The sequence below is a fragment of the Rattus norvegicus genome, chromosome 5, assembly GCF_021556685.1.
Source record: "Rattus norvegicus strain SHRSP/BbbUtx chromosome 5, alternate assembly SHRSP_T2T, whole genome shotgun sequence".
NCBI classification, from domain to species: Eukaryota; Metazoa; Chordata; class Mammalia; order Rodentia; family Muridae; genus Rattus; species Rattus norvegicus.
The window spans coordinates 74,373,237-74,435,000 of NC_141538.1; the positions used below are offsets into that span (position 1 = coordinate 74,373,237).

Below are 61,764 nucleotides of genomic sequence, written 5' to 3' on the forward strand. Positions count from 1 at the left end.
TCAGCTATTTGCTGGAATATTAGAGAGTTCATTTAAAAGCAATTTATGGCATTCGGAGTAAATTCATTGAGGTCAGTTGTGTTGTTCTCTTTTGTCAATTTTGAGAAGACATATTTGAAGTCACCACAGTTCCCAATTAAAACATGGTAATAGTAATTCCACTCTGATGCTTGTTTCCTTGAATCTTATTTCTTTTCTTTGTCTCTAGTGCTGTTGTCTTCATTTTGACCATTTTATTTCTTATTTATTTTGGTTCATTTTGCCCCTTTTAACTATAGCTGGATTAATTGAAAACCTCTTGTTGCTCTCTGGAAAGCTATACCAAAATAGCAGTGAGGTATAAAACACAAAGTTTATAGATATGTGCATTCCTCTACGTTTTATATTTGCAAAATGCTGGTTGAACCCTGTATGCTGGCCATCCAAACATGTACCTAATTTGAATACTGAGAAACCTGCCATCTTTGAGGGTTGGCTCTCTTCCAGGCATCTTCTTATGGAATGGTCTTAGATGGCAGACAGCATTTCACATGAAATCTTTTATTGATCCTCATGTCCTAAAGGACAGAGTTCATTCTTCTTGCCTGGATTTCAAGATGTTCAGTTATTGAGTCCCTCCAAACTTCTATGTGATAATTGACAGGTGTCAAGGGTTCTGCCTACTTTATGGTTCTATAAACGTCTAACAGACTTCTGTGGGGACACATTTTGCATGGCCATATGTCTCTGCTTCACTGTCCCTCTTAGAATTCCTCACCCACCAAATTCCTCCACTTCTCCAGATTCAGTTGAAAGCCACAGGCTGCCTCAGGCCGAAAGCAGGTGTTTGTCCACTGACTCCTCTAAGCTTCTGTGACATAGTGAGACTGTCTACTCAGCCTATAGTTTAAAATCAATCTCTCTTTCTCATAGACCTCCACCAACTTGTCCTTCAAGAAACTCTTTCAGGATTATCCTTTTTAATCCTCAGTACTCCATGCCACGTTACCATTCTCATTTAAAAATGATAAATACAGGACCCTGTGATTGTTTGAAGACTTTGCAGATATCAAATAATACAGCAAGAATTAAAACTAAGCCTTCTGACCTTGGGAGCCTTATTCCTAACTACAACTCTAGACTGAACTTCTTAAGAGCAAAGAATGAGTCTCATTCACTTTTATTCCAAGACATTTGCAGGAGGTTTGGAATAATGACAACCATATTAAATCATAATTTTCTGAATTTATCTTGCTAAGATATATTTCTGCCATTTCCTGACTATGTGGGGGAAATATGATTGTATACATTTTGACTTTTGACTTGTTCTAATCATGTTCTTATATGATGAGTCAAATCAGAAGGAAGCCTAGCACAAATCAGAAGCATGGAAGGGTTTTAATGCCAATAAATAGTTAAATTATATGGCATTGTGTTGAGAGCTTGAGTTAGGGCCGAGGAAAAACTGGTTTTCTGTCTTAACAAAAACTACTGCTTACCGACTCAAACTGGGGTTACTTAGGAATGAAGAACTTAGATTAAGCTATCACATTGACTGTGGGCAAATCTTTGGGGCATTTTGTTAATGAAGAAGCCTAGCCCACTGTGGCTGGTGCCTCAGCGAGCAGGTAGGATTGAGTTGTATAAGAAGGTTACATATAATCTTCCTACCAATGTAACAAAAACCCATGTTTCCTGAGAGGATGAGTTTCTGATGACTATCTGTTAAATCAAAATGAATAGGTAGAGAACGGCAAGACAGTTTTTAAAAATTTACAAAGTAGACATGTTTTCCCAAGAGATCGTCCCTGCCACCTTCCTCCTCTCTTAAGCCCCCTCAGTTCCTTCATTTATCTTGGAGGTCATCCTCAGATGACGAATGACCTTCCTTGAAATGTGACCACACATGTTAGAAAGAGGCATCCCCTTAGGCATGTCTCTTTTGAAGGAAGAACCAAACAAGAAAATTGCTTCAATAAAGAAGAGGTGAAAGATGTAGCAGGTAGTTCTGACTCATTGATGATGCAGAACAACATGGTGAATAAATTCTTCACCTAGAGATGACAGTGCCAACCTGTCAACTGGGGACAAGGTGAGAAACTCTCTCTGCTGATATGGTTCAAGGTTTCCTGGGATTCTGAGAGAAAAGAACTAGGAGAGACACAAGAATAATGAAATGATGTCATTGAATCTACCGTAGTTTTGGATTGTTGGGGAGGATGACAATGGAAGTGCAAACCTGAGCTGTGGCCTTGGATAGAGAGGGCAGTGTCATGGGTTGCTGAAGTGGCCATGCCCCAGCAGTGAGAATGAAGCGCTTGAACAGAATGATCAAGGAGCATTTAAGAGACATTAATATCAAACCGTAAGGGTTGTAAATTGGTGTTCTAACAGTGGAACTCTTACAATACACATAATTTTTCTTCCTGGAACTTATTAGCAGTCCTTTAAAATTTTTCTGGAGATTCTTGAGAAGAAAATCTTACTTTGTATATACTTGTTTCTCTAGTTGATATTGCCTGGGGAACTGTCTACTAAATAAGAAGCTTATGAGGGATCTGGTGACTAAATAAATGAATGAAAGTAAGAAGTAATTTTTATATGAGAGATGACAATAAATGCTTGTAAACTTGGAGCTAGACCTACAAATGAGAAAGACAATATTTATATACCTAAAGAGACTTTAGTCAAGAGAAATGCTTAGAGATGCTTAAAGCTAATATAGTGGAATAAGGGTTGATACAAGGGGGAGAATTGAGGCTTCAGGGTGACTCTAAGGGAATTTATTTAAAATTCCATGTGAGCACTTTGGTATTTGGATAGCAGAGAATCTTTTCTTGGCTGTTTTTTCCCCTTACTTTACTATTGCTGCTATAATAGATTGGCATTTTGAATAGTTTAGAAAATGTTAAAAGACGGGAAAAATATAAACCACAATCTCATTATACACTGGTGACTTATTACTATTCTAACATACTGCTTCTTAGACATTCTCTTTGAAATTTTTCTTCATAATTGAGATTATATTGTGCCTAAAAATTATATTATTCTTATTTTGCAGTTTACTGTGATCTTAAAATATTATAACTGTGATGAAAAACTTTCTCATAGTCTATAGTATGTATGTACTGTAAGTCATTCCCTAACTCACTTTCTGTTGGACATTAGAATTCATCACTTTTAAACATTATTAATTGTATGTTTCAGACTGCCTTGATTCATTAAAAAATAATTTTCAAAAAGCAGAGGTGTTCTCATTTTTGCAGAGATAGCTATGGTCATGCATCTTTGTGGTCTGTATGCAAAAGTCATAAAATGAAGACAATCCAAATGTCCACTAGCCAATAAATGAGTAAAGAAATGTGGTACATCTAGCAGAATACTGTTCACTCACAACAGTGAGAGCCTGTCATTTGTGAGAATATGAACAGACCTAGAAGACATCATGTCAAGCAAAATAGACCAGGCACAGGAAGACAAGAATGTTGAGGTTTCCCTCATATGTGGCACACAGAAACACTGAGAAGAGAAGAGTCAAATGATTATTTCCGAGGCTGGGGGATAAGGAAATACAGGGAAAGGTATATAAGTATAAGGTATATAAGTTCTAGTTAGCTGATTGTGTCTGCTATTGAACAGTAGAGGTCGATGATAAATACAGTATATCTGAGATAAACTGGAAGGAGGATTTTTGAATGTTTTGTTATGAAGAAGTATTTAGTTAGACAGGCATATATATCCCTAACATTATATAAGGCATAAGTGTACCGAAACACCATATGGTATCGCACAAATAAGTAAAATTTTACTTTCTATGTATTAGTTTAATTTCTTCAATTTCTAAAAAGACCGTTTTAAAAAAATTTAGAAATCTGTTTTATGTGAATGAGTGTTAGGCCTGGTCATCTGTAATAACACCGTGTTTGTGAGGGTGCTCATGGAGACCAAAAGGCAGCATAGATACCCTGGGATTGACATTGTACATGGTTGTGAAGTACCATGTGGGTGCGGGGACTGAATCTGGGTCTCCTGCAATATAATAACTGCTCTTAATCCTCGAGCTAGCTCCCATCTCCTAATCTCTTCATCTTAAAATCAATTGTTCTGTACAGTATTAAATAATGAGAGAAGTGACATCATCTTTACGTCACTGACTATTGTGAAGATTAGGACATGGAAGGAACCCTGAGTGACCATGTTTAAAATTCTGCCTGCCCCAATATATTATAGCCCCAAATAAGGTTGTCAGTCTCTTTCTTAAATACTTTTCTTTTAAAATATTTAAGTATTTTTCAAAACTATGAACAAGGAAACCAAGCAGGTAATGGTCTCGAAAGCTTATTTGTGGGGACATGTTTTGTATGGTTACTGCATCAGTATCCACTTCCATGAAGGTATCCACTGACGTACAGTGGTATTTAAAAGACGTTGTCCTGGCACAGGCTTATCAGAGATTCCTTCCCATCTCTCAGTGGTTCTCTATCCTTTGGATATGATCCCATTGAGGCTTCATATCCAGATATGCTGTATATCAGACACTTACATTGTGATTCATAAAAGTAGCAAAATTACAGTAGGATGAAGTAATTTGTGGTTGGGGTCACCACAACCTGAGAAACTGTATTAAAGGGTTATAGCATCAGGAAGGTTGAGAAACGCTACTGTAGGCAGAAGAGAAATACAGCTAAACAGTCAGGTTAAATTCATACCACACCACTGTCTCATATTAAGCTAACAACGGGGTTCCTGGCCCTAGACAGTCCTGACATGGTGACTGCTAGCATTGTGGGTAATGGGATAAAATTATTCAATGGCATCAGAAAAGTAAATTGGGAATACTTTTAAGAAACACTATTTATTGTTCATGTAATTTAATTGTCTGAAAAAGCTTCTCAGGAAACAAGCACCAAGGAGAGATAACTGCTTTCAACAAGAGAATGAAATGCAGAGAAGTTAAATCTGTGGTAAATGTGCAAGATAGAGACAGATGTTTAATGCACATCTATTTATTGAACTTGAGCTATACTTCTTACAAAATGTCATTAAAAGTCTTTGTGGAAATATGAAAAAAACAATTAGAAATATCTAAATGTATCTGAAATTATATAGTAATGATGTCATTAATTATGTGACAGAGAGGATGAAAGGCTGGAACAGTTGGCTTTGTTGAGGCATCCAGGGTTACAGATGACAAGAGAGTTCATGTCTCCTTGTCTGTGGAGCCTGGCTTTCTCACTCTGCTTTTAGTGCTTCAAGGCAGCTGCTTCTGTCTTCATTCCAAAGCAAAGAAACATAGTAGACAGAGGGCCCCTTGACTTAGAGACTGTGGCAAGTGTTTTCGGGTTAGATCAAGGTCATGAGTAACAGGAGAGCCTTGCCTATGATCTCACCTAGGGAGCACCAAGGAGCTTATCCTCTCCAGCAATTTGTTTTCCAAGTTTCAAAGGAGTGGGTTGCAGAAAGATTCCTATGGACCTGGTCCTGGAATTTCACAAAGACTGGAAAGAATGTGGTTGGCAAGAGCATTGCTGGTCGGATCCAGTGATTTTTAGGGAGAGGGAGGGAAACCTCAGATAAAACTGAAAATACAGACGGCCTCTGGGTTCCCGTGGGGGAGGGCCCAGGAGCAGCAGGACCCCTGCGCCTGAGACACCACCAGAACCTGAAGGGACAGACCGGATAAACAGTTCTCTGCACCCAAATCCCGTGGGAGGGAGAGCTAAACCTACAGAGAGGCAGACACGCCTGGGAAACCAGAAGAGACTGCACACTGCACACATCTCTGAGGCCAGAGGAAAACACCAAACGCCATCTGGAACCCTGGTGCACAGAGGCTCCCGGAAAGGGCAGCGCAGATCTTCATGGTTGCTGCCACTGTGGAGAGCTTGTAGGCAGCACCCCACGAGCAACTTGAGCCTTGGGACCATAGGTAAAACCAACTTTTATGCTGCAAGTGACCTGCCTGGTGAACACCAGACACAGGACGACAGGAACACCTGAAGACCTGTAGATAGGAAAAACTACACTCCCAAAAGCAGAACACTGTGTCCCCATAACTGGCTGAAAGAAAACAGGAAAACAGGTCTACAGCACTCCTGACACACAGGCTTATAGGACAGTCTAGCCACTGTCAGAAATAGCAGAACAAAGTAACACTAGAGATAATCTGATGGCGAGAGGCAAGCGCAGGAACCCAAGCAACAGAAACCAAGACTACATGCCATCATCGGAGCCCAATTCTCCCACCAAAGCAAGCACGGAATATCCAAACACACCAGAAAAGCAAGAACTAGTTTCAAAATCATATTTGATCATAATGCTGGAGGACTTCAAGAAAGACGTGGAGAACTCCCTTAGAGAACAAGTAGAAGTCTACAGAGAGGAATCGCAAAAATCCCTGAAAGAATTCCAGGAAATCATAAATAAACAAGTAGAAGCCCATAGAGAGGAGACACAAACATCCCTGAAAGAATTCCAGGAAAGCATACATAAACAAGTAGAAGCCCATATAGAGGAGTCACAAAAATCCCTGAAAGAATTCCAGGAAAACACAATCAAACAGTTGAAGGAATTAAAAATGGAAATAGAAGCAATCAAGAAAGAACACATGGAAACAACCCTGGATATAGAAAACCAAAAGAAGAGACAAGGAGCTGTAGATACGAGCTTCACCAACAGAATACAAGAGATGGAAGAGAGAATCTCAGGAGCAGAAGATTCCATAGAAATCATTGACTCAACTGTCAAAGATAATGTAAAGCAGAAAAAGCTACTGGTCCAAAACATACAGGAAATCCAGGACTCAATGAGAAGATCAAACCTAAGGATAATAGGTATAGAAGAGAGTGAAGACTCCCAGCTCAAAGGACCAGTAAATATCTTCAACAAAATCACAGAAGAAAACATCCCTAACCTAAAAAAAGAGATACCCATAGGCATACAAGAAGCCTACAGAACTCCAAATAGATTGGACCAGAAAAGAAACACCTCCCGTCACATAATTGTCAAAACACCAAATGCACAAAATAAAGAAAGAATATTAAAAGCAGTAAGGGAAAAAGGTCAAGTAACATATAAAGGCAGAGCTATCAGAATTACAACAGACTTTTTGCCAGAAACTATGAAAGCCAGAAGATCCTGGACAGATGTCATACAGAACCTAAGAGAACACAAATGCCAGCCCAGGTTACTGTATCCTGCAAAACTCTAAATTAACGTAGATGGAGAAACCAAGATATTCCATGACAAAACCAAATTTACACAATATCTTTCTACAAAATCAGCACTACAAAGGATAATAAATGGTAAAGCCCAACATAAGGAGGCAAGGTATACCCTAGAAGAAGCAAGAAACTAATCGTCTTGGCAACAAAACAAAGAGAAGAAAAGCACACAAACATAACCTCACATCTAAATATGAATATAACAGGAAGCAATAATCACTATTCCTTAATATCTCTCAATATCAATGGCCTCAACTCCCCAATAAAAAGACATAGATTAACAAACTTGATACGCAACGAGGACCCTGCATTCTGCTGCCTACAGGAAACACACCTCAGAGACAGACAGACACTACCTCAGAGTGAAAGGCTGGAAAACAACTTTCCAAGAAAAATGGTCAGAAGAAGCAAGCTGGAGTAGCCATTCTAATATCAAATAAAATCAATTTTCAACTAAAAGTCATCAAAAAAGATAAGGAAGGACACTTCATATTCATCAAAGGAAAAATCCACCAAGATGAACTCTCAATCCAAAATATCTATGCCCCAAATACAAGGGCACCTACATACGTAAAAGAAACCTTACTAAAGCTCAAAACACACATTGCACCTCACACAATAATAGTAGGAGACTTCAACATCCCACTCTCATCAATGGACAGATCATGGAAACAGAAATTAAACATAGAAGTAGGCAGACTAAGAGAAGTCATGAGCCAAATGGACTTAACAGATATTTATAGAACATTCTATCCTAAAGCAAAAGGATATACCTTCTACTCAGCTCCTCATGGTACTTTCTCCAAAATTGACCATATAATTGGTCAAAAAACAGGCCTCAACAGGTACAGAAAGATAGAAATAATCCCATGCGTGCTATCATACCACCACGGCCTAAAACTGGTCTTCAATAACAATAAGGGAAGAATGCCCACATATACGTGGAAATTGAACAATGCTCTACTCAATGATAACCTGGTCAAGGAAGAAATAAAGAAAGAAATTAAAGACTTTTTAGAATTTAATGAAAATGAAGGTACAACATACCCAAACTTATGGGACACAATGAAAGCTGTGCTAAGAGGAAAACTCATAGCGCTGAGTGCCTGCAGAAAGAAACAGGAAAGAGCATATGTCAGCAGCTTGACAGCACACCTAAAAGCTCTAGAACAAAAAGAAGCAAATACACCCAGGAGGAGTAGAAGGCAGGAAATAATCAAACTCAGAGCTGAAATCAACCAAGTAGAAACAAAAAGGACCATAGAAAGAATCAACAGAACCAAAAGTTGGTTCTTTGAGAAAATCAACAAGATAGATAAACCCTTAGCCAGACTAACGAGAGGACACAGAGAGTGCGTCCAAATTAACAAAATCAGAAATGAAAAGGGAGACATAACTACAGATTCAGAGGAAATTAAAAAATCATCAGATCTTACTATAAAAGCCTATATTCAACAAAACTTGGAAATCTGCAGGAAATGGACAATTTCCTAGACAGATACCAGGTACGGAAGTTAAATCAGGAACAGATAAACCAGTTAAACAACCCCATAACTCCTAAGGAAATAGAAGCAGTCATTAAAGGTCTCCCAACCAAAAAGAGCCCAGGTCCAGACGGGTTTAGTGCAGAATTCTATCAGACCTTCATAGAAGACCTCATACCAATATTATCCAAACTATTCCACAAAATTGAAACAGATGGAGCACTACCGAATTCCTTCTATGAAGCCACAATTACACTTATACCTAAACCACACAAAGACACAACAAAGAAAGAGAACTTCAGACCAATTTCCGTCATGAATATCGACGCCAAAATTCTCAATAAAATTCTTGCAAACCGAATCCAAGAGCACATCAAAACAATCATCTACCATGATCAAGTAGGCTTCATCCCAGGCATGCAGGGATGGTTTAATATACGGAAAACCATCAACGTGATCCATTATATAAACAAATTAAAAGAACAAAACAACATGATCATTTCATTAGATGCTGAGAAAGCATTTGACAAATTTCAACACCCCTTCATGATAAAAGTCCTGGAAAGAATAGGAATTCAAGGCCCATACCTAAACATAGTAAAAGCCATATACAGCAAACCAGTTGCTAACATTAAACTAAATGGAGAGAAACTTGAAGCAATCCCACTAAAATCAGGGACTAGACAAGACTGCCCACTCTCTCCCTACTTATTCAATATAGTTCTTGAAGTTCTAGCCAGAGCAATCAGACAACAAAAGGAGGTCAAGGGGATACAGATCGCAAAAGAAGAAGTCAAAATATCACTATTTGCAGATGATATGATAGTATATTTAAGTGATCCCAAAAGTTCCACCAGATAACTACTAAAGCTGATAAACAACTTCAGCAAAGTGGCTGGGTATAAAATTAACTCAAATAAATCAGTAGCCTTCCTCTACACAAAAGAGAAACAAGCCGAGAAAGAAATTGGGGAAACAACACCCTTCATAATAGACCCAAATAATATAAAGTACCTCGGTGTGACTTTAACCAAGCAAGTAAAAGATTTGTACAATAAGAACTTCAAGACTCTGAAGAAAGAAATTGAAGAAATCCTCAGAAGATGGAAAGATCTCCCATGCACATGGATTGGCAGGATTAATATAGTAAAAATGGCCATTTTACCAAAAGCAATCTACAGATTCAATGCAATTCCCATCAAAATACCAATCCAATTCTTCAAAGAGTTAGACAGAACAATTTGCAAATTTATCTGGAAAAACAAAAAACCCAGGATAGCTAAAACTATCCTCAACAATAAAAGGACTTCAGGGGGAATCACTATCCCTGAACTCAAGCAGTATAACAGAGCAATAGTGATAAAAACTGCATGGTATTGGTACAGAGACTGACAGATAGACCAATGGAAAGAATTGAAGACCCAGAAATGAACCCACACACCTATGGGCACTTGATTTTTGACAAAGGAGCTAAAACCATCAAATGGAAAAAAGATACCATTTTTAGCAAATGGTGCTGTTTCAACTGGAGGTCAACATGTAAAAGAATGCAGATCAATCCATGCTTATCACCCTGTACAAATTAAGTCCAAGTGGATCAAGGACCTCCACATCAAACCAGACACACTCAAACTAATAGAAGAAAAACTAGGGAAGCATCTGGAACACATGGGCACTGGAAAAAATTTCCTGAACAAAACACCAATGGCTTATGCTCTAAGATCAAGAATCGACAAATGGGATCTCATAAAACTGCAAAGCTTCTGTAAGGCAAAGGACACTGTGGTTAGGACAAAACGGCAACCAACAGATTGGGAAAAGATCTTTACCAATCCTACAACAGATAGAGGCCTTATATCCAAAATATACAAAGAACTCAAGAAGTTAGACCGCAGGGAGACAAATAACCCTATTAAAAAATGGGGTTCAGAGCTAAACAAAGAATTCACAGCTGAGGAATGCCGAATGGCTGAGAAACACCTAAAGAAATGTTCAACATCTTTAGTCATAAGGGAAATGCAAATCAAAACAACCCTGAGATTTCACCTCACACCAATGAGAATGGCTAAGATCAAAAACTCAGGTGACAGCAATGCTGGCAAGGATGCGGAGAAAGAGGAACACTCCTTCATTGTTGGTGGGATTGCAAACTGGTACAACCATTCTGGAAATCAGTCTGGAGGTTCCTCAGAAAATTGGACATTGAACTGCCTGAGGATCCAGCTATACCTCTCTTGGGCATATACCCAAAAGATGCCCCAACATATAAAAAAGACAAGTGCTCCACTATGTTCATCGCAGCCTTATTTATAATAGCCAGAAGCTGGAAAGAACCCAGATGCCCTTCAACAGAGGAATGGATACAGAAAATGTGGTACATCTACACAATGGAATATTACTGAGCTATCAAAAACAACGGCTTTATGAAATTCGTAGGCAAATGGTTGGAACTGGAAAATATCATCCTGAGTGAGCTAACCCAATCACAGAAAGACATACATGGTATGCACTCATTGATAAGTGGCTATTAGCCCAAATGCTTGAATTACCCTAGATGCCTAGAACAAATGAAATTCAAGATGGATGATCAAAATGTGAATGCTTCACTCCTTCTTTAAAAGGGGAACAAGAATACCCTTGGCAGGGAATAGAGAGGCAAAGATTAAAACAGACACAGAAGGAACACCCATTCAGAGCCTGCCCCACATGTGGCCCATACATATACAGCCATCCAATTAGACAAGATGGATGAAGCAAAGAAGTGCAGGCCGACAGGAGCCAGATGTAGATCGCTCCTGAGAGACACAGCCAGAATACAGCAAATACAGAGGCGAATGCCAGCAGCAAACCACTGAACTGAGAATAGGACCCCCATTGAAGGAATCAGAGAAAGAACTGGAAGAGCTTGAAGGGGCTCGAGACCCCATATGTACAACAATGCCAAGCAACCAGAGCTTCCAGGGACTAAGCCACTACCTAAAGACTATACATGGACTGACCCTGGACTCTGACCTCATAGGTAGCAATGAATATCCTAGTAAGAGCACCAGTGGAAGGGGAAGCCCTGGGTCCTGCTAAGACTGAACCCCCAGTGAACTAGACTGTTGGGGGGAGGGCGGCAATGGGGGGAGGATGGGGAGGGGAACACCCATAAAGAAGGGGAGGGGGAGGGGTTAGGGGGATGTTTGCCGGGAAACCGGGAAAGGGAATAACACTCGAAATGTATATAAGAAATACTCAAGTTAATAAAAACAAACAAACAAACAAACAAAAAACAAAAAACCTGTAAATACAGACGACATGAAGAATGAAGTAACCTGGGGAAGGTACCGCTGGGACTCGAAGGTGACAGCACATCTGCACCCCTGCCGGCCATGTGTATAAGTCCGTGGGTTCAGGACAGGCTCAGTAAGAAAAAAGGAAAGCACAAAATTGTCAAGTGGGTTGTTTTTGTCAGAGTGACTTGGAGGATTGGGGCTCAGGCTGAAAAATGGTAATTGCTAGTCATCTACATTTATTAAAAAGATCTTTTAAAACATTAGATAGTAGAGTACATCTAAATGGTATTAGGTTAAAATGTAATTTAGAAAAACGTAATTTAGAGTCTAAAACATGCAGCAATGAGACAACCAATGATGCTAAGGGGATATTGTCATAGAATCTGGGAACCAGTCACCTAGACAGACGGTGGAAGCTGGGAGTGTTTCTTACAAAACATGCAAGCTGGCCAAGGATTATAAGTGTCAGAATGTTCCTTGTGTCTTTTCAAAGGTCTCCAGCATAAAGCATCCAGGGTGCTGCAGTTATGTGTACATTTCTTTGGAAACATCATCTCAAAAGTGACGGGAATCAACAGACTCACCTCAGCCTTAACTGGGCGAGGAAGAACAGCCTAGGAACTGGGGCAGCTCTTAGCACCAAGGCTTCACTGAGGCTTTGAGGGAACGCTTCAAAAGGACAACTTGTCATCTAAAATCCAGGAGGGTCAAAAAAATAAGTAGAGGCCTCTGAAAAAAAAAAAAAGTGGAAAGCAACTACCAGTCCTGCCCCAGTCAGTCCCAAATTTCAACTAAAAAACACTCAAATATAGATTCTATAAAGACGGTCTTATATATCACCACAAAGTTAATTAATTAACTATGATAGAAATTAAACTGAGAATTTATTTCTAGAATCTGGTAGAGCTTTTAGATCTGGATTAAGTAAAGGGATTGGCCGTGGATGACATGGGAGAAGGTATGCAGACACATTTTGTCTGTTGCAGACAATACTTCTTATCTTAGGGATAGAAAGGTGAGGTCACGTAGTGGTTAAGCTCCTGTGACCAGCAAAGGGAACCCCATTTTAGCATCCTGTGATATGATCAACTTTTCTAAACCTTGTTTGTGCTATTGGCAAAATAAGATATTTCTGGTCTCTTCAGAGAGTAGCCAAGAATATGAAATTAGCTGTGATAATTCATACACAGCACTATGCTTGGTGTCTGAAACACAGCAAACAAGACACATGTATATTATTTTGTACTCTAAACTTTTGGAAGTTTGATCTCTTAGGGAATAGGGAAGTCTCTTGTGGGGTGGAGAGGAATTAGGAAGAGGCAAGGCAATGATACTCAGCAGGTTGTCTCTGAAGCATATTTAGTTCAAAGTCCTGGTCAGACATTCACATCATGACAGTGAGAACAGCAGGACTTCAGAAGTCAGTTCCAAAGGCAGAGAAGATAGGTGTTGGCATGAAGGAAGTCAGGGTCTAGGTGAGGCTAGAGAAGAGATTCTGTCCTCCAAGGAAAGGAAACGAGTTGAGGTCATGAAGAGAAGTGTGCAAATAGGAGATGTGAAGAACAGAAGTCGAATCTCAATCCAGTCAGAAAAATGACAACATATGCAAAAACATGTAATCCAAAAGCTTTAGGGAAGAAAAAAATAAATAAAACCTAACAATGAAAGCAAAAGAAAAATCACAGCAAAAAAAATGGAGAGAAAGTGTCATAAGAAGGGCCTCAAGATCAGCTAAGGTTCATAACAACATTGCAGCTGTGACTGGGCAATTCCTCATAATGCTTCCCATGAAGGAGACACTGGATTAGCTCCATTGTACAGGAAAAGAAACTGAGGCATGGTGTATTTACTTTATTTCCTAATTGTACTTTCTTTAAAACAAAACAAAACAAAACAAAATCGTTATCCTCACAGAGGTGGTAAAGAACAATGCTAGGCTTAAATGTAAATGTTCTAGCTCCATATTGAATGCTCTTAATTTCAAAGTTGTGTGATAGGCAGAGAGCAGATCAAGACTAACACATGCAAACTCTCTGGCCTTGTTTTATCACCTCAAGACAGCATCTATTTAAAAACAAAACAAAACAAACAAAAACAATAAAAAACAACTATGTCTCAAGCACTTCCCTGGAATAGTTAAACATTTGAGTAGACTAAGAATACTTTTATGAACATTAAAACTACACACACACACATACACACACACACAGAGAGAACAAATGATATCAAAGACTAATACTGTGCAGTGCTAGAGACTTCTGTGTAATTCTCAACGTCAAAGATAAATAAACAAGTTTAGAGAGGGTGTAGAAAAAGCCACTGTGGGCCAACCTGTGTAACCAAACACGCCAAGGCTTAGCTGAAGCCAGCAGCACTCAGAGAAACAATTCCAGGTTCTCATGGACACTTCCCAGAGTTGACTGGACATGTGCATGTGGTTGAAAATGTGTGACAAAGGGCAGTTAGGTGAGAGCAGAAAAGCAGGTAGACACGAAAGGAGAAGTCAGAGTCTCATCTAAGCTGGTTGTTGAAATCATTGTTTCAAGTCTGAATGCAAATGCCAATTAAAATTCTTGACATGGGAGATACATGGTACACAAATGAATAATAAACACAATCTGCTGTGCCAAAGCCCAAATTGTATTTTAAGACCGAGAAGTGGGAAGTGGGAAGGAAGCTCAGACTTGATTCTTCCTCTCAATTGCTTTGCTGTGGAGGACTCAGAATCTCTAGTTTCATTTCTAACTTTAAGTTTTTTGAGAGTGTGGAGTTGACTTGTGTTGATTTCATCCTTGTAAACCTCATTTCACACTAGAGTCTTCTTGATCTCTTGATTACTACTATGGTATCTTTTGTTCTTTCTCTTTTCCTTTTTAATGTCAATGTTTAAGATTCCCAAAAGTCTTTTGTGATGGTTGAATGCTTGGCCATAGAAAGTGGCACTATTAGGAGGTATGACCTTATTGGAGGAAGTGGGTCACTGAGTAGGTGGGCTTTGAGGCTTCCTATGCTCAGGCTGCACCCAGTGCAGAAGAGACCCTCCTCCTGGCTTCCTGCAGAAGACAGTCTCCTATTCCTGCCTTTGTATCAATGTAGAAATCTCTGCTCTTCCAGCACCATATCTGCCTGTACATTGCCATGCTTCCCATCATGATGATAATGGACTGAACCTCTGAAACCAGAAGCCTGCCTCAAGAGTTATCTTGGTCATAATGTCTCTTCACAGCAACAAAACCCTAACAAAGACAGAAGTTAGTTCCAGGGACTAGGGTATTGCTGTGATAGACCTGACCATGCTTTTCTTTGAAAGAAAGTAGATTTGGTAACTTTATATTTGGAAAGCAATGGAATACTTTAATGAGGCTTAATGGCTTATCCTAGTAGACTATGGAAGACATTGGTGTTGAGGGTGAATTGAACTGAGGGGCCCTGGGTCAGGAGGTTTCAGAGGAGATGAATTTTAGTACACTGCCTGCAGGTCATTCTATCAATGTTTTGATAAAGAACATGTCTGCTTTTTGCTCTTTTCTGGGGAGTCTGCCAGAGGCTAAGCTGAATAGATTCAGATTGGTTGCATTGAGGAAGGAAGTGTTAAAAAAGCCCAGAATAGACTTTGTCCTCTGGTTTACTTTTATGAAGAGTGTTTGGATCAAGGATAGCAAGCTTAGAAAGGAACAACACAAAATGTATGGTTCAAAGAGTAAAAGGGCACCAGGAAGTAAAATGAAGCTAAATTCTGTATTCAAGGATATTAAATGGATTATAGGGAGTGGTGACCACAGAGAAATATCCCACTCAGGTAAGCTAATTGTTTATGCATCTGTAGTTGAACAAGGGACAGTTATATTATGTTAGGCATTATTATCACCTGGTTATTGTTTTCATTTGGATTTATAATCTGGAATAAACTACAATCTCTAAATGGAGGTCATATCTGTCATCTAGGTCTTGAGGTTGGAAGGCACAGGTTTTTGATCCAGATCTTGATGCACAGTGGCTATGAAAAATTTAGGGCCAAGAATGGTGTTACACACCCTTAATCCCAGCACACAGAAAACAGAGGCATGAAGATCACTGAGTTTAAGGTCAATCTACATAACAAGTTTTGGGACAGCCAAGCTTAAGCAGTGAAGGAGTTGGAAAACAGAAAGCCGGTGACAATGTAATAGAACAAATAGGGCCATGTTCTAGCCCCAGTAAGCAGCAAAACTTGGCAGCTTCAGTCATGTAACTCTAGGTTTAGAGTCAAGAATAGAAGGGATTACTGAAACAATTGGTGCTGGTCAGCTGGAGGTAAGAAATTAGCAGTGATTAAGAAGAGACAAGAGAGTTCACTGAGGTGAAATTTGGGAAGGATTTTCTGAGAACACAAGGAAGATGTATTCTAAAGACAGACAGGGTTGTATCCCATGCTATAGCTGGACTTGGTAATGCATAATAATCACCGAGGTAGTATGAAAGCACAAAGGGATAATGGAGAGAAGCTGAGGCTTGGCACCATAAATAGAGCCTATGAGAGGCGACTGGTGAAGCCTACTTGTAGCAGAAGACGTCAGCATACTGGAGATGCCAATACCATACAATGACCACCAAGAACAACAGCAGTAGTGGAGTGGAGCTAACCAGAGTCTAGAATGCTACAGAAGGCAGAGCCAGAGAAGGGACATAAAAGCCCTTGGGAGGAGCCCAGAAGATCATTTGTGACTCCCAGACATTAGACCAAGAAGCTGCGAAGTTGAAGTTGCCTTGGAGACTCCAAGATGTTAGAGATGCCAGAGCTGTGAGATGTCCACTGAGGAAAGCTGAGAACAGGAAGTAGAACCAGCCAAAGAGAAAGAATTGTGTTGTAGTCAACAAAGCTGAAAGGATTTGGACATCAGACATAGAGATGCAGAGTTTTGAGTTTCCCGGGATGGTTTTCTGATTTTGCTTTGGTGGAGAATTCCCTCACCAGGAAACTTTGGAATGGCATTGTGTATCATGTATCATCACATGTGGAAAATGTGTGATCTACTTTTTTATTTTGATTTTATAGGGGATTACAGTTAAGAGATTGCACTAATCTCAGAAGCAATTTTGAATTTTGGACTATAACATTGTTGAGATTGTTTATGGAGACTTTTGAAGTTGGACTAAATGTATTTTTGCATTATCCTATGGCTAGGTATGGGTCCAATAGACTCATGTGTTTGAATAAACCTTTGGAGGACAGGAAGTAGAATGTGTGTGGGGGGGGGGTTAAATGGTTGGCCACAGGGAGTGGCATTATTAGCAGGTGTGGCCTTGTTGGTGAAAATGTGTTATTGAGTAGGTGGGCTTTGAGGCCTCCTATGCTCAAGTTCCAACCAGTCCAGAAGAGACCATCTTCCTAGCTGTCTGCAGAAGACAGTCTTCTGCTGCTGCCTTTGGATCAAGATGTAGAACTCTTGGCTCTTCCAGCACCATGTCTACCTGGATGCTGCTATGTTTCTTGCCATGATGATAATGGAGTGAAACTGTAAGCCAGCCCCAATCAAATTTTGGTCCTTATGAGAGTTCCCTTCCTCATGGTATCTCTTCACCCTAATACAGGTTCGTTCTAGCACTGATCATTTTACTACTGGTCCCTCTGGAAGAGATGTTCCACCCCAGTGGTCCAGCTGGATCAATGTATTCATCATATTTCACATTCTATTTAATTTCTTGAGGGAATTTTTCAGGACATTCATGGGTTTTTGTCATAGGCTTTCATGGGACAGCATTCTTTTAGACATTTATCAATGTACAATTGAGATTTAATTGATACAATACTTGATTAATCTTTCCCTGTTTATCTGTTGCTCTGCCCCAGCAGAAGCTGAAGTTGCTTTTCTTCTTCTTTGTATGCCTGAAGCCTCATATAGTTTCTACCACACAGGAAGCGATGCAATTTGTGTTTGTAATAATGCAACATCTAAATTTAGGAGATAGAAAATAAATCTTAAGGATTCATAAAGATCAGTATGGACAAATTCCAACAGCAAAGGAAAAAGAAACATTTAAACAGTTCATAACTTGGGTAGGCTGCCTCAGAATACAGAAGAAAATATAACTATTCCTTTACCCAACATGCTGACCATACAGGAGGCAATTAGAAATGGATTTCATGCTCTGGGAAATGGCCACATTTCATTCTCATGGGTGACTGGACTTAGTTGGGTACCAAAAAGAGAAAAAAATTGATGAAGTTTGAAGGGGATGGATTAGGGTAGACATACAGGGAGTTAGATTAGGAAAATGGAGGGTAGGTATGGACACGCTTCATTGTATTCATGCCTGATTTTTTATAAAAATGTATCAAAAGAAGATGAAACAAATGGTATCACGAAGATAACTGAGGAAAAGCAAGAAAAAAAGAGACAGAAATAAAAGTGAAACTATTGTTGCCTTGTTCTATGCTTTCCCTCTTCAAAATACTGTGTAAAGAGAAGATGGATGATGAGGTCTCTCTTCTTTTTACAATTATCTATTTATGCATTTATCTATTGGGGGTGGAAGCCAGGGAACAACTTGGGGAAATCATCCTCTCCTTCCACCATGTAAGACCTAGGAATCAAGATCAGGTCATCGAGTGTAGCAGCAAGCACCATTGTCCACTGAGTCATGTCACAGACCCATATTAAGATACTTTTAACTGTTCCTTTTCAAATAAAAAAATCTGTAATTGCAAACAAGAGTTACTAATGAATTAAATAGTATAATACTAAAGATGATATATATGTACTTAGGGATTAGTTATACACTTGCAAAGCACTTTTTCGTTTTGCATACCAAAGGACAATACAGTGCTTTTGGATGGCTAATGGAACCAGAAAATATGATCACTAGATACATGGCTGTAAAGATTGTAGTCTACAATGCCATCCATTACACCAGCAGCAATTTTTGTCCACTGTGCCAAACAACTAGAAATATTTATTCAAATGTAAGTTTTAAAAAGTCCCTAAGACTGAAATTTAAGTATCATTGCTCTAAGTTATTATCAAAACAAAGATACATCTGACAATGTGGGAGCCATTTTTACAGTGTTTATAAATGAGACCATCCAAACAATAACTTGAGATGGGCAACCGCAGTCATCCTTGAAAGAAACAGAAAGTGCTAAATGTCTTTATTTCCTTAAAAAAATCAAAGACTCAAAGGTTTCCTTTAATTCAAAGAACTGAAAATGGTCAGAGATAGATAAAGATATTAGAAAGCCCTAACTTTAGAAAATATTTTTAAAGCATTTGAAAACCGAAGTCCTGGTGTTTTAAAAAACAACAACATGGAGACATCTTTGGAGACTCTAACCTGTCAATAAAGAAAAAACTACAAAACCTATCCTGGAAAATTTTTTTAAAAAGGTGTTATAAAAATTCTCATCACAAGACTTGTGGCTTAGCAAAGAAAACACTGCAAATAAATTTTATCTTAATACAATTTGAAAGTATTGGTAAAAGAAAAAACAATGTCTGGGGAAATGCCCACTTGGTTTGAATGGGAAATGGCTGACTTACATGCCTTTACTAGTAGATATTGTACATTTTATGAAATAATAAAACGTTTGTCCTCAGCTAAAAGTTTCCTGATGAACTCTCCAATTTTTCAGAGAATGATCATTTTTACTAGATGTAAAGTTATTTCAAAGTAAACAGGAAATTTGCTATGTGAATAATTTGTTGCGTGTAAGTAGAGCTGGTTTAAAATTTTGAATGTTTATGAACATAACAGCTAGCTCGAATGATGGCTCCTTTATATTAAAAAGTAGCATGAACAATCTGGATGCCTAGTCACCCTTTCCTTAGATGTCCCAAATCTTAAGGAATGGGGTGAGAGGAGAGAGAAGATGCAGAGAGCAAATACTTGGGGACTGGCGTTTATCAATGAAACTCTCTGGGAGCTGGAGACAATGCTTCCCTGTCTTCTCTGACAGAATCCAATCTCCAAGATACTTTGTAGACAGCTTCTCTTGCATTTGCCTGGGTGAGAAATCCTGCCCAGAAACTTAGGTAGCATGCTAAGACTCTCAATGCTTTACAGCAGTTAAGCTTTTCAGGGTGTCACCAGGACATCAAAGTAGAGAAGAAGACAGACGGGGAAGAGAGGGCACTGGAGCAGAAAGAGCACTTTGTAAGTAGAAAGACAGGAGGACATTCCTGGAGAGACATGTTCACAGGCTCATCATTCTTTGCCTCTGAGAACCTTTTGAAGTCTCTTGCTCTCTCCTCCAAGGCTAAGTCGGCTTCCTGTTAAGGCTATCAGGGGGTTTTCTTTAAATAGCCAATGCTTGGTATCCAACTGCCTCCCAATAATTGCCCTAAGACAGTGGAAATAATGGAAAATAAAGGGTCAACATCAAGACAATTCCTACTTTCCCCCAGGTTTCTGTGCCGAGACTCACTCCCCATGGTGCAGTTATTTTCTGAGTCTCATTGATATGACAAAGCTTTGAGACTCAAGCTTGAGAAATCTAGCAGTTCTTTATCCTAAGTTTCCAGCTCCAACCTCTGCAGAAGAGGGGGCTACAAGGACTCCTCTGCCTAGCTAGACAAATCCGAATGGTTATAAAACTGTCAGATCATTTTGTAAATGGCACAATTATAATGTCTGAGCTGTGTTGAATATGTTCTGTCATTTAGGATGGAATTAAACAGTGTGTATTCTTCATGTTACTGAATCCTCCAAAAACAAACTAATCAACCAAACAAACAAATAAACAAACAAGAACAAAAAAGGCAGGTGGTTGACATGTCAGTTACTGGGATTGCTGATAACCAATAGGGTTCTTACCTTCTGGGGACAAGGCTGTTAATCTTTAACTGAAGTCTCAGTCTCGTAACACTTTTACAGTGCAATGTGCTACTTTGGGGTGGAAGCCTTCTCAGATGCATTGCACCCTAATTTCTTGCCTATTGCTTTTAATGATGTTTATTGAAAGGAAGCCTCTATCACACTGGTTCCCCAGATGGCTATGATGACTGTTCAAGTGATGTCTTCAAGTAACTCAATGGTGTAGATAAAAATTAAACCTATATTGATTAAAACCTGTGGAAGATTGATAGTGACAAGACTTACATTGTCTTCCCTGTTCCCTTCCATTGGGAAGTAATGTGTAAGGGGGTGGGGGTGTCTAGGCTTCCTCTTCTTGAACCCAAGACAGTCTGTCAAATTGTGATAGAAATGACTTCTGAATCTAATTCATGAAACCTAATACAGCTTCTGTGTGTCCTTCTTGAAATACTTCCTTATGGTCTCTGAGCTGCTTGTTGAAAGGAAGCCAAGGAGATCCATGGAGAAGCCACTTGGAGCTGTTTTCACTACATTCCCAGTTGAGACCCCAAATGGCAGGAAGTAAAAACCACCAGACACATGCACAATGCAGCTTCCACATGATGCTGTCCTCTGTCATGGAGCTGGCTACGGTGATGCTGACAAAGGGAGAGCAGTTGTCTTTGTCAAATTCTGTCTAAGTAGAGCCAATGCAGGATTTGGGTAGTTTGTTGCAAAACCAACTAAACAAAAATAACTGGGATATTGAGTCCTGCAAAGCTAAGTCCACTCAAGAGTCAGAGTTTTTGCTATTGCAGTATAGTTATGTATCCCTTATAGTTGTAGTCAAAACCTTGCCTCATTTTGCTAATTGGTTTACAGAAATTCAGCAGCTCAAAGCACATTGCCTAGGACAGATCAGCAACAGAGAAAAGATAGGAGTAAGAAGCTTATGGAATATTTGTTCCATCAGTGACTTGTATCCTGTCCTTAAATAGTATGCCATTGATTCTCAAAACACCCACTCAACAATCAGCAATGAAGGAGGGTGTTTGTATATTTGCTGGTTATACACTGGGACTACATTGGAGATATGATAACTCCATAGTTTTCTTTGTATTTATGGTCTGAAGCACAATTCCTAACATGCTAAGGGTCTTCCATTAATGTTTAGGAGATTAAATTAAGTTGAAGTGAATAGCCAACAGGTTTCAAAAGGCTTGTTTTGGGGCAGCACAGCACAGACTGAGTAACTGTTAAATGTAGATGTGGCTTCTCTGAAGCCTGTACCTTTTCTCTGGGCTACCATGTTGATGATGGGACAAGTACCTTCTCCTGTGGCTGCTGCTTAGCTCCTAGCAATGTGTGGTGTCATAGGGTTAGAGTAGCCCTTTGGAAGTCTTTGATCTTAAAGGAGATGGAGAGTGTCCAGATTCACTATCTCTACTGGATTCCATGGGTTTAGGCTGATGACAAAGAGGCCCCAGACAGAATTTAACCTATCACTACAGAATAGTAGACCTTAGTCAATAAAAGCTTCTATCCCTTAAATATCTGTGAGGTGATTGCCAGAATGGCAAAAGTACACACACACACACACACACACACACACACACACACACACACACACACACACACACACACACAGAGAGAGAGAGAGAGAGAGAGAGAGAGAGAGAGAGAGAGAGAGAGTTAGCAACAACAACAAAAGCTGGGCCCCAGTGTTAGTTAGTTAGTTAGTTAGTTAGTTAGTTAGTTAGTTAGTTAGTTAGTTAGGTTGATTGGTTGGTTTCATTTCTCCTCAATGCTTGCTCATTAGTTCCCAGAAGCCGTTGGAAGCATTCCATGAACTCAGCGTTTTTTAAACTCAAGACCTAAGAGTTTACAGCATTGTTACAAGGCATGGAACAGATTCCTGCACTGGATAAAAGCATCTACCCTTTGCTAGTCAACCAGATTGTAGGATGGTCAGTTCAGCACCTGGCTCTAGAATTAATCACTATGGGATCCCTTTCCTTTACCTAAAACTAAAGCCCAATCATTACAGGGAACTAGAAAAGGTCACAATAATGTGGGAGCAAAGGAAAAATCATGCCCATAGTCACAACCCACAGAGGGTCATAGCCTAGCCTTCTTGGTCTGGGTATTCTATGGGTGTGCTTTACATATATGTGGTAAAAACCATTACACACTTTTAAGTTTTGAAGGTTTTAGTCAAGCATAACAAACACCAAAAGTACACAAATATTATGCTCAGTCCTACAATTTTTTTCACCATGTAACTACCTTCCAGATAAATGTAAGGAAAAATTTTGGTGCCCTAAAATCTCTTTGTGCATACCACTGTATTTATGACCACTCCAAGCAATCACTGCTTTCACTTCAATCATCAAGCTTTCCAGCGCTGGAAATTTATATAAATAGAATCTATGCTTACTTTGCTGCCACACTTGTGAGATTCTTCCATCGAGTATTCTACAGAGTCCGCACTGTTCATTCTCAATGCCGTGTGTAAACACACTATAAAATTACTTACCCATGGAATGGCTCATGACATGTGCATGCTTTCCATTTTGGTATTGTTAAGTAGTTTGAACGTCTAGGGAGACGGCTCATCAGGGAAGACAAATGTGAGGACATGAGTTAAAATTTCCAGCAACATGTAAAAAGTGGGATGTGGGTACACTAGTGCATGCACCTGCAGTGGTGTAAGGCGAGGCAGGAGAACCAGCAGGGGCTGCTGAGGCACATGTACCTGCACTGACACACACACACACACACACACACACACACACACACACACACCACACACACCCCACACACCACACATACACACACCACACACACCACACACACACACACACACACACACACACCACACACACACACACCACAGAGAGAGAGAGAGAGAGAGAGAGAGAGAGAGAGAGAGGGAAACAGAGACAGAGAGACAGACAGAGACAGAGAAAGACAGAGCGAGACAGAGACACAGAGAGAGAGACCGAGACAGAGAGACAGAGACAGACAGAGACAGACAGAGACAGAGAGACAGATAGATAGACAGAGAGGTGGGAGGGAAGGAAAGAAAGAAAAATGATAATTATACTTTTTGATGAATATCAAGCAAGTCTGTTGAGAATGAAGTATAATAAAATATGATGATTCATTGTTAGCAGGTAATTGTACAAATAGATTATGGTGATTCTTTTTTAAAAATATGTATTTACTATTTTTATATGTATAAGCATTTTGCCTGCATGCACGTATGTGTATCAAATCTGTGCAGTGTCCTTGGAATCCAGACAAGGTCGCAGGGTTCCCTGGCGCTGCAGTTGCAGTCAGTTGTGAGCCAGCATGTGAGTGATCGGAACAAAACCAGGGTCCTCTGCAAGAGAAGCAAATGCTCTTAACCAGTGAGCCATCTCTCCAGCCCCATTGATTTATTCTTTACTCAACACCACCCCAAACAGGATGAGAAATCTTATTCACTTCTTTGCAGAGACTACTTTGCTCTTTTTTTCAATATTTGTATCTAATTTCAATGGATATTATGGTTCTTCAGCAGGGCTATAATTGTAAAATTCTTATAATTTAACTCCAAGATATTTTCATTAGGTTCACTGAGATTGCCATACCAAATTATGAGAAAGCGGGAGGCTTTGACCAAAGAGATCATCATGTGGCAATCTCCCATGTGTCTCTATGTCAATATTTCATTGGTATTATGAGATATTAGTCTGCAGTTTTATTTTCTTACAATATCTGAATTTTATTTAATGAATAAATACACTGACTTCAGAAAAAAGTTTTTCCTTATAATGCTCCTTGGAATTTCTCTTTGTTATTTTTCTTAATTAATCAGAAGAATTCATGGGTAAATTCCTCTGGGTTTAATTTTTTTCTTTTTGTTTTTATCAGCTAATAATAGATATATGTGAAAATCTTCCCAAAATTGGGGGTCTTTATTTCTTTTTGTTTATTAATTATGCATTTCTTTCTTTTAACCTTATGCTCATAGGTGTACAGACATTTAGGTTCACAGTACTTCTTACTACATTCTGCTAAAACTTAGTGTTTCATATATGTATGTATATATATATACATGTATACATATATATATCACTTATAAACACCATTTAATCTATTTTCTTTTACCTATTTCCTCTGATAAACAAGTTTTTAATTGAAATATTTTCTACATCTCTTTAGAGCAACTACTGATATAACAGGGTTTGGAAATAGTGACTTCTATTATCTTCTAGTTTCTTTTTTATTTTTTATTCTCTTCCTCTTTTGCTTTGTAGTACAATAATCATTGTTAGATTTATTCTCCTTTTTATTCTCTTTGAAAATGCACTTTCACTTATTATTTTTTACCATTCAACTTTCATCATTTCCTCTTATCTCCCTTAACTGAAAAAGGTTCTCTTCACCCTTCCTGAAGTGTCCACATTCATCTAAAACAATTTTTATATTGCTTCAGGAACTCTGTAGCTTATCTTTTAGCATTGTCTGGCTGATGATGAGTTATGCCAAATATATATAAAGTGTCTTTATTTCACCAAAATTTGAGGGATAATTTTAGCATCGTAGCATTCGGGGTTCATAATTATCATTCAGCCCTTGGAATACTTTTGCCCCAATGTCTTCTGGCTTTCATCTTTTGATTCAGGTGTAAGACATGTAGCACCTATGAGAATAATATGACCTCATTGCTTGCTGCTCATTTTGTGTTTGTCTTTAATTTCTAATTATTTTTATAATACTTAAGAATAGTAGTTATATATTATATATAACATATAGTTATATACTATATATATATATATATATATATATATATATATATATATTAGTTCAGGATAATAGACCTCTTTGAATCTTTGAAGCTGTGTCACTGGTTGGATTGGGAAATTTCTCAGCTAACATCTTCAAATGTTGCTTCTCGTTTTCTCTATCTTCTCCTTTTGGGATTTCATTTGTATGTGTATTAATTTTTTTCAACATCTCCCATGTATTTTTTAGGTATCCCCTATGTTTTGTTTAATCTCTCTGTTTACTCACTACTCTACTGCTTTATTAGACATTTTATTAAAATTATCTTATTTTATTTTTTAGTCTTTGAATTTTTATTTAATTCTTCTCATTCGAATCCATTATTTGAACATGGTAATCGTATTAGGTAACTTCTATTGTTGAACTACAGTTGTTTGGCACTGTTTACTGGTACATGTAGTAATTTTAGATTAAATATTAGGTACTTATTTTGAAAGAAAAGGCGAGGCAATTGATGATTTAATTTTTTTCCAGAAATGTCCAACTTTTCTTCTTGCGTGTGGACAGATTATCACAGCCCAGTCAGAAAGTAAGAAAGTTTGGAACTGGAGTTTATCAGGAAGCTATTCTCCTTTGAAATATAATTGTTATTTTATTCATCATATGGCAATCTCTGATTAACTTTCTAGCTCTTCACAAACTATTTTAAACATTTACTTTGGAATTAATAATAACTCTGAAAGAAACTGTGCTCAAATATTGGGTGTATTTTCTGTTTTGTATTTTACTAGACTCTTGGCTCTAACTAGATGCATTGTTAGCCCTGGACTTCAGTTTTGTTCCTTGAGCCCATAGACACTCTCATATTGCAAGTTGGAAAATTCTCCAAAACTGTTGGCATTTTAAAAATCTATTTTCAGGGAGGGAGAGCTAAACCTTCAGAGAGGCAGACAAGCCTGGGAAACCAGAAGAGACTGCTCCCTGCACACACATCTCGGACGCCAGAGGAAAAAGCCAAAGACCATCTGGAACCCTGGTGCACTGAAGCTCCCGGAAGGGGCGGCACATGTCTTCCTGGTTGCTGCCTCTGCAGAGAGCCCCTGGGCAGCACCCCACGAGCGAACCTGAGCCTCGGGACCACAGGTAAGACCAAATTTTCTGCTGCAAGAAAGCTGCCTGGTGAACTCAAGACACAGGCCCACAGGAACAGCTGAAGACCTGTAGAGAGGAAAAACTACACGCCCGAAAGCAGAACACACTGTCCCCATAACTGACTGAAAGAGAGGAAAACAGGTCTACAGCACTCCTGACACACAGGCTTATAGGACAGTCTAGCCACTGTCAGAAATAGCAGAACAAAGTAACACTAGAGATAATCTGATGGCGAGAGGCAAGCGCAGGAACCCAAGCAACAGAAACCAAGACTACATGCCATCATCGGAGCCCAATTCTCCCACCAAAACAAACATGGAATATCCAAACACACCAGAAAAGCAAGATCTAGTTTCAAAATCATATTTGATCATGATGCTGGAGGACTTCAAGAAAGACATGAACACACTTAGGGAAACACAGGAAAACATTAATAAACAAGTAGAAGCCTACAGAGAGGAATCACAAAAATCCCTGAAAGAATTCCAGGAAAACACAATCAAACAGTTGAAGGAATTAAAAATGGAAATAGAAGCAATCAAGAAAGAACACATGGAAACAACCCTGGATATAGAAAACCAAAAGAAGAGACAAGGAACTGTAGATACAAGCTTCACCAATAGAATACAAGAGATGGAAGAGAGAATCTCAGGAGCAGAAGATTCCATAGAAATCATTGACTCAACTGTCAAAGATAATGTAAAGCGGAAAAAGCTACTGGTCCAAAACATACAGGAAATCCAGGACTCAATGAGAAGATCAAACCTAAGGATAATAGGTATAGAAGAGAGTGAAGACTCCCAGCTCAAAGGACCAGTAAATATCTTCAACAAAATCATAGAAGAAAACTTCCCTAACCTAAAAAAAGAGATACCCATAGACATACAAGAAGCCTACAGAACTCCAAATAGATTGGACCAGAAAAGAAACACCTCCCGTCACATAATTGTCAAAACACCAAACGCACAAAATAAAGAAAGAATATTAAAAGCAGTAAGGGAAAAAGGTCAAGTAACATATAAAGGGAGACCTATCAGAATCACACCAGACTTCTCGCCAGAAACTATGAAGGCCAGAAGATCCTGGGCATATGTCATACAGACCCTAAGAGAACACAAATGCCAGCCCAGGTTACTGTATCCAGCAAAACTCTCAATTAACATTGATGGAGAAACCAAGATATTCCATGACAAAACCAAATTTACACAATATCTTTCTACAAATCCAGCACTACAAAGGATAATAAATGGTAAAGCCCAACATAAGGAGGCAAGCTATACCCTAGAAGAAGCAAGAAACTAATCGTCTTGGCAACAAAACAAAGAGAATGAAAGCACACAAACATAACCTCACATCCAAATATGAATATAAAGGGAAACAATAATCACTATTCCTTAATATCTCTCAATATCAATGGCCTCAACTCCCCAATAAAAAGACATAGATTAACAAACTGGATACGCAACGAGGACCCTGCATTCTGCTGCCTACAGGAAACACACCTCAGAGACAAAGACACACACTACCTCAGAGTGAAAGGATGGAAAACAACTTTCCAAGCAAATGGTCAGAAGAAGCAAGCTGGAGTAGCCATTCTAATATCAAATAAAATCAATTTCCAACTAAAAGTCATCAAAAAAGATAAGGAAGGACACTTCATATTCATCAAAGGAAAAATCCACCAAGATGAACTCTCAATCCTAAATATCTATGCCCCAAATACAAGGGCACCTACATACGTAAAAGAAACCTTACTAAAGCTCAAAACACACATTGCACCTCACACAATAATAGTGGGAGATTTCAACACCCCACTCTCATCAATGGACAGATCATGGAAACAGAAATTAAACAGTGATGTCGACAGACTAAGAGAAGTCATGAGCCAAATGGACTTAACGGATATTTATAGAACATTCTATCCTAAAGCAAAAGGATATACCTTCTTCTCAGCTCCTCATGGTACTTTCTCCAAAATTGACCATATAATTGGTCAAAAAACGGGCCTCAACAGGTACAGAAAGATAGAAATAATCCCATGCGTGCTATCGGACCACCACGGCCTAAAACTGGTCTTCTATAACAATAAGGGAAGAATGCCCACATATACGTGGAAATTGAACAATGCTCTACTCAATGATAACCTGGTCAAGGAAGAAATAAAGAAAGAAATTAAAAACTTTTTAGAATTTAATGAAAATGAAGATACAACATACTCAAACTTATGGGACACAATGAAAGCTGTGCTAAGAGGAAAACTCATAGCGCTGAGTGCCTGCAGAAAGAAACAGGAAAGAGCATATGTCAGCAGCTTGACAGCACACCTAAAAGCTCTAGAACAAAAAGAAGCAAATACACCCAGGAGGAGTAGAAGGCAGGAAATAATCAAACTCAGAGCTGAAATCAACCAAGTAGAAACAAAAAGGACCATAGAAAGAATCAACAGAACCAAAAGTTGGTTCTTTGAGAAAATCAACAAGATAGATAAACCCTTAGCCAGACTAACGAGAGGACACAGAGAGTGCGTCCAAATTAACAAAATCAGAAATGAAAAGGGAGACATAACTACAGATTCAGAGGAAATTCAAAAAATCATCAGATCTTACTATAAAAACCTATATTCAACAAAATTTGAAAATCTTCAGGAAATGGACAATTTCCTAGACAGATACCAGGTATCGAAGTTAAATCAGGAACAGATAAACCAGTTAAACAACCCCATAACTCCTAAGGAAATAGAAGCAGTCATTAAAGGTCTCCCAACCAAAAAGAGCCCAGGTCCAGACGGGTTTAGTGCAATTTCTATCAGACCTTCATAGAAGACCTCATACCAATATTATCCAAACTATTCCACAAAATTGAAACAGATGGAGCCCTACCGAATTCCTTCTACGAAGCCACAATTACTCTTATACCTAAACCACACAAAGACACAACAAAGAAAGAGAACTTCAGACCAATTTCCCTTATGAATATCGACGCAAAAATACTCAATAAAATTCTGGCAAACCGAATCCAAGAGCACATCAAAACAATCATCCACCATGATCAAGTAGGCTTCATCCCAGGCATGCAGGGATGGTTTAATATACGGAAAACCATCAACGTGATCCATTATATAAACAAACTGAAAGAACAGAACCACATGATCATTTCATTAGATGCTGAGAAAGCATTTGACAAAATTCAACACCCCTTCATGATAAAAGTCCTGGAAAGAATAGGAATTCAAGGCCCATACCTAAACATAGTAAAAGCCATATACAGCAAACCAGTTGCTAACATTAAACTAAATGGAGAGAAACTTGAAGCAATCCCACTAAAATCAGGGACTAGACAAGGCTGCCCACTCTCTCCCTACTTATTCAATATAGTTCTTGAAGTTCTAGCCAGAGCAATCAGACAACAAAAGGAGATCAAGGGGATACAGATCGGAAAAGAAGAGGTCAAAATATCACTATTTGCAGATGACATGATAGTATATTTAAGTGATCCCAAAAGTTCCACCAGTGAACTACTAAAGCTGATAAACAACTTCAGCAAAGTGGCTGGGTATAAAATAAACTCAAATAAATCAGTTGCCTTCCTCTATACAAAAGAGAAACAAGCCAAGAGAGAAATTAGGGAAACGACACCCTTCATAATAGACCCAAATAATATAAAGTACCTCGGTGTGACTTTAAGCAAGCAAGTAAAAGATCTGTACAATAAGAACTTCAAGACACTGAGGAAAGAAATTGAAGAAGACCTCAGAAGATGGAAAGATCTCCCATGCTCATGGATTGGCAGGATTAATATAGTAAAAATGGCCATTTTACCAAAAGCAATCTACAGATTCAATGCAATCCCCATCAAAATACCAATCCATTTCTTCAAAGAGTTAGACAGAACAATTTGCAAATTCATCTGGAATAACAAAAAATCCAGGATAGCTAAAGCTATCCTCAACAATAAAAGGACTTCAGGGGGAATCACTATCCCTGAACTCAAGCAGTATTACAGAGCAATAGTGATTAAAAACTGCATGGTATTGGTACAGAGACAGACAGATAGACCAATGGAATAGAATTGAAGACCCAGAAATGAACCCACACACCTATGGTCACTTGATTTTTGACAAAGGAGCCAAAACCATCCAATGGAAAAAAGATAGCATTTTCAGCAAATGGTGCTGGTTCAACTGGAGGGCAACATGTAGAAGAATGCAGATCGATCCATCCTTATCACCCTGTACAAAGCTTAAGTCCAAGTGGATCAAGGACCTCCACATCAAACCAGACACACTCAAACTAATAGAAGAAAAACTAGGGAAGCATCTGGAACACATGGGCACTGGAAAAAATTTCCTGAACAAAACACCAATGGCTTATGCTCTAAGATCAAGAATCGACAAATGGGATTTCATAAAACTGCAAAGCTTCTGTAAGGCAAAGGACACTGTGGTTAGGACAAAACGGCAACCAACAGATTGGGAAAAGATCTTTACCAATCCTACAACAGATAGAGGCCTTATATCCAAAATATACAAAGAACTCAAGAAGTTAGACCGCAGGGAGACAAATAACCCTATTAAAAAATGGGGTTCAGAGCTAAACAAAGAATTCACAGCTGAGGAATGCCGAATGGCTGAGAAACACCTAAAGAAATGTTCAACATCTTTAGTCATAAGGGAAATGCAAATCAAAACAACCCTGAGATTTCACCTCACACCAGTGCGATTGGCTAAGATCAAAAACTCAGGTGACAGCAGATGCTGGCGAGGATGTGGAGAAAGAGGAACACGCCTCCATTGTTGGTGGGATTGCAGACTGGTAAAAAAATTCTGGAAATCAGTCTGGAGGTTCCTCAGAAAATTGGACATTGAACTGCCTGAGGATCCAGCTATACCTCTCTTGGGCATATACCCATAAGATGCCTCAACATATAAAAGAGACACGTGCTCCACTATGTTCATCGCAGCCTTATTTATAATAGCCAGAAAATGGAAAGAACCCAGATGCCCTTCAACAGAGGAATGGATACAGAAAATGTGGTACATCTACACAATGGAATATTACTCAGCTATCAAAAACAACGAGTTTATGAAATTCGTAGGCAAATGGTTGGAACTGGAAAATATCATTCTGAGTGAGCTAACCCAATCACAGAAAGACATACATGGTATGCACTCATTGATAAGTGGCTACTAGCCCAAATGCTTGAATTACCCTAGATCCCTAGAACAAACGAAACTCAAGACGGATGATCAAAATGTGAATGCTTCACTCCTTCTTTAAATGAGGAAAAAGAATACCCTTGGCAGGGAAGGGAGAGGCAAAGATTAAAACAGAGACTGAAGGAACACCCATTCAGAGCCTGCCCCACATTTGGCCCATACATATACAGCCACCCTATTAGACAAGATGGATGAAGCAAAGAAGTGCAGACCGACAGGAGCCGGATGTAGATCGCTCCTGAGAGACACAGCCAGAATACAGCAAATACAGAGGCGAATGCCAGCAGCAAACCACTGAACTGAGAATAGGTCCCCTATTGAAGGAATCAGAGAAAGAACTGGAAGAGCTTGAAGGGGCTCGAGACCCCAAAAGTACAACAATGCCAAGCAACCAGAGCTTCCAGGGACTAAGCCACTACCTAAAGACTATGCATGGACTGACCCTGGACTCTGACCCCATAGGTAGCAATGAATATCCTAGTAAGAGCACCAGTGGAAGGGGAAGCCCTGGGTCCTGCTAAGACTGAACCCCCAGTGAACTAGTCTATGGGGGGAGGGCGGCAATGGGGGGAGGGTTGGGAGGGGAACACCCATAAGGAAGGGGAGGGGGGAGGTGGATGTTTGCCCGGAAACCGGGAAAGGGAATAACACTCGAAATGTATATAAGAAATACTCAAGTTAATAAAAAAAAATAAAAAAATAAAAAAATATATAAAAAAAAGAAAAAAAATCTATTTTCACTAAAATTTTATCTCTACCTCCCTTTCAACCTCTATCTCTTCCAACACCCAACACCAGGCAGGAGAAAAAGGTTAGGGAGGAAAGGGGTATAGGGGCATTGAGTTCCTTGGGGCAAGTGCAACCTTAATAGTTAAAATATCTCCAACTTCTTTCTTTCTCTCTTTCTTTCTTTCTTTCTTTCTCTCTTTCTTTCTTTCTTTCTTTCTTTCTTTCTTTCCTTCTTTCTTTCTTTCTTCCTCTCTCTCTCTTTCTTTCCTTCTCCTCTTCCTCCTCCTCCTCCTCCTCTCCTCCTCCTCCTCCTCTCCTCTTCCTCTTCCTCTTCCTCTTCCTCTTCCTCTTCCTCTTCCTCTTCCTCTTCCTCTTCTTCTTCTTCTTCTTCTTCTTCTTCTTCTTCTTCTTCTTCTTCTTCTTCTTCTTCTCCTTCTTCTTCTTCTTCTCCTTCTTCTTCTTCTTCTTTTCCTCCTCCTCCTCCTTCCCCCACTCCTCCTTTTGCAAGAGCAGGAACCAGCAGGAGGAACAGCCACACCCCTGGCTCCTCTCTCATGGCTCTGACATTTATACCTTCACCAGAGTCCTTAGAATTAAACTGGCTGCAGCTGGTAAGATCACACCCCTGCCATAGCACACATGAGGGAAATAGCTGCTCTGGACAAACTGAAGCAGCCCCACATCCCACACCTGGGATTAAGACAAAAATGTATTCACCTAACATAACTGGGTTTATAAAGAAACCAAAACTCTCACTACACAAGATGAACAAGTAGTAACAAGTATATACAGTTTACCTCAGGACCTCCTCTTCTCTCTGAGATCTACGATACCTCAGTTCTTCCTTCAAACAGGCAGGGCTTCTTATACTTTATCTTGCAACTACAAGAAGTTGAGTTCTATGTGAGTGGTATACTTACGCAGCCCAGAAGTATAATTCTTGCATTTAATTTTATACTATGCATATTTTACCAAATTATAAATTGGGAGCTATTGTAATAGCTATTGTCAGTGTTGACCATACTAATGCCTCTTTCTGAGAATCTTCAGAGTACTTCTAAATTTTTACTGTCTCAAGTTATAGACTGACTCTTTATATGTTTCCCTAACACATGATGATTTTTTTAATGTTTTGTGTGTACAAGGTTGCATCTGGTGTATAATATAAAATGTGTATGTATGAGCAACTGCTAAAATTTGGGTGCCAATCAAATAAATGGAAGATTTATATGAGGAAAAGCAAATTTTGTACTATATTATTCGAAAGATTAATCTTTTATTCAGAAGAAATGCCTTTATTTACCACAAGTAGAAAAATTAAGAATTTAAATTGTGGAAAGAATTGTGGGTTCAACTATTTTGTTAGCTAATATACATTGAACCTGTTTCCCAATTTCTTGAGAACAGACAGTGATATCCATTTAACACAGTTGTCATTTTAAATAGGATAATTATCTGTGTATCTTTTCATATTAGAAGATTTCCAGAAACAGGGATCAAAATTCATTTATTCACTTATCCACTAAAATATTTACTAAGGCCCAAACATGTTAAGCACTGAAGATATAACTATGGACAAACAAGTGTACTTATATAAAATTTACATTATAGAGGAGTCAGGAGAGACAATAAACAAATAAATATATAACAATTTTGTCTAACCAATAGCACTGGATAAAATTAAAGAAGAACAAAGGTCAGAAGTTGACTGAGTTGACTGTTGTGATTCTAATTGAAATATTTGTCAGAAAATTCCAAGGAGAAATCTAACATCAAGTAAAAGAAAGCAAGTCCTGTGGGAAAGTTGAGAAGACACACCCAGATAGAGTGTATAGTTATACATACATCTGAAGCAGAAGGCTAGGAGATTACTGTGATGGGATAAGACAGATGAAGAGTGTGTCAGGAGGTAGGGGCATCAAGGCAGACAGTAACCAATTCAAGTAGGGCCGTGTTGGCCACATTGATGGCCACATTGATGAAAAAAAAATTAACAAGGAAGATCTGTGAATCCATGCATTCAGACATCCACCTTAGCTGCTGTCATGAAGACAGTCCACGGTGGAAACAGATATATTGTAGTTTTCTTTAATATTAAATCTCAATACTTGATACCATGTCTGATGCATAAATATGAACAATTAGTTGCACTTGTTATTTTGCTCAAGGAACATTTTTTATTGGAGAATTACAACTCACGGTGTCTGTGAATTACCAGTTTTGCCAGTGAGCAGAGCACAAAGCAAAGACAGCCAGGGTACTTTTTCAGTTAATTGGGGTTCATTCAACAGCATTTTGAGTTTTCAGGTAGACAATGCAGTGCTAAGATTTTAGAATGATTTTGAAAATGAACATCAATCAATAACTATCCATTACGGGCTTAAAATTGACTGCCTTTGACTGAGCCACAATAAATGCCAACAACTTCTCCATCCTTGTATCAAAGTAAAGAACGAAGTTGGTAGGGATATAATCCCAGATTTCAAGCCACAGTAAAGTCTTAGAATATTTTTAATCACTTCAAAAATTCAAACATGTGTGGCCTTCTACGAACTTCAAAAAAGTAGCTGAGTGTCCCTTCCCTCTCAAGTTACATCATGGACAGGACACAACACTGAGTATCTGATCTACAGTGCAATCAAGCTGGACAGTACTAGAAGCTGTTTGAAGTGGTAACTCAGGTATCTGGAGAAATGAGTGTTATATATTCACAAGTTCTCAGGGGAAAGCCCCGCTCTTAGACTTAATCCTTGTCAATGGAATGGGGGTTGGCTTCTCTAGCATCTACATCACATTAGTTGGTGCATATAAATATTGGCTGATTGAAATCCTAAGGAAAGGGGCACTAGGCTTCCATAAGACATATGTATTTGCTCACAAAAACATAGTGACACAATTTTATTGTATTGGATACTGTTTTTAAAAAGTAAGAAGATAAATATGAAATGTGTGATAACTATTCTAGTAACAGAATCAACCATTTAACAAAAATAATTATAAAAAACAGGAATTAGTTGCTAAAATGAAAGTGTCCGATATAAGGGTAGGGATGGTAGCACAATTAAGTAGAGGTTCTAGAAGTAGCTTCTGGTTCCTATCAGAATAGTTGAGTGACTGTGAGAACCTTTGGTGACAGCAGTGTCCTTGTAGATTTTTAACTCTGCCTGACTCCTCTGAGGTTACTTAGGGCTAAAGGCTGTCCTTGTGCTCTCTCACCCTCTTTAGCCACTGACTATTTTCATACCCATAGTCTAGTCTTCAAGATAAGCTTCTGAATGACTTCACCAAGTTCTGAAAATATACTCCATTATAATTTTGATTGACATTTTCTTAGTCCTATGTACTAATTTGTAAGAATTGGCAGCCTTAAAATACCTAGGGTAATTCTCAAACAGGAACACAATCTGCCTCTCCATTTAGTCACAGCTTAATTCATATTTCTCATTAGAGTTTTGCAGCTTTTCTTTATTTTCTTCCAACCCATTTCCCATGTAGATTATTTTAAGAGTGTGTTTTGACTCAAGATGACTTGAGTATTTTTCTTTAATAGGTGCTACTAATTGGAACTTTTTCATGGACATGCAATGACTGGTTTTTTTTTTAACAGTTTGATATTTGACTGCTTTCTTAAACTTTTAAAGTGATATTGATCTTTCAATTGATATCCAGACTATGACAGAAATAAAAAATAAGTCGCCTCTATTATTGTTCTTCACATAATATTTTATCAACCTGAATTTCCAGGGAAAATAAAGCTACCAGACCAAAGGACTTGGCTCAGAAACAGGTATAGTTTTCCCTAGAAAATCATCAGAGTCAACTTGAGCTAGCCGAGCCCTTTTCTCTTCTATGACACATGCCCTGGTGGCTTTTTTAGTGAACTGACCTACTAACCCTGTTTCTCTGTGCCTAGACAGTGTTATTCATTACCCAATTACTTAAGTCCTTTATGTCTTAACTCCCTTTTAAATGTTTGGACTCAACAGACGAATATTCAACAGTTATCCAGTAAGCTAAGTCCTAAACCTTTGAAGACGTGAGATTCCTACTTTCAAAACAGTAACAACTAAAAGCAGCCATGACACTTCTCTGACTGTCTCTATATACCCTTGATAGTGATCACTATCTTCTTTTAGACCTCTTCATTTTAAAATTTTTATTATGCTTAATTAGTGTGTGTTTTTATATGTCAAGAGACTTCTTCATTTTAAACTTTTTATTGTGATATGTGTGTGCGTGCGTGCATGCGTGCGTGCATGCGTGCGTGCGTGCGAATCACTGTGGGAATAAGTTCTCTCCTTCCACCATATGTGTGGTCCTGGAGATGGAACACACAATTCATCAGGCTTGAAGGCCAGTACCTTCATCTCACTAGCCTTTCTCCTGATTTTTTACAGAAATTCCAAGATTCCTGACACAGAATTACTAATTCAGTTCTCAAGTTCATTCTTTAGCTCAATCAGTGGAAGCAATTCTCACAATATTGCTCAACAAAGAAACCTGGAAATTGTTCTGGCTCCTCTCTCCCTTTAGATGGAGTCCATCTCTCATTCTATCCTTATTCAGATTCTGCTGAACTTGTGTCCAACACACTGAATGCTTTTAAGACTCTTGGTGGCTCTGATTGACTCAGGGTCATTGAGGGCCTCAGCTAGTAGACGGGACGGGACTGTTAAAGATAGTTTGGACTTAGAGATTGGGGAAATGGTTATTAACTTGTACATAATGTATCTGTTCCCTAAACATCATCCCTTTTACTATGCATTGCATTTTACAAACGAGGAAGCAGATTGAGTAAAATATATGACTATTCACGAGCACACCACTAAGAAACTGAAAAATCTGAGCTCCCACCTGATGCTGAGACCCTGGGAAGGCTGAATTGGACCTCATAGTGCATTTATGATCTACTTTTATTTTGGGAAAATCATGTGCTTCCCTGACAAATTCACTGTAAATAAACAAAAAAGCCCATTTCATCTCTACTATGATAACATTCAGAAGTTTTTTTTCCCTCCCCTAGATTAAGAGACCCTTAATCTAGGCCTCTTAACCCTGTAGTACAAAGTCCTGGCACCACCAAGCTAGCTGATGATTCTGTTATTCCACCTGAACAGAATGAGAGTTCTTCCATACCAGTCTCCACTGGTCTTCATTTCTCTGAAGTTGAGTACCAGTCTGTCAGTACTGGTACGTGGTAGGTAGGCAGAAGTACCAAACACAGTCTCTGATGTGAGAGATTTGGATATCAGGACCATGGGCCTTACAAGTGCCATTGTCCCCATGGAGGTTCTAGGTATTTGACTTTTAGCCCTTAACGGGGACCATATTACAGCCCTTGGCTTAGAGACTGGGATCCTTGGTCCTGAGATTTGACAGTTCTCTGAAACTTAGCTGGTCTGGGCCTGCTCTCTTGTCATCTCTACTTTTCCTTCCCACTTCCCCTTTTCCCCTCTTGTCATCCCTACTTTCCTTTCCCACTTTCCCTTTATCCCAGCTACTGTCACACTGTACACATTACTTGTCAATGCCACTAGCAAGATGACATGCTTCCAAGTCTAGGTACCAGAAGGACCATTCAGAACTGGTATCAACCATGGCCAGAGCACCTACACAAACATCTGCTACTCACAGGAGCTCTGGTAGAGACAATATGGACCAGGGTCCTACAGATAGGTGGGGGCTCTGAGAAGGCCTAGATTAATGGTGTTTTCAGGCCTATGGGTACTGCTAGTAGGAAAGTTACAGCTACCTCTTGAAGCTGCCAAGCATAGTTTTCTAACTTGTATTGCTCAGTAACTGAGTGCCAATCACCAAGGGGCTATTATGAAGCTACAGTGAAGTCTCATAAACTGGGACCTATCTATAGGGATTTCCTAAAGGTACCCAACCTATGAGGCTGTCGAGTTGTTGAAGACACTCTTCAGTCAGAAGTTGGAGACCCAGGAACAAATGCTTGGTTCTTCGGGAGCCTGGATTGGTAATGAAAACAGTATAGGGGTGTTGACAAAACACAGATCAGACCAGGTAAGCCAAGGTACAGGAGATGATTTACTACTCAGGAGAAGTCATCATTTGACCTGAAGTTGCCACATCAGGGGATGCAGTACAGGGGAGTATCTCCCTACTGACTCACTGACAGAGCCCAAGTGGCGTGCTTGTGTCCCGTAAGAAATCAGTATCATTTATTTAGCTACTGACAGCTATTCATTTTGGACCAATCACATTCATTAAGGCTTATGTTATGTCAGGCTTGCAACCAATCAGAGAAGATCTTCCACCAGGGGAACTTCCACAAAAGAAAATGATTCATTGAGTCTTCTGATTTGAATGTATATAGACACCAAGGAATGTTCAAGATAGCTGCCATGGTGATGGACTGCCTTTTGCTCAAGACAGTTCAGAAAGCAAATGAGAGTGTAATAGCTGCCAATTATGGAATCAAATGTGCATCAGAAGTTGCTTGCATGCTTACAGTAGAGGCTTATAGCACATATTAACATTCATGGTGATTTTAGCCATACTTCATACCTGCCCATTGCCTCAGGAGAGGTATACACTTATTTGCCCCATTTAGGGCCTTCAAAATAAAGCTTGCATGTTTCAGCCAAAGAGAAGAAGCCAGATTTCCTCCAACAATAAGCCTCGGGGCTTACTTTCTATGAGCTTCTTTCTCCTTCACACTACAAACTTTGACATTGTGTCTATACACTTCGTTCCCATAGTGCCACTCTCCCTGTGTTCTTTGCCAATACCAGTCTGGAGCTTGAGGTCTCTCCTCTTGGAATCAGCAGCACAGCTACTTCTGGACCTGGACTTTGCACAATATGTCCTTCATTGGATTGCAAGCCTGCCTGCCTAGGTCACCAAGTAACAGACCCATTATTAACGTTAGACTCCAATCAGAAGTTTGACCTGAACTCTGGGGCAGCATGGTTAACACACACATTTTGTTGTTGTTGTTGTTGTTGTTGTTGGTGGTGGTGGTGGTGGTGCTGCTGCTGCTGCTGCTGCTGCTGCTGCTGCTGCTGCTGCTGCTCCTCCTCCTCCTATGGAATGGGAGAGTGGAAAGATAAACGCATAAGCCGAGAAAATCACCAGGGGGAAAAATCACAGTTCATATTATGCATATTCTCTCTCTCCTTCTCTCCCTCTCTCCCTCTCTCTCTCTCTCTCTCTCTCTCTCTCTCTCTCTCTCCAGGATGAAAGAAAAAATGAATGAAAGAAAGAAAGAAGGAAGGAAAGAAAGAAAGAATAAAACATTCGAACAATCTTCCTCTGAAGAGGAGTCTCTTCTTTCCCCTCCCATGGCTTTTGTAAGCAAAGGACACCAACTGGCTATAAGGTAGTACAATCACATTGTGAAAACTGACTGGAAGTGGCCACCCCACAGCTGAGATCTACAGACAGTATTCATTTTCTGCCACTGCAGACAGCTCAGCCACAAACATGGATGAAGAAAGAGAAATTGGCATTGGTCTTGCTTGGAGCAGATGGGGCCTGAAGTCTGGTTAGCAAAAAGAAAGGAACTGAGTGTCTTAGGAAATGTTTGAGCTGGACCTAACAGAATCCTTCAGTCTCTTTCTCATGTTTGTTTGTGTGCATACAGACACACAGACTCATAGACAGACAGACGGACACACACACACACACACACACACGCGCGCACACGTGTGCGCGCGCGCGCGCACACACACACACACATCTACCTGCTTTGTTTTAACTGAGGGAAAAGACAGCTCTTGTCCACGCTCGTGCTCCCTGTTGCAACTTTGACATCTGATTGGCATGCAGAACTCCCCCAGACATCAATAGAATAGTAGAGTGAATGAGGGAGAGGTTTTAGCTGTTAATAAAAAGACATTGGAGGGGGGGAAATGATATTCTAGTCTCTCCCGGAGCCCTCCTTCAGAGGAAGGATGCCTGTGTTAAGACAGCAACACACGAGATGAAGAGGAGGATGAAGTAGATGAGTGTCGAGACTCCACTGCATCTCAGTGTGTCATTGTTCTTTTACTTTGTCCATGTTGATTTCTCCTGCCAAGGGAGTTCTTACCCATAGCCTCTCTTCGCAATGGGTGAAAAATTCTTTTTCTATTCTAAGGCCCAAATGGGTTTTCACTTCTTTCAGAAAGTCTTTTCAGATTGTTCTGCACTTGACACAATTCATTCCTTCCACTTCCCTATACATTTCATACCATGGCTAATGTTGGTTGTCAAGTTGGCACACACCTGGGGAAAGACAATTTCAATTGAGGAACTTCCTCCATCAGATTGGCCCGTGGGCATGTCTGCAGGCATTTTCTTCATTATTGAGTGATGGAGAAGGGCTCAATCTGCAGTGAATGATACCATTCTTAGGCACAGGTAGGCCTGGGATGTGTAAGAAAGCTAATTAAGAGTGAACCTGAGAGTAAGCCAATAAGTAGTGTTCCTTTGAGATTCCTGTTTCAAGAGCCTGCCTTGAGTTCCTGGTTTCTGCTTCAAGCTCCAATCTCCAGTCTCTGCATTGACTCCCCTTGGTGATAAACTATAACTTGCAAGATGAAATAAAACCTTTCTTCCCCAAGTGCTGTTTAACACAGCAACAGACAGCAAGCAAACTAGAACAGTCCATAGAAGGGAAGAGATCACATCTGACACACTCAACTAAGTATCACGGATGGTTCAATGGTCGGAGAACAAATATAAAAACAGTGGCATCTGAGTTCCAATTCAGATTGTCACACTGGATCTGAAAGACTATGGTGATACTCACTCTGAACCTCATATTCTTTGTCTCTAATTAGTGATAATGACCCTTTAATATGTTGAATGGGATAACACAAATAAAGAGCTAAGCTTATAGCATGTTGGCACACATGGTTTCCTTCAGAGAAATGATGGTGTGACTCATTTTGCATTATCTTTTATAAGTCTTTTCACATTTTAGGATTAATCAAAATAAATAGCATAGTTTTGGTACCTAAGCATTCTAGGGAAATGAAAACAGAAATAAAATAGTGATGCTCACATGAGTAGTGGCAAGCATTGGCTTGTGCAGACTTATTTCTTCTGTGCGTCATTTCATATGATCTTCACCAAAGCTGCAGAGGGCTCTATAATGATTCCTACATTAGATGAAGAAACCAAGATCCATGGAGCTGATAGTGATGAGGCAAGGTCTCAAAGAACCTTGGTACTTAACTGTCACTTAGATGGTGCCTCTCAGTCATTATGGCCTAAGAGTCTCAGCTCTCCTTAAACCTCAGCCTCAGATTTAGATCCAATTAATTTGAAGTAGGCTCCAGGGATGACATTTGAAAGTCCCAGGTGATTGCATGTGCATCGAGAGATGAGGACCTCCTGACTTCAGGTGATGCTGCACTACAAGACAAGTTCTGTGTTTTGCTGTGGTCCACATTGTCCAGAGCAAGTAGCTATCTGATATTTAGTCTAGGGAGGGAATATTCTTGATTCTTGAAACTGCACAAAGGTCAGAATTCTATCATATTTTGGTAGACCTAATTTCCCTCAATAAGTGAATCTGGTGATACACCTTTCCTTCCCTTTGTTTCCCTGGAATGACTAAGTTGCCACTGTTGACAATTGGCAGCCACTCTGAGTTACTATCAGGCACAGGATCCAAGCCTTAGTCCTGAGAAATGAGATTCAAGTAAGACCAAGGAGCAGGACTGACCTGTAAGGGGCTGGCAACCTGACCTAAGGAGAGATGAATGTAAGTAATGGGCCAGGTAAGTAACTGCACATGATTTCAGTGTGCAAATTGTTAGAAGAGATAGGTGGTGGTTGTAAAACTCATAAGGATTACAGAAGGCTTCCTCTCCATCCTTTCCTTACTTCATGAAGCTAATCTCTGTTCCTCAAGGCTGTCCTTGAGGCAGACAGATACTCCACAGAATAGCACAAAAGGTTGTGGGGATGTGCGAGTCATTTTCCAAAGCCTCACCATGAAGGATTAGAGAAGCCCCACAGGATACATAGCTGTGCCTTGCTCCAAGCCAGAGTTGCCTCTGGTAACCCATAGGGGGTTGTTAAAAGGAGAGTAGCTAGCTAGCTAGCTCCCGTCATGATTCACCTGCTGTCTCAGTCTCTGTCCACTCATATATACCTTTGAAACACTGGATAGTACGTTCCGACCCTGAGTTGAAGAATTGCCCCTGAACCTCTTCAGTTAGCAGAAGGCACAGCCAAGAGCAGTATGCTGGGTAAGCGGATCAGGAGCTTAATGCTGAGAACAGCAAGAGAACATGTTTTCCTAGGAGTTAGATGATGATGTCCAAAACTTCTTTTGATGCTTCCCATCACTGTCATGTCTGAGGGAAGACCGCCAAGCCAAGGAGACAGCACAAGCATTGTAGGACTTCCTTTCAGGATGGGTGGGGGGAGGATGAAGCTATTTTTTCCATCAGTGCTCTGAATGTCAAGAGCATCATAGTTGTCACATTATGGGACATTGCTCAGCAGTAGGGTTCTTGGTTCTGTGCACAAGGCTCAGGGTTCAGGTCGCATCAATGCCTTTCTCACTGTTTAACCCTATGGAGTTATCTTCTTTCAACCAGGCTGCCTTAGCAGAACAACATCAGGATCTGACTTCAGAAACAGAAAGTAGACTTAGGGTAAAGTGTGAACATGTCTCCAACTGTGAATATGCTGTTTTGGTATGAATTATGATATTACTGAGTTGAAGCATCCAGGATTCTATTCCCTTGGGATGGATATTACCTAGTAGTAGACATTCAGTTATGAGAGGGAAAGAAAAAGACCAACAGAAAGGATTCTCTTTCTCTCAATTCGCAGGGGACCAGAGATAGCAATCTAGTGAACTATAAAAGCAGAGAGACCATTTCTTCTTCTACAATCTGACCTACCACTGGAACAATAGTCTGCCAGTCTTGCAATTATTGCATGAGATATAAATAAAGCACCCATGCTAATGCCAACTATTCTCTAGTAATACAATTTCCTGCCCATGTAGTGACCGCTCAACTCACGGTTCTCTTGTAGATTTTGTTTGCATTTCCAACCATCTGCCTCCTGTGGTTAGCTGTCAGACATCCCTGAATCCCAGTAAATCAAAACTTTAGAGACTGGGAATTTACCAGTCAGATTTATATCAGCAAATTCTCAACCCACAAAATACCCGCACAATGAACTCAAAGTCAGTTGATATTGCTATAAGCCACCCACCTAGGTTGGACAAATTGTCCTGTATTAATCTCTCTCTTCTATGATCATCATAATTACCTGTGGCTTTTTAAGTTCACATGGATCTAGTTCGTCCTTCTCTTCCTCCATCTTCCTGCCTTCTCCCTCTGTGTGTCACTATCTCCCTCATCTCTAAAACTTTCAGCCTGCCTACTTTATCTACTGCCCAATCACAGGCTATAGCCTTTTCTTGTGTGTGCCCTCACCTGCATACAGACAGCAATCCACATTTTCCCATCCACAATTTCTCTAGTTTTATAAAATTTTAAATTAAGCTATCCCAAAGTGAAGTAAGTTCCAAGGCCTACCCGATTTCACATCAAATGTCTTGATAATTCTGCTATGTCTTTGGGCTTAATTGCATGTAGCTTCTGGGTACACACAGTATTTATGTGGCATTGGTAGGACATGTGAGTGTCTCCAGAGAGTTCAGAGCTACATTGACTTGTCTATGATCAAAAAGACAGAGTTTGGACCTCTTATTTCTGGTCTTGTGTTTCAGTAATTATTTTATTCTTACCATTATTGTATTCCAACAAGAAGGTTTGGTATCTGGAGAAATCATGCCTTCCTCTCTCTGTGGTTGATATAGGAAGTGTTGGTTGAGGCTTATGCCTTGACTGGGAAATTGTAGTGTGTAGATAAGTTTAAGATTCCAAAGTTGTTTGCTCTGAGTTAACCTAGTTTTGGTTCCTGAGGAATTAGAAGGTGTTAGAATCATTTTTGTGCAACTAGCTTGAGAAGCCATGCTGGCATTGATGAAAATGTGACTCTGTGGTAGCCTATATATTGTGTGACTAGCCTGGTAAACTCAGGTCAGCTAAGAGGACACAGTAAAATGGGATTAGAAGAAGGACCAGTTTCACCTGAATTGTAATTCCGTGGCATTTGGGATGACCAAGTCATCTGATTCCCCAAACATCATTTGTCTTCACCCTGAAATGTATTCAGACATTTCAAAGCTAGTGTGATGGAAAAGGCTATACACATTTTTGTGGGGCAGGGAAGATGAGACTTGAACATGAAGACTGTTATTGCTAAGTCAGGCATGATAGCACTCACTTTTAATCGCAGGAGGCTGAAGCAGGCAGATCTCTACGAGTTTGAGGCTAGCCAATGCTATACAGCAAATTCCAGGACATCCAAAGTCTCAAAGAAATAAGGTCACATCTCAGAAAAATCTGTACAGAGGATGGAGAAATGGATCAGCAGTGAAGAGAACTGTCTAATCTTCTGCAGAGCCCAGGTTTATTCCCTGGACACACATGGTAGCTCACAACCATCTGTAACTCCAGTTTCAGGAAATAAAAAGCCCTTTCCTGACCTCCAGGGGCACCAGGCCCACATACAGTATACAGATATACATGGAAGCAAAGCATCCATACACATTAAAAAAATAAGTGGTATCTAAAAAACAATAGAACTCTATGGTCAGTTACTACTCTGAATTAGAAACTTGACCCAGCTTGGGCAAGTCCATCAGTGGCTCCAGGAATTGATTTCTTCATGTAGAGGTTCTAGTAAATGCACAAAACCACAGACTTGAACTCTTTGGATTGGAATATAAATTAAGGTGCAAAATTTCTTTGTTGGGTGGGGTGGCTTACTCTGAGGCCCTGGCGAGCCTAGAATTTGTTGTGTAAGCCAGACTGACCTTGAAATCATAGAGCTCTAGCTGATGCAAAATGGCTTACATTGTATGTGGAGTAGGTATGTGTGTACCTAAAAACTTAGAAGAATCTGGGATAACATCCCATAATCATGCATAGTAATTTGGATGGGAGGAATGAAAGTTGGTCATCCATAGTAGGACATATCAAGACCACGAATAGCTTCATATCACACTGGATTAGGTTTACCACAGAAGTGAGACTGCACTGAACTTGCCAAGACTTTCTCATTTTCAGAACTGTCTGAGCTGTACTATTGTAGATATAGGATTATTATCTGCTAACCATGCAGAAGTCAAGATCCCTTCAATATCTGCCAGTCATGGGGCCATGGGGACAAAATAAGTTAATATGTATAAACGACTGGGACCAATGTCTGGCACATGAAAAGGACTGAATAAATATTAGCTCTTCCTACTTTTATTAACTTAAAGATAAAACCAAGAGAGAAGGAGGCTTTGCAGGTTCTCCAGGACATTTCTAAGATTTTTTGCTAATTAATCAAGTAATGAAATTGACAGTGAGCTAATGGTGTCTTCCTTTGCCTACTGAGGGGAAAAAATGTACCCTTAGATCTAAACTGTAGTCAGCACTTAAAGAAACAGTGCAACACTTTGAAAAAAATTAAGATGGTGTGGGTAAGACAAAAGGTAAGAAAAAGGAAGGAGAGGGGAGAGCATGAGAAAGACTGAATCCAAGTCAAGGGTTCTATTTAACGCAGCCAAGTGCTAACAGGTTGTAAATATGAAGTATTATTTAAATTTTCTTCACATGTACTTTCTAAACTTTCATCATTTGAGCTCAAATTACCTTACTAATGAGAAAAATGTGCGTACTCTTTCAAGTCCTCTCCTATTTCTTTGGAGAATTGATTCCCACATTGAGGTTCTCATTTACCAAACAACCACTAGCGACCAATTCTTATTGATTGTCTAGTATGTGCCAGACCGTGCGGGGAGTGCTAAGGAAGACAGAGAAAAATGTGGACACATTAACTGTGGAGTCTTCAACAAAGTCACTCCCCACTCATATAACAATTCCTATAACAATGCAAAGTTCACACTAAGCTCTCCATAGGAGTTTCTTTCTGCCCAGATTTAGGAGACAAAATATTTTGGCTAGTCTCTTATGAATGAAGACTCTTGTTCAAGGTTATGCAAAGTAAAGATGGAGTTAAGTTGAGGTAGAGAGGGTCTCCTAGAATACACAATACCATGGGTGTGAAGATGAGAAGGAAAGAGAGAAAGAAAGAAGAAAATGGAAAAATTACACTCAAACCTCTGAATCAGGTAAGCATTGCAAGAACCTGAAAGTTATATTCATGAGAACTTGAAAATCAGTGACACTCTGAAAAGAGAATACTCCTTACTCTCTAGGTTTGTAGATCTGTAAGCACGAATTCAGCTGTGAGTCAAGAAAAAGTAATGTCTATGCATAACATGTACAATATCTTTCTTGCCATTATTCCCTGCACAACACTTATTGATATAGTATTTATGTTGTGTTAGCTATTGGAAGCTATCTAGAGATACCTTAGAAGGGAGGCGGGATATGAGAGAGTTATATACCAATATCACCAACCAGGGACTTGAGAATCAACAGATTTTTGTACTCCCAGAGTGTCCCAGAACCAAATCTCATTAATAACAAGGGACAACTATAATAAAAACAAAAGTCAATTAATATCTGTGACCAAATACATCTGAAACCTTTGTTTTGGCAACAAAAGGTCACAGAGGGTAACACTTTGGGGGTGGGTGGGCACAAAATGGCAACTCTAAAGGGATTCTCAAAAAGAGTCCAGTCTGGAAAAGCTAAGGAAGAGAGCTTGAACCAAAGGCAGATGTCTGGAAGCGCTTACTAGAAACAGAGAGAAGCATACAGTCTTTATAGGTCGCGTACAACCAAAGGGACAGAACTGTAGAGCAGGCATTCTCTCAGGTCGGAGACAGCAACAGGAACAAAGTGTCTTGGCTTGGATTCTATACCTCCAGGTAACCTTCAGGTTATTTTTGACTTCCTAAAGAGTCACTATAAGCCAGAAATTCCCACAACAACCTGAACAGCTTCAATTGTTTTGCTATTGTTGTCCTGAGTGTGTCTCCTGTGAGTTTTGTTAGCAACGGGTCCCTGCATGGCTGATCGACAATCAACACACAGCACTGTCTAAGATAAGTTTGGGAACCCCAAAAGCAAAGGTCAGTCTTTGATTCAAACAAAGTCCATTGTCTTAAGCCCTATCCAAGTATGGAGCTTGCCTTCTTTAAGGCATTTCCACCGCTCCATGATCTGACCGCCCAGGTCTGAGTGGATGGATCCGGTTCTTCATATTAGGTCTTCCAACCTCACACAGCTTTTCCAGCTAAAAGAAGCTGGGCTTGCCTGCGCTCCTTAAAGGGAAGGGTTCTCTAAGCAGTTTGTTCTGCATTCTTCTACTCCAGATAACACTCTCTAATTTGAGGTTGGCTGGAAATCCTTACTCTTATCAGGAGAATTTCCATGGCTGAAGGGAGATGGGGGTGCACTAAGCCACATCCTGTGTTCTGCGAGGGGCTCGAAAGAGTCAATTGCAATGCTTTGAACTTGAACAAAGTATGGGACTCGCTTAAGTGGATTCAAAATACAGGCCGAGAGAACAGACACACTGTAATTTTCCCTCTTCCTTCCTCCTTTGCCTGCAGAAGTCCTGTTGCCCCGGGCCCCACACTGGACCCTTTTACCACTTGCAAACTTCCTCCCATGGACCAGCAGAACTCCTTGCCTGGCTCCTGACTTGAAAGTCTCTGGTGCCTCAGGTGATCAAACTATTCTTTTTTAGACCCGGAGTCGTCCGTGTCTGTGGAGCACAGCCGCGGGGGTCTGGGAGATACTTGCTGGTGTTTTAGAATGTGGAGAGGTAGACAGCACTCGGGGGATTTGTTCATTTTAGCAAACTTGGCAGAACTTCCCTGCGTGACCTAAATAGAATATCTTCCTCTACATAAAGCATGCATCAGGGTATTTCCTGATTTATTCATGAAAGGTTTGCTTTACAAAGGCCTCAGGAACTGTGCAATCTCAAAATACATGATACATAGGCCTGGATGCTGGAGTGGCATTTGTACAAATTGCTGTGATAGATGGGCCGTGCAGGATGGCAGCAGAATTGGATCAATTTAAACACTCACAGTTGGGGGTTACTTTTTCAGGGGAGGAAATGAGACCCAACTTGCAGATTGTTGGCAGAAACATGGAGACATGTCCTTTCTCTATAATGAAATAATCACAGAACAGAATGAGAAGTGAATAAAAGTCATGTTTACTGAGTGATGTCACAAAGCCCTTACCTGCTAATCATTTCCTAGTTTCATTCATTCATTCATTCCCAACTAGAGAATGGCTCTGTCTTAAATCCATAGGATGAGATTCACTGAAAGCCCATAATGGTAGATATCTATGGGCTCAAAGGGCCATGTGAAGCACTATTTGAAATCTGATCCATCTAGGGAATTTTGAATTCTGCCTTTCCAACGGGCATCAATCCCTCAACCTGAAGAGGAAACGCTCATGTCACCTAATGATAGGCATCTTCAGGTGAGCCCACTCTGATGTCCCTTACTGTGGATTCATCTGACGCTTTGGGATTTTTATGCAGGGGTATTTTTAACAGCACAGCAGATGGACCTTGGTTGTTTGCAAAGAAGTTTTATTTTAGAGCTTGTGAAGAGATTGGGGTTAATGTACAATAAAGTGAAAGTGACGTTTGTAAAGATAGCGCACACTGGATGCCAGGATCCATTACCCTGATGACCCCACAAACAGACCTGAGCCTCCATTGGAGAGAGCCTGCTCACATCCCATCAGCATTACTCGCAGAATGTGGCCCCACTTTGTGGCCAAGTTCCAGGGGCTTTCTCTTGTTAGGGAACTTGTCCTAATTGGGACAAGGAAACACTGTTTTTATGAACGTTGCTTTGAGGCCTAGAACTCTGGCGAGATCTGGACTGGGTTCCTTCTTTTTTTTTTCTATCATTATGGACACAGGTTGGGAGTGTTGAAAAGGAAAACCTGGGCGCAGACTCTTGAATCCTAGGCCCAGGGCTAGAAGCAGAAGGAGGTGGCCAGATAGTTCAGTAAATATGGACCAAGCCATATGGGGCTGATATTTCTGTTTGGAAAGAGACAAGCATCACCAATATAGTTAGTATCCCCAGTGGAGGATTTAAAAAAAAGGCTTTGTGGAAGGTCTTTCCAAGAGGGGAAACCAACTGGAGGACAGTATCTGAGTGAATTAACCTCAAAAGCTTTCCCATGACCCAGAGGAACCCGTCCAAATCCTTGGAGCAGCATCTAGTTCCTTTACCATCTGTCCCCTGGCTAACCTTGGGTCTTTCCATTGTCTCTGAACAACATGTGTTCTGACCATTCCAGGGTGTCCTTTGTTCCCTGGTAGCACAGACAGGCAACATTTATCGAGGCCTTTAAAGTGCCAGGAACTGGAGGAGCGGCTTTATGTGTTTCATTATTTAATCTTCAGTGTGGGCTCTGAGCAGACACTATTAAGGTCTTCAGCTTACAGATGAGGAAACAAAAGCATGGAGTCCTAAAACTGGGTCACAATGCCATTAAGCAGGCTGGGATCTGACAGCAGTGTGACCCCATCATCAGGCCTTAACCACTTCCCTACTCCTACCTCCTCTTCAGTATAAGAACATCTTAGAGAACCCCTGCACACACTGATTTGACTGCATAGGATTCTTCAGCTGGTCTCCTGGTTTGCCTGATTTAAAGCTCATCTCTTTGTTCATTGAAACTGTCAAGATCAAACATTTTCTTCTACAGCTGCTTTTCCTGGCATCTTTAGGCACACTGAGTGATTTTTCTCCTTAGAGCCTCCAGACTGTGTGAGCAATTCAACAACAGACACTCTATCTCAAGGCAATGCCCTTCTGCTATGTGTTCTTGCTGTGCCTGGCTTCTTAGACCTTTTCTCCAAATGTATCAAGGCCCCAAGAAAATGTGCGACAAATGAGGACCAGCCAGCTCCATGGATCCAGGGTGGTTCCTGCTCTGAGCCAGTGACCACACTAAAAATGGCATGGTTTACTTCAGGAGTTCCCTCAGCATGCCTGTCTAGACAAGCAGCAACTTGTCACATTTCTACCTTTAAGTTTACCCCACCCTGTGGTGACTTCCTTCAACCTGGGAGGCAGTGTCTGCCTGTCCTAAAAAACAGCTTCCATTCGGAAAGGATTCCTTTGGCCTGGGTGCATACCTGGCTCTGCAAGAGTTAACCACAAAGAAGCTCAGATCAGTAGAACATGAGGTTTCCATTACCTATGGTATGCGGACAAGAGGCACGAGCCTGGATTATGCGGTAATAAAAACACACAGTGCAGAATTTATGTCAGAGACCTCAGTTCTCTTTCTCAGCACAAGGAAACAGGGTGCTTGCTGCTCTGGAGCTAGACTCTTGCAAAAGTTGAAATTAGACTTTTCTCCCAGCTTGCTTTTAACCTGGTGATGTATGCCTGTCTTGTCCCCAGTTGTCACAGATGCAAAGAGAGGGGGCCGAAGGAATCCAGTCCATCTCCTGGGATACATTCTAAGAAAATGAGTTGGGGTGAAGAATGGGAATGTGTGAGGGATACAGAAAGAGATAGGGGAATGAGAACAGAGTGAGGAGCAGGAAAGTAGGAAGGAAAGAGACAGAGAGTGAGTACGCTTAGGAGAGCACAATGAGGGAGCACTGTGAGACTCTGAAACAGTGTCGTCTTGAAGGAAAGGGAGTCATCCATATGGAGAACTCGCTGGTTGGCAGACAGTGTGCTAAAGCCCATATCCAGTAATACAGAGATGCTCAGACACTTTCGTGATCATCACATACTTCATCCAGGTAACGAGAGCAGTAGGTTTCCAAGCAATCCCTATCTTGGTCTAACTATTCTTGCTTCCCCTCTTCAGTTGTACAGAAAATCAGTTCCATAGTAGAGACATGAACCTCTTCCATGCAGATGCTCAGGACTATTTCATGGATCATTTCTCTTCCTTGAAGATAAAAGATGGAAAGGACCAATCATGGGAAGACAGCACCTCTAAGATCTCTCAGCTGTACCCTGTAACTCGCTAATGGGGTCATGTGAGTATCAGAATTTATGCAGACCACAGATCTTCCCAGTGCACACACTAAGTGTTAGGCCCTATAATGCCAACAACAAAGAAAATGTAAGTAGGACAGTGTCTTCTTTCTAAGTTTACAGTCTCTAGGGTTCCAAAGAGACATGTACAGAGAGCAAAGATGTACAAATGTTATGACGATGGATGGTACAAAGACCCAAAGAAAAAAACTCATCTTGGAGGGAGGACAGCAGTTTTCAAAAAGCTTATCTGGAAAAGTAAAAGAGAAACAATAAGAAAGTAGTGTCCACAGCCTCAGAGAAGGCAGGGCAAGACAGAGTTGAACAACAGGAAGGAATTACGTATGGTCAAAGAGTGACATCTCCACTACTGATGCTAACTAGAACCATGGGATCTTTAAGACACGCAGGTGCCAATGGCCTCCACTCTAGGTATACTCTATGTAGAGCATACATGTTTAAAAGCTTTCCAAATGGAGTTGAGAACCAGGGTAGATGAGCTTATGTGAGATAAGAGTGTGGTGGAGTCGAAGGCAGGACAGGAAGATAAAAGGCCTTGGGTGCCAGCCAAAGTAGTTTGAACTTCTCAGTGGGCACACAACATTCTAAACAGGGAGGCGGCCCCACAGGAAATGAGTCAGCATATGGAAAAGTCTTGTTCCCCTGAACTTCAGGAGAGAGTCTGGCTTCCTCTTCTTAGAGTGGTAGACCACCTGCTCTGACTCAACTCAGTCAATTTCACTATCCTTTCAGTGACACAGACAGAAGCCGCGGGTCATTCTGGAGGAACTGGTGGCCAGGCATTTAGGAGATCATGCTTCCTATCCACCTAATGATGGCATTAATTGGCCATCATTAACTTGGCCAGAGCCTTTCCCCCTCTACTTATGAGCTCTCATCCCCACATAAACAAGAGATTAAACAGATGTGTGCTTCTCTATGTGGTTGGTTGGCTTTGAGCCAAAATTTTGCTTTATTCCATTTGAATATAGCAATTAAAGACATATTTATTAGTGTACTCTAGCTAGGCTAGGAGATAGTAAGAAAGAGCAAACCCAGAATTTCATACAAATGCTTTTGTCTTGTGTATTTTGGTATTTGACTAGATATCAGTGTTGTCTTGATATATTTAATCTGTCAGCACATCTTAGGCAATGTGCTGCTCAAATTGTCTTCTCCTTCATTGGGAGTCATTGACCCCAATCCACTCTGTGGAGGTAGAGAAGAATCCATAAGTGAAACTATCCTGCTTATTCCAGCTGGCCTTCAGCCCAGGGATGCACTGTCTTTGAGGAAAACCTATCACAGGCCTCTTGGCCTGGGGCATCTTCTTCCTCAACTCACAGCAGGACCAAGGGACTCACTCTTTCAACAATTGTTGTGATGTACCTTCAATGGTTCCTCCTTATCAGGTTATAGCCCAAGTTCTCTAACACAGTACAATCCTCCTACCATCTGGCTCTCCATCTTTTTCTCCTAATGGAACTAACTTTATAGTGTTTTGAACACAATGGAAGCCCCATGGAAACTCCTTAATCTTCCCAAGAATGAGCAAGTTCTGTTATATTTACAGATATTGACCCTTATACTTCCTTTCTTCGTAATGGTTTTCCTTCAACTTCCTGACCAGAGAAATTCAACTCTTAGAACTACCTAAGAGAAGTCTTTATCTATTTATGGAATATGTAACTTTTACTCCAGGGAATATATCACATTTAAGATGAATAAAATAATATACATTTCAACAGTTATTATAGACTCTTGACTTTGCTGCATTCTTCCTGAACTTTGAAACATAATGGTAATTACCTAGCCACAATATTAGATCTTTCTGTCTATGATAAACTTTTAAGGTCCAGAATGTCTATTGATACACACCTCTTTAAAACCTTAAAACTGAGCCCTGGATCTAGAGGAAAGTGGAGACCAAGTAGATATTAACTGAATGCAGGAATAAATAAGTGAATGGATTGCCAGTATAGCTTGGTAAATTCATGAGTGCAGGAAGGGATCACAGGGTGAGGACTGCTTCAACTCTTGGGACCACAAATTTAAATAAGAAACTTGTTTAGGACTCTGTACATCACTTAGTCTGGACCAGGTGATTTTCGAAGAGACCTAAAGGGAACGCTGATACTTTACAGGTGAGAAACTGAGACCACACTAGAGAGAGATGGCTCTGATGGCCAAGTGGCCAGCAGCCAGTCCTCCACTTCTCCATGCTACTGAACAGACAGCTCCAAGTGGCTGTCATCTTAGCTCCATGGGAGTCTGCAATTTCATCTATCCCCACTGTCTCAAACGGTGTGGACTCCTGGCAGCTTCATCTTGGAATCTGATCACTAGTTTGGTTGCTTTCCCCCCCTCTGTCTATTTGATATGGCCAGCCTGAACACAGTGCTGATCAGGCGGTCTGAAGCCTTGCACTGACAGAAATCAGGTGTCCTTGCTTCATAAAAGAAACATGAACTGATCTGACTGGAGCTGGAAGCAGAAATGCTGACAAAGACGTAACTCCCAAGGATTCTATGGGGCAAGGAAAAAGCATCACTCTCTGATGATTTACAGGCAGTGCAAGGCCTGTAGATGAGACAGAGAAGGATGAGGAGAAGTCGGGGCAGAAGTGCACCAAGAAGAAAGATGGCTGCAGCTATTCACCAGGGTAGAGAAAGGATGAGGATGTTATATTAGTGATTGTTCCATAGCAACAAGACAGCAAAAGCTACCTAAAGAAGGAAGGGTTTATTCTGCCTTACAGCTCAAGTGCCAGTCCATCATGGCAGCAGCTCTTGAGGGAGCTGGTCATGTCCTAGCCTCACTTAGGAAGCAGCATGCAGTCATGACTAGCTCACTCTCTTCTTTTTACTCATTTCACGACCACAGCCAATGGCATGGTACTACCCAAGCTTAGGGTGAATGTTCCCACTGCAGTTATCCACCCTGGAAACCGTCTCACTGATGCGTCCAGAGGTATATTTCCATGGTGATTGTTAATCCCAAGGAGTTGGCAATCAAGACTAAGCATCACAGAAAGCCACTCTCTCTGTCCTCCTTCCAACAATGTCCCAGACATTATGACCCTCCCCCTACATTAAATATTTACTTTAATTCTTTACTGATTTTTTTCTGTCTGTCCGCAGCTCAGCCTCCCTCAATACAATACTCTAATAATTTTTCTAAATGCCCTTGATTAAAATTCATCCATGACTTTCTTTTATCCCAGTGGTTCTCAACCTGTGGGTCATGACCCATTTAGAGGTTGTATATTAGCTATCCTGCATGTCAAATATTTACATTATAATTCATAACAGTAGCAAAATTAGAGTCAGGAAGTAGAAACAAAATAATTTTATAGTTTGGGGTCACCACGACATGAGCAACTGTTTTAAAGGGTCACAGCATTAGGAAGGTTGAGCATCACTCTCCTACTCTGTATAAAGCCCAACTATCTCAGATGATATAAGAATAAAGCTGTTCCCGGAAACCATGGATCATTAAATCCTATTACCAGTGGGAAGCTACTACCATGAACTAATTGGCCAGAGAGACACCCGAGGCCCACAAAAACTCTTTAGACAATTGCCACTTCTGTTGCTTGCCCACTAGAAATTACTTACTAAGGTCTGTTACTCCATATGCCACATTTCTTGGTGACAGAACATCGAGAAGTCAAATGAAGACTAGACCAGAAGCTTCCTCCATGTCAGCTAGCCCTTATAATGCTAGCAAACACTTCCCTTCCAGGGAAGAATTGTCAACAACAATCTTCTTTAAATGAAGACCCTAAGTATAGAAATACTGGCCCACCAAGCATGAAGAATCTACGGGTACCACAGTGGCAAGGCTGTTATAGGAATAACCACCTGCTTCCTGATTAGATTTTGTACCTGCTCCACAGGAAGGAATTCATGCCTGGAACAATAAACCTGGTCTTAGCTGGGACAGGCACAGGCTCTAGCACTGGTGCAACTGATGTTACTCTGCTAAATGGACATGATGGGCCTGTCAAATCCCTTCTAAATAACTGCCTGTGCCCAGAGAATAGTGCTGCTCTAAGCTGTGTTCAGACAAGCTTCTGTCTGCAGTGGTTAGCAGTGACTAAAGAGACTCATAACAGGTCAAAATACAGAGAATCAAAGACTGAGTACACAGCCACAATGAAACATCTGTAATACTTCTTTCATGACTCAGAGAACTCAAAGAAGAGGATGAGGGGTATACAAGGAGGAGGAAGGGGTTGGGGCTCCATGTGAAACACTGGACATGGCAAAGTTGCTGCATTCTTGAACTCACAGTAGCTGTAGTTCCCTGCATAAGATCATCATGAGATTGGGCCATTCTACACTTGGCCATGAAAAGGGGAGGAGCCCATAGGGGCCTAGTGCTCTGTGTTCATAAATCTCCTCCAAGCCAAGTAATACACTCTTGGGGAATTCAGCTATGGTGTCTTGTGAAAAGACTGTCCCTGCTAGGTCTGTTCACTATTGAATCCCCTCATGAAGGCAAGGGAGGGTGGTTGTTTACAACTCTGTCACAATTGCACATGGCCTCTGGAAGTGGCTAATGTATATAGGTATGAAAAGACTGACACAGGAGAGCTCCATCTGTGCAGATATGGGAAAGTTACCTTCCCTGAGGAGTAAAGACTTTGCTTTCCAGTGATGCTTTGGGGGGATGAGTACCTTGTGTACTTGGCCCTCACTTATGCTCTGTGAGTACCTCACTGGTTCCTCAGAGTGAATTTTGGTGAAAGCATGCCTTGGTTGGTTGTTGAGACCTTTCGAGAAGGAGTTGACATTGTTTCTATAGCTTTCTGGTAAGGATTTGAACAACATCCTTTCTTGGAATGTATAAGCAGATAATACTTGATGGGGAAAGACAGACAACTTCTTCAGTGGTGTCTGCTGGTAAGGTGCACATGCTCCTCTTAACAGGTGCCTGCCCATATTCCTCTACATGACCCTAACCTCACTGAATCATATGTACCAAAAGGTACCATGAGGGAGGTCTAGTTAGAAAGAGGGAAGGAACATATGAGAGTAAGAAGAGCACAGGAGAAGGTAATGGAACAAAAGCTGAGAGGACTGGAATAGATTCTGTATGTGTACAAAAACATCCTAATGAAAGCCATTGTTATGCATAAAATAATTATAGTCTAAAACATTGAAATGATAAAGAACAGTCTAGATCTCTTCCTGCTGCTGAAAGGCAATGAGAAAACTTCCATCAGGGAACAGACTTGGAAGACAGTGATACATGATTTGATATCAGAAGTAAGCTTTCTTAATGAAAAAAATACCTTCTGACCCACCCCACGCTTACACCAGGGCTTCTCTCATGGTGGCTAAAATACTCTGCCCAATATCTAGCCCTGCCTGCTTTAGACATGAGTTAGACACACATCATTGCTTTCAAAGAACTCACAATCTAACAGATTAAAAAGGAAGAAGAAGTCAAAACAAATAACCTTGGCAAGGCTGTCTATAAGTCTCTTACAGTGTGCTGGGACCCTTATAGTGTCTGGAGGAATTCAGAACCTTGGGTTAGTTCCTGGAGGAAAACTAACTAAGCATTTCCTAGGAACAAAAGAAGGCAAGTAGTTAAAGGAGTTCTTTAGTTACAAACCATATGCAAATAGTGTGTGTGTGTGTGTGTGTGTGTGTGTGTGTGTGTGTGTGTGCGCGCGCGCATGTGCGTGCTCATCATTGCTCTGCCTGAGTCCCTTCATTTCTCTTGACTCTCCCTCCCTAATATCAACGCCATTTCACCTCTGTAGGAGCTTCTTGTGTGTGAGAACGTGAGATGTGTGATGTGGGTAGGAGAAGCAGGTAGCCTGGGAAGGCAGCATCATGCTTACATCCTCACGGAGGACGATGGAGCTGAAAGAAAAATGTCTCCCCCACTGTTTATCTTAATCCCTTCTGGTTGCTACAACAAAGACCCACAGGCTGAGTGGCTGAAGGGACAGAAATTGGTGTCTCACTATTCTGGAAGCCACCAGTCTGAGACAGTGTGCCAGTGCGGTCAGTTCTAGGAAGGTCCCCCTTCCTGACAGTGGCTGCCAGCTTCTTCTTGTGTCCTGGTAAAAAGCTGATCTGCTGGATTTCTCTTACCATAACCCAATTAGACCCATCCCCATACATAAGCACACTGTTGGCTTGAATGAGAAGGACCCTATCACTCAGCAAACAGTGTTGCTTCATTGTCATCAACCCTGAGGGAGGACTCACCTCACAGGCCCACTCCAAGACCACCATTTAATTGCCTCTATGACTGGAGACATTGAGCTAGTCTGGCTAACATGGCAAACACACAACTCTTGGATTGCTGATAGATCTCTCCAAAGTCACACTGTAAGAGAGAAGTCGTACTTTCTCAAAGGAGTATGGATTGCTGTTACCAGGATATAGGAAAGAACCGTAGCTGTCCACTCCGCGCGGGAACTCACCCTTCTGCAGGGACACCTGCCTAGAATATGAACTTTTCCAGCTGTGTCCAAGGGACTCAAGGCCTCGCTCCAGGGTTGCTTATTGACGATTGTCGTGGTATCTCTAAGATGAAAAGTGAAAAGTGAGTCTAGAGGTAAAAGAATACTGAGATGACAAGCCAGAAAGCCAGACTCTGGGCCTGCTTTGGAGCAGCACTCTTGAAAGAAATGTCTTGCTGCCCTCGGCAAGTCTGAGGAAAGAAGAAGACACTCCAAGACCATGTGGAGTGTGCGCAGCTGCCTTTGCACCAGGAAGCGGGGCTCAGCTGAAGAGCGGCTGTCAGCGACGGAGGTAGGAGGAGCCTGTCCTGGCGTTGAAGCTGCAGCGGATAATGGAGCCACAGTGCAAGCACAGGGCCTTTTATTGACAGGGTGAAAAGAAGCCAGCTGGGGTTTGTCTATAGCTGAGCTTCTGGTTCTGTCCCATACTTCTGAAAAAGACCTCCTTTGTTCCTTTGCTGCAGGTGGCACCTGTCATTACAAGACATGTAAATAGGATAAACAGTCCCAAGCTACTGAAGAGGTGCCCCTTCCTGAAATGCGTCTCTCAAAGGACTCTCCAAGTTCATCTCTGTCACTGTTTCTTTCTCTCAATTGGAGGGTTGAACAGAAGGAGGAGAATGTGAGGGCCAGAGGACTCTGCCTTCCAATAAAGCAACACTGATTTTTGTTACAAGACACGACCTCTCTGCAGCTTCTTTTCCCATACTAAATCTGAAAGCCCCACAGAGAATGATTTCTTTTTTAAACTAAATCCAAAATGAGACTCCAAACTAACAAAATCAAGCCCTTGGTCTTTCTAGAAGCGGTAATGAGTTCCTTAAAAATCAGAAAGCAGAGGGATTACTATGAATGTGGGGAGTATAGCTTCTCCCATGGAGGAACACTCTAGAAAATGTTCACTTCCCAATCAAGGGTGGCTACAAAGAAGAGTAGACAGAGGGACATACCTGGCGTTGTGGGGAAGCATCAGTCTGACTTCCGTCCCTTTCCCCTGAAGAGTACCTGGCCATTCCAGAGGTGCTTGCCTCTAGGCAAAAACACTGTAAGAATTCAGATTTTAAAAATGAAGAAGTTAGACACACTGGTAATATGTAGTGGGAGGGCACCCATACCAGAGCTGAGGTCATCCCTTAAAGCTGTCCAGACATATGTCTCATTCCTTCTCAGGCCTCCTTGGAAAGAAAGGGGAAGTACATCCAAGACAAAGCTCCTCTCTTCCTTTCTACCAGGTGGTAGCAGCCAATAGGGTGGAGATAAACATAGCAACTTGGCTGCAAAGATGGATTGTCCACCCACTCTCCCCGGAAGATCTGAGGCAAGCCATCACTGTGATGAGGAACTGCAAATTCGGATCCTATGTCCAATGAACAATTAAGTGACTGACAGCAGAACAGGGGTTTAAAGAGAAGAAAATCTCAACCTACAGAGATAAATGGAGTTTTAATCCATTTATCCATTTTATCCATGCAAACTAAAGATCAAGGAAATGCTTTAACAGGGCCATTAATTAACAGACGAAAATGAATAGTCGATTGAATTATAAAACTGGCACAACTGGAAAGAGGAAGAGTGGTCTGAAGATTTGGGACCAAGAATTTCCCCAGAAAACAGCAGAGAAGGAATTCAAGTTTTTGAAGGTCAAGAATCATGGAGAACAGACCCCAACAGCTTTAACAGTGAGCTCTTGGATGTTTTAGAGGAAACAAATTTAAAAAAAAAACAAACAAAAAACGGTTATTAGAAATAAAGTAAGGCAACACTCCCAAAAAATTAAATGTTAAAACAATAGCCAAAGAGAGGAATTGCAACACCTCAGCTGGGAGTGGAGGGGCAAACATCTAGGAAAAGAAAAAAAAAAAACTTCACCTGTCTACAAAGTCAATCAGGTTTTTTCATGAACCACTGCAGTAGCTACATGAAAGATAAAATTTTACTGGATGAAAACTACTTCAAGTCTAGAACTCTATAACTAAAATTTCATTAGAAAGTGAGAATGAAATAAAGATCTTTATAGAGATGAATGAACTCAGGAAAGGTACAACCCATACCCTCTGAAGAAAATAATCCCTAGAGAATATTCAAGAAAAAGGGCAAAGTTAAGCTGGGATGTTGACGTGAGATGCATAGGGAAGTAATGAACAAGAAATTAGTCCAACTCACTGCTGAACTTCACTCATTCCTTGCATTAACTGTAGATATTGTATGTGGAGTGAAAGACCAGACGCAATTAAAATAATGTTCACAAAATTTCAGTGGGAATCTCTGCAAAGAAGGTATGTCAGTTATAAATAAAAACATAAATTCAGCCTTAGGAAAACTCAAAACAAAATCATCTCATAATAGATAAGACTTTAAATGACATAATAGCTAGGCTTGATGACATGTGGAGGTACTGGAGCCCTTATGTACTATGGGATATGAATGGACTCACTTTCAAGAAGAGTTGGCATTTCTTCAAAAGCTAAAACATGTATTTACACATAATCCAGTAATTCCAGTTGTAGGTATGTACCCCATATGAATATGCATGTGTGTTCATACATAATTTTGAGTATTTGTAATAGCCAAAAAGCAGAAGCAACAAAAATGACCACCAATTGATGGATAGAATAGACTATATCCATGCACTAGACTGTGATTCACTAGTGGGAAGGAATGAGGACGATCTGATTCAAGGTAAAGGAAGGATGATTCGGGATGGAGAGATGGCTCAGCGGTTAAGAGCTCACTGACTCCTTTTCCAGAGGTCCTGAGTTCAATTTCTGGCCACCACATGGTGGCTCACAATCACCTATACTGGGATTTGATGCCCTCTTCTGGGGTGTCTAAAGACAGCAACTGTGTACTCACATGAAATAAATATTAAAAAGAAGATGGTTACCACCAAACAGTATGCTAGATGAAAGAAGCCAAAGATAAATTATGGTTGGTACATATTTCCATTAATATGCTGTGTCTAGATCAGGCAAATGCATTACAGGAGAACATTTCTGTGGTTGAAGAGGCCCATAAAGGGGGAAGAAGAATAGAGAGAGATGATAGAGAGTGCTTGGGGACACCATGTTTATTTTCATAGTGACAAAAATTTTAAATTATGGTAACCATTGTATAACTGGGTAACTCTACTAAATAAAAATCTACAGCCATCAAAGTTGTATGCTTTCAATAGGTAAAGGTGATGTGTAAATTATTTATCAATAAAGTTGTTAAACTACAATGATAATCACTAGAAGACATAAGTGAATTAATTTCAGACTGTCTTAGTTAGGGTTTTACTGCTGTGAAGAGACACCATGACCAAGGCAACTTGTGTAAAGATAACATTTAATTGGGGATGGCTTACAGGTTCAGAAGTTCAGTTCATTATTATCAAGGTGGGAGCATGGTGTAGGAGGACTTGAGAGTTCTATATCTTGTTCTAAGGCAAACTAGAGAAGACTGGCTTCCAGGGAGCTAGGATCACGATCTCAAAGCCCACCCCCATAATGACACACTTCCTCCAACAAGGCCACATCTACTCCAACAAGGCCACACCTTCTAATAGCGCCACTCTCTGTGACAAGCATATACAAACATCACACAGGCTAGTGAAATGTATCAAAAATGAATGAAGAAAACTTTAAAAAGGTAAGTATGCACAGGAAGGAGGGAAAAGCAACTGGAATGTTATTCAGTGAA

The 61,764-nt window shown here is 40.4% G+C and overlaps 1 long non-coding RNA gene across 1 annotated transcript; it reads right to left on the minus strand.

Moving 5' to 3' along the window:
* Positions 1-36,830: 36,830 nt before the first annotated feature.
* On the minus strand, positions 36,831-59,297 carry LOC148005793 (uncharacterized). Its single transcript, XR_015621423.1, has 3 exons — positions 59,034-59,297; positions 58,045-58,147; positions 36,831-39,651 (listed from the first exon to the last, which is right to left on the minus strand). It is a non-coding gene; the product is annotated as an uncharacterized LOC148005793 (long non-coding RNA).
* Between the last annotated feature and the right edge of the window lie 2,467 nt (positions 59,298-61,764).